Raw genomic sequence first — 71,251 nt, 5'->3', positions numbered from 1 at the left:
ATCAAAACAGGTGACTATATCCTAAACAAGGAGAGAAGATTTCTAAAACTTATGGTTAGTTAAGAACATTCTTAAGTAGTAAATGGATCAAGGCTGGCACTGCAATATCCATTACTTGCAAGAAAAAAGAACACACTGTAATAATGTTGTGATGCTCCATGTAAATGATCAGCTATGCTTTCCTTTTCTCGGGATACAAATAGCCATACGACAAATAGTGATGGAGCTTTCTATTCAGCTTCCTTTGAAAATTGAAGAGAGAATATTTTGATTACTCAATGGAAATCAAATAGTTCATCCATCCCTGAAAATAATTAATGTGATGCTGACTCAGTTTCCCTATGTAACATGAATGGAAAAAATCAGAATTCCTGCACATAGCTTATCGGGTGTCAGGCCAAGACAAAAACAATTCAATCTAAAAGATAGAAATACGTCTTAGTGTGCCTTCTTTTCAGACATGTATGAGACCTCACTTTTGCATAAATTAGAAAGGGCGGTTTAACCACATATGCTTCACAAAATCCATGGCGCAAGATGGGTGTCCCTGAACTCTAATAGGAACAGTATGTGATGATAATCAATAGTGATTACAAAATTGCCACCCATCCCCTAAGAAAAATAGCTAGCAGATCACCATTTGCAGATCTACAGATACCAACTTCATGATAGTATAGCAAATTTTCCCTTTTCAAAGGTTACGTGATGCTTACAATACTATAGCAGCTATCAAGGAAATGTTTGCACATCTGTTTGATCGCAACCACAAGATTATGGTAGATAGCATTGATGATTGTTTACCTGGGAGACCACTTGCATGGCATCGCCCTGGGCAGCCCGGTTGTTCATATTAACCGAGAGCGGCAGGGTGGATCCAAAGCTGATGTACTTGCCACCCTGGGAGGGCGGGATCTCCTGAGTCTTGGACTCGTTCTCGGCCATCCTCCTGACGAAGAAATCCTCCTTGTTGCCCCCCGACGCCTCCAGCTCCTGCTTGGTCTACAGGTCCTGGGTGGACCTGGAACTGGTCGGCTGCCTCCCCGAGTCGGCTCCGGCATTACCAGCTTGAGGGCGAGGTCGAAGAAGCCGACGTCGCTGCCGCCGTCCTCCCATACCGCTGTTGTTAATCTAGATGGCCTCGGCGGCGCGCCTGACACCGAGCTACATGGTGGGGATAAGGCCGGCGATGGGCCAAATCGCGAGCTAGCGGGGACGACCCAGATCCCGAACTGGCGGCCGCTTCGCTCGTCGTCAGACACGCAGACGGCAGACCAGCCGGTGGGGAAGCTAGAGCGCCGGGGCGACGTCTGGGGTACTGAAGGATCACCAGACCACCACGAAAGGATGGGAGTGAGCGAGGATATCCAGCATCAAGGAAAAATGGTGGAGGAGGTGAAGAAACCAGAGCGGTTTGGCCCTGCTCGGTGGACCACCCACCATCTTCTTGCCGGCGCCAAACGCCGAGGTAGCGGGCGGCTGGTCGGCGTGCTGCAGCGGGCGCGCCGCTACGAACAGCTGGTGCGGGAAGACCATGGAGAGGCCGTTGATCCAGCCGGCTGAACAACGACTGTCGAGAGAATCGGCGGCAGTCGGCGAATGTATCCGCGGCGAGCAGGGGATGGAGGAAAAATGAGGCCAGCCACCACGGAAACCCAGGGTCCGGCGCAAGGAACCCGTCGTGGGTGTAGGGGATTTGGCTCGGGAGGGTGGGGAGATGGACGGGGATTTCTCTAGAGAGGCCATATGGAGAGAGAGAAAGCGGTGCCCATGATGGCCCACCACCGCTCCACCATTTTTCAGCTAGGTCCACCCAAGCGAGTACGACCACCAAAGCACCTGCAATAAAAAGATGTTAGTCAAATCGCTAAGCAACACCAAGCTGTTGAACCATCCAAAGTCGTACCGCTCAGCACCACGTTAATTCGAAAGAGGCTTCAAAATTGTAAGAAAAAAGAAGTTGGTTGCACTTTAATATAGTATTCAAGGTAGGAAACTGTTCATGCCGAGAATCCATTCATGCCTTATTTTTATTGTTCAAGGTAGGAAACCGTTCATCCAAAGAATCCGTTCATGATTTTTTTTCAAGGTAGGAAACCGTTCATGATTACAATCTGTTCATGCTTTTTTTCTTGTTCAGAAACCGTTCATACTTTTTTTTGTTCAATGTAAGAAATTGTTGATGCCAAGAATCTGTTTATGCTTTATTTTTTTTGTTCAAGCTAGGAAACTGTTCATGTAATGAATTCGTTCATGGTTGAATTTTCATTCAATGTAGGAAATCGTTCATGATTACAATCAGTTCATGCTTTGTTTTTATTGTTCGTGCCAAAAATCCGTGCATGCTTTGTTTTTATTGTTCAAGGTAGGAAACTGTTCATGCCAAGAATCCGTTCATGCTTTATTTTTATTGTTCAACGTAGGAAACCGTTCGTGCCAAGAATTCGTTCATGCTTTGTTTTTATTGTCCAAGGTAGGAAACTGTTCGTGCCAAGAATCCGTTCATGTTTTTTTATGTTCAAAGTAGGAAACCGTTCATGCCAAGATTTCATTCATGCTTTAATTTTATTTTTCAAGGTAGGAAACCATTCATGCCAATAATCTGTTCATTATTTTTAATTTTTGTTTAGGGTAGGAAATTGTTCATGCAAGAAATTCATTCATGCTTTACTTTTAAGTTCAAGTAAGTAAACTGGTCATGCCAACAATCCGTTCATGCATGAATTTATGTTTAATGTACGAAGTCGTCCATGTTTTATTGTATGTTCAAGGTAGAAAACCGTTCATGCAGAAGAATCCGGCCATGCTCGAATTTATGTTAGAAATACGGGAACAATTTTTTTTTTTTTTGATATATGTGTAATGAAGAAAACCGTTAATGCCAAGAATTTGTTCATCCTTTTGATTTATGTTTCCACGTACAAAACGGTTCACGCCGAAGAACTACTCATCTTTTTATTTTTTTTCAAGGAAGGAAACAGTTCACGCTAAGATTCTGTTTTATGTTATCATTTATGTTCAAGGCATGAAATCATTCGTACCAACAATCTGTTCATGCTTTTAATTAATGTTACAAGGTGCTAAGAATCCGGTCATGCTTAACAACTTTTCTAGGTTGAACATTTTTAATGATCATGCTTTTTTTATTGTTCAATTACGAAATTGTTCATACCATGAATCCATTCATGTTTTATTTCTTATGTTCAATGTAAGGATTTGTTCATGCCAAGGATCTGTTCATGCTTTATTTTTATGTTCAAGGTAGGAAACCGTTCATGCCAAGGATCCTTTCATGATTGAAGTTTTGTTTAAGGTAGGAAATCGTTCATGATTACAATCCGTTCATGATTTATTTTTAGGTTCAAGGTAGGAAACCCGTTCATGCTAAGAATCCGTTCATGATTGATTTTTTTTCAATGTACGGAATCGTTCATGATTACAACCCGTTCATGATTTATTTTTATGTTCAAGGTAGGAAACCGTTCATGCCGAGATTTTGTTCATGCTTTAATTTTATTGTTCAAGGTAGGAAATTGTTCATGATTAAAATCCGTTCATTCTTTATTTTTATTGTTCAAGGTAGGAAACCGTTCATGCCAAGAATTCGTTCATGCTTTATTTATTTTTGTTGAAGGTATGAAACCGTTCATGCTAAGAATCCATTCATGCTTTAATTTTATTGTTGAAAGTACGAAACCGTTCATGCCAAGAATCCGTTCATGCTTTATTTTGATTATTGAAGGTAGGAAACCGTTCATGCAAAGAATCCGTTCATGCTTTATTTTTTTGTTCAATGTATGAATTTTTTAGCTCAAGCTTCTTCTTTTACTCCATATTAATGAATTTAATGATCTTTCTTATAACGAGATTTACGACATTTCATCTATAATCACATTACCATTGTATTCTTATTTTTCAGCTCAACAAGTCACCCCACGCAATAATTTGCAATATGTTGACCACAAAACAACAAGAGATGCTACATGGGGATCTATCTATCTATCTATTATATTATTAAAACAACAAACAACCAATGGCTAAGATTTAACATAAACAACCAATGGCTAAGATTTAATAATAATTTAAGCGCTAGGAAAAGATAGCTTAGATTTGACCGTCCGTTTGGTTTCTCTTCCACGTGCCCTTTGCACTACCCGGCCGGTTTGAGAGGAGATATTCAGATACACAATGGAGATAAACGCATCAAAACAAGCAAATACACTACACCCATTTATTTAACATGAAACGTAAGCAAACAAAACACCTTGGCAGTTATATGTATGTCGTTATATTAGCCATCACACGACCGGGAGGGATCAGACTCGATGTCAGGCATGTCAAACAGGAACGAGCAGGACCGTTTTACGTCGGTATGTTATACGGCTGACCTCATGGATGAGGTCATGTACATAACGGCTTGATCCAGATAAAAAATTTAAACGGCCACACGTAGCCGACCTGCCGGCCCTGGCGAGCGCCTATATAAACGCCAACTATTTCCCCTCGCAAGGAAGAGGCACAAACACGCAAACAACGACGATCGAGCAGAAACAGGGGCGGGAATCAAGAGGTGAAGGATTGTCGCGTGCGTTAGGATCAGAGAAGACGACATCGCGTGCATTGCCGGACCAGATGGAGGAGCTGCATGTCGAGAGAAGCTGGTGGTGGCCAGGCCAGGAGCGCTTCCCCCTGCAGGCAGGCTCCTCAAGTCGCCATAAAAGTCATGCAGCTCGCTTGCCTCGGCAAATTGACAGAACAACAGGCCCAACCGTCAACTTCAGGTTACTCGCTTGCATCGGCAAAACGACGGAACGGCTTTGAGCTGCAGGTTGTGATTTACTAGCTAGCACGGAGGAATTCTAGATGCTGATGAAGTGATGATTGATCGGTGTCCAGTGAGATGTCTGGCGGCCGGGTATCCGACAACAGTCACACTTTTTCCTGATGAGCTCGACACGACGGCTACAATGCCTTTTGATGATCTAGAACCGATAAAGTGACGCCGAACATACACGGAACGGCGCTTAGGATCAATGCCAACTACATATATGCAGCAAATATAGGGCGATCGTATTGCAGCTGGTCTAATACTCTGATGAGTCACTGCGATTAATTTGCATCAGTTGGGCTAGCTCTGTCAGATTACTTGGCTGGACATTACATTAGCACCCAAATTCCATACAAAAGACATTCAACAACTGACATGTACATGCGTCAACCTGGTCCAAATAGGTTTTTCCCTGTCGTTCAACTAACTTGTTGGTGCATGCATTGTGTATATTCAGAGGATATGATGACGCTACAACTTACAAAAGGAAGTACTCTTACAGCACATGTACATGCATCTTATAGAATAGAGCTTGAAGACATGAGCACCCGGGCTGACCCATGACACGTCAAGCAATAAAAAATGCTCAATCAGCATGAACTATAATGTTCAGATGGACTGTCTAGTGCATCAAATTGATTCGAACAGGTTCCATCGGTCCTCTTCGTGAGCTACCATGCACGCGGTGCATACTTTGTGCATACTGGTACTAGGAAAAATGTGATATTTTTTTAGCAAAAGCTTGACCTATTATACCAGAACTATATAGTGTTAAGGTAGTCTTATGCTCTTGCATTTTTGCCTATTTACTCATTTTAAAGCATATGGCTAATTCTCTATAAGAATTTCAATAGGACACATGGAAGGAGAGAAGAACAAACATAGGATAAAAGACATTATCTCAGATCATTATCGGTTCAAATTATAATGGTGTGTGTGTGTGGATAATATCACTTCCTTTTATATAATTCAAAAAATATCTTCGATCGATACAGAACATGACTTGATTTTACATACTGACTCAGAAAAAAATAACAATTTCATGTTCGTATACATAGTCCTTTTGTCCCAAAATAAGATCCTCAACTTTATTTAGATATTGATATAACTAAACACATTTTAGTTGTAGATACATTCGTATCTAGAAAAGGTTGATTCACTATTTTAAGGCGAGGGAATAGTTAAAATGCATACTAAATTTTATATGCCAGTTTCTAAGTTGAGGATTAGTATGACAATCGTAGTTTTGTGAGGGGAGTTGGGACCTCTCTTTTTTGTCTTCCTTTGCCAAACCTCAAGGTATGCATCAAAAACCTAATGTACTACCCCCAAAAAATGAATCAACTTTAAAATACCCCATATAGGTTGTACTGATAATTGTTTTGTATATTTTGAGCTATAGATCAATTTTAATGGTCATCTACGAAATCGTTGACATGGGATAACAAATAAATAAAAAAGATAAGAGAATATGTAATATATATATATGATATAATATATTAAATCTAGGTGCGCAATTGCGCGGGCCAACCAGCTAGTTCTCTCTTAATGAAAGAGTAATGGGGAAGAAAATGAAACCAGATATTCATGGAAACTTCCCATCTTTTGATTTATTGGAAGAAGACACCGCAACCATTTCTGGTCAAGCCTATTCCTCGGTTAGTGTCCATTCTTATTTTTGTGCTAATTGACTTTATAGAAAACCAATAATAGTCATAATTTTTGTATTAACATCCTGCTTTACTGTACATCCAATGTTAAAACTTAAAGCAATTGATCCTCTATTACACATGGCTCTTGACCAATGTGGGCATGAAATTATGGGAGGTCAAAGCAGTATCAAGATAACTACTCCGTTCATTCCTAGCAGGAAACTTGGAACAAGTTATTTTTGCAACTTCATTAGAGCATGAATTTTACACAACATTTACAAGCACAAAACAGGATACCAAGTTTGTCTTATAAGAAGACACATATCTGTTGTTTAATTGAATATCATGTTTTTTCGATTGTCAGATATTTGTAAGTGCAACTTGACACCTGAAATAAATATTGAATCTCTCTTTTCTGACGAATAAACAGCTCATTTATCCACATTAAAACAACTAGACATTGTTGTCAGTTTATCTTCTTGTATCATGGCTTTGCACACACCTCAGCACACCACATTAGTTAAGACCTCTCCATGGAATCCCCATATAGCACATAACTTGCTTCCATATACATAAATTAAGCTCTGTAACTATAGATAGCATCATGAACTAGCTGGAAAATTTATGAAAGGAGATGCGGATAAGGCCAAGCACCAAAATCTTATTCTACAACGGTTCGAACCAGTAGGTGCTAAAATTTATCAAATGAGATGCTTCACCAACCTGCGAGTGTCATATTTTCTGCTCGTTCCTTTTTTATTTCAGCAATCAATAGGGACATCCATCGTAAACAAAATGTAGATCGATCACTGTTAAAACAAGGACTTATTTACTTTTCAGTTTATGTTAGTTGTTGTTTCATATATTCTTATATTTTGAAATATTTTGTGTAACAACACAAGGATCTTTGAAATCAAAAAAGTATGGGTAGATCAGAGAACATTTACACTATCCATGAACCAGGGGGTGGATCCACCCATGTGTAATGGACTGTTTCGGGATGTTAACTACAACTGACCAGAATCATCATAGAAGAGAAGGGCTTTTCGGAAAGAATGACACGGTTTGTATGATCTGACTTAATCATATGATTAAAATATGAAATCTTATACTAGTTACTAGCTATTTTTTATTAATAATTTGTGCATTCTACCGTGTATCTTATCATAGATAATACTCATGGAGCCAAATCTGAATTGTTCTGATCCGGAATATAAAAGGGTTTTGTCCTTTGATAATGTTGGGTTTAGATTGGAAATGCAGGCCTGGTATACTTCAAGAACTCTTCTCCATTTTTATTTGATCCAATATGTTGAAGAATTTTGGTTACAATACAGTTATTATTGTAGATCACTACTTCACGGGCTCATTCTTATCCCTTTCTTCTCTCTCCTACCTACAGTTCCTGAGAGAAACTCCCAGAGAACCGGGCCGAGCCAAGGCCTCCCTCGCCGGCGATGCCGGCCGAGGAGGGCTGAGGCGAGGCGCCGGTGCCCTTAGTATGTATATTAGGTGTAGTTCTTGGCCGTGTGCCAGTAGTCGGCTCTATGCCGGGAGGAACTCGCCGGATTTCTCTGGCCAGATCCGGTGGTTGCTGTTGGTTACCTTCTCCACTCTCTTGGTAATCACCAGCTACTCCATCAATAAGGTCTATCTGGGGTTGCTGCTCCGGTGGTGGTTGCTGTTCTCTCCTTTGGCCGGCCGTGGCGGCGAGGAAAGGGGAGGATTCAGTGATATGCTGTTACCTCGAGCTAGTAACTTGACGGGCTTATCTTCTCCGGTGTTTGTCCACGGCGCCGGCTGGCCGTTCGTGCATCAATCTGGCAAGCTCCTCCGGTGGGAGGTTGCTAGTGTTGTTGCTACGGATGGGAGCTCCTTTAATAAGTGCAAGGTTCTTTTCCACTTCTGGTTCTGTATGTCTGTCGTGGTTCTGCTCCTGCTGGCCGGCCGTGGTGGCAGGGAAAAGGAGTGTGGTGCGCCGGCGTTCTGCAGAACTTCGAAGTGGTGTCTTCATCGCTTTTCTGGTGCTCCTCGAGCTGTCTTCTTCCTCTCGGCCGGCCATGGTGGCGAGGGAGAGGATGACGTCGGCTCTATGCAGGCTGGTTTGCGGCGATGTGCTCGGGAGCTTCTGGAGTTTTTGCTCCCTGTGGCGGTCCCCAAGCGACGGCGAGGCTTCGCCGCTGCTATCCCTGGTCAGAGGGCTGACCCCGCCTTGCTCAGCAGCATCGTCTGCTCGAGCTCCGTCTTCCTCCATAGGAGGATCATCTTCAGCCTCGGCGCGCCTTCTCAAGCTCGTGCTCAGCCAAGTGGTCGAGTCCCCGGTCTGGGCAGGAGCGGCTGCACCGGGAAGCTGCTCAACGCCAGCGAGAAGCAAGGATTGGATCGCTTTTTTGCGACCACTTTTAGGGTGTTCCATGTTAATCTGCAGGACCTCGTTGTAGTTTCCTTTTTCTTCCAGGTCCTGTTTGTAATTGTTCACCCACCGCCGATGAAATAAAACTCCAGGTCCTTCTGGGCCTTATCTATTCAAAAAAAAAAAGTTATTGTAACAAAAAACACTATAGGAATCTAAAAAACCTTTTGCCTTTCTAGGTACACATTCCTTGCCCCATTGGAAAATAGTGGATACTAATTGCGGCTAACTTCATTGACAAATTTTTCGATGTACTAAATCCTGAATACTCGAGTGAAAAGTTCTCTCCTGTTGTAAACACTGTTATGTACAATTTCAAGCAACTGTTTGTGAAAACTTATCCTGGTTGTTTCAAGTTCAACATTCATGATTTCAGCGTAAAGGATGTTCATGTTCCTAAACACAACTTCATGTTATTCTCCTGCTATACTTTTCATGATTTTGCTTCGTTTCTTAAACCTATATGTCTATGCATATCGGATAATTGTCTTTTTTAACGACTACAGATACGACTCTGGTATATTTGTCATTCAATTCATCAGGTGGTACAATGGGATTGAAGTAAAAAAAATCTCAAATGTTAGTATTTTCTCTTCCATGAATGCTTCAGTCATATGATATAGCTGCTTACACACATTATTTAGCATACCCGGTTTTTTTTGGCATGTTTCTTTTTCCCATATAAATGTTCAATGAAGGTTGACGTGCAAGCAAGCCGTGAAAAAGTAGCATGTCATATTGTAATAAACAAATTTAATGAGCAACAGGTACCAATAGCAAGACAATTCATTGTGAAACATGTAACTACATCATATGCATCTGTGCAGCTACCATACAAATACTTTTTGAAATAATTTTTTAATAAGGCAGAATCATTTATTCCTAATTTTATTCAGTATTCCTTTTATGTTCTTTTATCAATAGGCTAAGCACCTTCTGCATTGAATTATCTCACGACATTTTCTTGAAGTTGGAAGTTCAATCACCAGAAAAGTAAGTTTCTTACTTTAACAGGAGTAACAAAATAAGATTCTTTTATTCGATTCAATTCAAAGAATTTAATTGATCCATTTTTTCAGAGAATTCATGAACAGGGAAAGGAGAAGCAGAGCATGTAGTTTTCTATGGAATTTTTTTCAGTGTACTGCGGATTGGTGGTTTCCCAGACTTAAGGTCTGACAAGACAATGTTTCAAACTCTATTAGTGATATTTTTAAGAACTTCCTGTCTTTTATTGTACCTGATAATGTTTTCTATAAGATGGTTGTGAACATACCCTCTGAATATGTAACACCGCCTTCTTTTATTGGGTATGTATTTTTACTACTATGACTTTTGTTCATCTTTCTGTTTTTCGGAATAAAATATTGCATTATTCTGCCGTCATTTTGGAAAGAGACATCTTCTTTGAATTTCATTCCGGAGTTAGTCGTAAATAAACTATAGCAAGAAACAGTAGAATACGGTACAGGTACTAGAGATTCTCCAGAACGAACGAACGGGTCGCCCGAACGAACGACCTGAATCTCGAAACCGATTATGGGCCGAGCCCATATACGCCTAGGGGGTGTGCGGCAACTCCATTGGCGCCGACTAGGTAGGTGTAAAGCGCCACCCCCCAGACGGAGTCATCGCTTAAAGCATTGGATAGGAGCACCCGCACCCCGGCGCGCCAATTTTTAACGTATACCCCTCGTCATGCTGGGCTAGTGTGGACTAGCCGCCCGTTGGGTATTTTGGCTTTGAAGAAGGAAAATGCTTCTTGATGTAGCCCCGCTCACCGACGACGCTACACCAAGACCAACAAGTCCCCCAAGTGGACCAATGACGCGAGCTCGAGCTAAAGCTCTACATGATGAGGTGAACTCGCTCCTCACCACCCTTGATCTTGGTACCCCTTTGGACGGAATGCTACCTCATGCCAATGTGCTATGTGTCATTAGGTACAAGGCGCATCAAGACCCCGGAGAGGAGGACACGCCAAGGTCAAGGGAAGGAGAGAAGCAGCGGGACATGGAGATGATCACGAAGCTGAACTCGACGTCGCTCGAAGCGCTCAAAGGAAGAGAAGGGAGCTGGCCGGCCCAGGACCCGGTCAGACCGGCCCCACAACCGGGCCATCCGGTCCCAGGCTCGGTCAACCGGGCGCCCAACCGGATTCCCTGCATCGTACCGGAAGGAAACCGGAAAACCTCGCAAGTTCCCGGTTGGCGCCCGGTCGACCGGACCCAGGACCGGACCACCCGGTCATAGGCTCGGTCTGACCGGATTCCAAACTAGATTTGACGGGAATGCTCCACCAAACTGCCTAAGTTATCCATTCGCGTACCTTTTCGCCCTTGCTGGCCATGTATGCCTATATAAGTAGCCTGGACCCCTCCTTTACCCCTTAGACTTATTTTGAACTCAAACCTACCTTTGAGCTTAGTCTCCCTAGGGTTACCATCCCTCTGTAATCAAGGCATCCTGGTTGTTGATTTGGATATTGTTGAGTGAGATTCTAGTACAAGCTACTCTCTCTCCCTCATCAATCTCTTCTTCTCCAACCCCAATCTCTCTCCGGGAATTCTGCCGCGTGCCTCTTCCAGGAGATTCTATTGGCGTGGTCCATCGAGCCACGGGGGTAAGTATCGGGTGTATCGGGTTGGTGTGCGTGCGTGAGTACCGGCGTTCTTCGTGTTCTTCGTGTTCCTCGCGTTCTCCCACCTCTTCCCTTGGTCTTCGGGGTCAAATCGCGAGATCGGGCCACTCCCGGGATCTTAGATCTCATCATATGGTATCAGCAGCTTTTGGTTACCGCGATTTTGACCCTCCACCCACCCGATTTCGTTTCTAGAAAATTTTCCACAAAATCCCCAAAAATAGCCCCAAAGTGCCTCTTGACCGATCTGTGATTTGGTTGCGTTTTGAGTGGTTTTGGTCCGTGGATTCGGTGTTTTTGTGCTTGATCTACTATTTCCCCAACTTTGAGCCTCCAATTCCATCGTTTCCCGTCGATTTGCTCTTTTGATTTTGGTTTGGGGAAGAACAGGAGAGAGAAACGCGAAACCCGGTTGAGAAACCCGGTCAACCGGACCCCAGACCGGACCAGCCGGCCCAGCACCCGGTCAACCGGGCGCCAACCGGATCCGCCGGTCCACAGTCCGGTCCAACCGGATCCAAACCGGGCGCAGCTCCGCGCCCTTCTCCGAGCTCGATCTTCAGCTACCACCACCACCACCATCATCGCAGGTATAACTTGCAATTTTCCCTTGTAACCCTCTTCCTTTTGCGATCTATCCCATCGAGCATTGCTTGTTTAGTGCTGCGAGACATTGCACATGGCCCCGCATTGTGAGGTGTGTGTGTCGTGTTGAGTAAAGCATCCAAGCAAACACTCGTGTGGCAAGATAGCAAAAGCGAGGCTAACGCTAACATAGTGAGTGAAAAGCCCCAAAAACACAAAAAGAGTGCAAGTAGCACCATACATCCATACATCCATATATCCATACATACAAAAGTGTGCAAGTGCCACCAAAGATACAAAAAAGTGTGAGTGCCACCGTGTACAAAAGAGTGTCATAAGCTTTTAAGCAAACGAGAGAAGAGAAGAGAGGCCGCGTGTGAATCTTGTTGTCTCAAAGCTTTGCAACCAAAGCTTTGGCTCTCCTTGTGTTAGTGTGACACCGAGCACTTTTACATACACTTCTCCGCTCACTTTTGGTTGCACTAACCCCGCTTATCCCGTGTGTGTGTTCCACAACTTTTCCATGTTTATAGTGATCTTCACATTGACATTTGGATTTGTGGACCTCACCCACTTTTAACAACATACTCGATCTTGGATTTGTCTTTTGGCTTTCCACAACACTCGCCTAACACCATATTTGCTAGCTTTTGCGTGTGGTTTTGCGTGTGTCCCGATACACTTGATCTTGCTTTTGGCTTGGTTGATTGCCTCAATACTATCTTACCTTGGTAAGAGTGCGAGGTAGTCTCCTTCCACTAACATACACAACATAGTTCTTGTCTTGCCATCATGGATAGGAACGGAGATGACTCAAGGGATGGAGAAGTCCTCCGCAACACCGAGAGGTTGGCTACTCAACACAATCTATGGACACAACCAACGCCAAGAGTTCAAGGAGCAACTCGCTGATGTCTACGTTCCCCCTCCTTTCCTGTAGACAGTGTTGGGCCTCCAAGAGCAGAGGTTTGTAGAACAGCAGCAAGTTTTCCCTTAAGTGGATCACCCAAGGTTTATCGAACTCAGGGAGGAAGAGGTCAAAGATATCCCTCTCATGCAACCCTGCAACCACAAAGCAAGAAGTCTCTTGTGTCCCCAACACACCTAATAGGTGCACTAGTTCGGCGAAGAGATAGTGAAATACAGGTGGTATAAATAAGTATGAGCAGTAGCAACGGTGCCAGAAAATAGCTTGCTGGCGTGTAGTTGATGGTGGTAGTATTGCAGCAGTAGTAATGCAGTAAAACAGTAAACAAGCAGCGATAGCAGTATTTAGGAACAAGGCCTAGGGATTACACTTTCACTAGTGGACACTCTCAACATTGATCACATAACAGAATAGATAAATGCATACTCTACACTTTTGTTGGATGATGAACACATTGCGTAGGATTACACGAACCCTCAATGCCGGAGTTAACAAGCTCCACAATAATGCTCATATTTTAGTAACCTTTAGTGTAAGATAGATCAACGCTACTAAACCAAGTACTAGCATAGCATGCACACTGTCACCTTCATGCATATGTAGGAGGAATAGATCACATCAATATTATCATAGCAATAGTTAACTTCGCAATCTACAAGAGATCATGATCATAGCATAAACCAAGTACTAACACGGTGCACACACTGTCACCTTTACACACGTGCAGGAGGAATAAAACTACTTTAATAACTTTGCTAGAGTAGCACATAGATAGTAGTGATACAAAACTCATATGAATCTCAATCATGTAAAGCAGCTCATGAGATTATTGTATTGAGGTACATGGGAGAGAGATGAACCACATAGTTACAGCGGAGCCCTCAGCCTCGGGGGTGGATTACTCCCTCCTCATCATGGAGGCAGCGATGGCGGTGAAGATGGCGGTGAAGACGGCGGTGGAGATGGCTCCGGGGGCAATTCCCCGTCCGGCAGGGTGCCGGAACAGAGAGTTCTGTCCCCCAAATTGGAGTTTCGCGACGGTGGCGGCGCCCCTGGAGTCTTTCTGGAGTTTTGTCAATTGGTACTGCGTTTTTAGGTCGAAAGGGCTTTTATAGGCGAAGAGGCGGCGCAGGGGGGCACCTGGGGGCGCCACACCCTAGGCCGGCGCGGCCTAGGCCTGGCCTGCGCCGCCATGTGGTGTGGTGGCCCCCTGGCCCCTCTCCGACTCTTCTTCGGTGTTCTGGACGCTTCCGGGAAAAATAGGAGGTTTGGCGTTGATTTCGTCCAATTCCGAGAATATTGCCCGAACAGCCTTTCTGGAACCAAAAACAGCAGAAAACAGGAACTGGCACTGTGGCATCTTGTTAATAGGTTAGTTCCGGAAAATGCATGAAAATGATATAAAGTGTGAACAAAACATGTTGGTATTGTCATAAAACAAGCATGGAACATCGGAAATTATAGATACGTTGGAGACGTATCAGCATCCCCAAGCTTAGTTCCTACTCGGCCTCGAGTAGGTAAACGATAAAAGATAATTTCTGAGGTGACATGCTACCAACATAATCTTAATCATACCATTGTAAAGCATATGAGATGAATGCAGCGATTCGAAACAATGTAAATGCAATGAGTAAACAAGTGAATCATATAGCAAAGACTTTTTATGAATAGTACTTTCAAGACAAGCATCAATAAGTCTTGCATAAGAGTTACTCATAAAGCAATAAATTCATAGTAGAGACATTGAAGCAACACAATGGAAGATTAAGTTTCAGCGGTTGCTTTCAACTTGTAACATGTATATCTCATGGATAGTTGTCAATGCAAAGCAATATAACAAATGCAATAAGCAAGTATATAAGAATCAATGCACAGTTCACACAAATGTTTGCTTCTTGAGGTGGAGAAAGATAGGTGAACTGACTCAACAATAAAAGTAAAAGAATGGTCCTTCAAAGAGGAAAGCATCGATTGCTATATTTGTGCTAGAGCTTTTATTTTGAAAACATGAAACAATTTTGTCAACGGTAGTAATAAAGCATATGTATCATGTAAATTATATCTTACAAGTTGCAAGCCTCATGCATAGTATACTAATAGTGCCCGCTCCTTGTCCTAATTAGCTTGGACTACCGGATCATCACAATGCACATGTTTTAACCAAGTGTCACAAAGGGGTACCTCTATGCCGCCTGTACAAAGGTCTAAGGAGAAAGCTCGCATTGGATTTCTCGCTATTGATTATTCTCAACTTAGACATCCATACCGGGACAACATAGACAACAGATAATGGACTCCTCTTTTATGCATAAGCATGTAACAACAATTAATAATTTTCTCATATGAGATTGAGGATATATGTCCAAAACTGAAACTTCCACCATGGATCATGGCTTTAGTTAGCGGCCCAATGTTCTTCTCTAACAATATGCATGCTTAACCATAGGGTGGTAGATCTCTCTTACTTCAGACAAGACGGACATGCATAGCAACTCACATGAAATTCAACAATGAATAGTTGATGGCGTCCCCAGTGAACATGGTTATCGCACAACAAGCAACTTAATAAGAGATAAAGTGCATAATTACATATTCAATACCACAATAGTTTTTAAGCTATTTGTCCCATGAGCTATATATTGCAAAGGTGAATGATGGAATTTTAAAGGTAGCACTCAAGCAATTTACTTTGGAATGGCGGAAAATACCATGTAGTAGGTAGGTATGGTGGACACAAATGGCATAGTGTTGTTTGGCTCAAGGATTTGGATGCATGAGAAGTATTCCCTCTCGATACAAGGTTTAGGCTAGCAAGGTTGTTTGAAGCAAACACAAGCACGATCTAGTACAGCAAAACTCACATAAAAGACATATTACAAGCATTATAAAACTATACATCGTCTTCCTTGTTGTTCAAACATCTTACTAGAAAATATCTAGACTCTAGAGAAACCACTCATGCAAACCCAAATTTTAACAAGCTCTATGTATTTCCTCACTAATGGGTGCAAGGTATATGATGCAAGAGCTTAAACATGAGCACAACAATTGCCAAGTATCACATTACCCAAGACATTAATAGCAATTACTACATGTATCATTTTCCAATTCCAACCATATAACAATTTAACGAAGAAGAAACTTCGCCATGAATACTAAAAGCTAAGAACACATGTGTTCATACGAACCAGCGGAGCGTGTCTCTCTCCCACACAAGCATGATGTAATCCAATTTATTCAAACACAAACAAAAATAAAAGCATACAGACGCTCCAAGTAAAGCACATAAGATGTGACTGAATAAAAATATAGTTTCAAGAGAAGGAACCTGATAATTTGTCGATGAAGAAGGGGATGCCTTGGGCATCCCCAAGCTTAGACGCTTGAGTCTTCTTGATCATAGTATATCATCCTCCTTTCTTGACCCTTGAAAACTTCCTCCACACCAAACTCGAAACAACTCATTAGAGGGTTAGTGCACAATAAAAATTAACATATTCAGAGGTGACACAATCATTCTTAACACTTCTGGACATTGCATAATGCTACTGGACATTAGTGGATCAAAGAAATTCATCCAACATAGCAAAAGAGGCAATGCGAAATAAAAGGCAGAATCTGTCAAAACAGAACAGTTCGTATTGACGAATTTTAAAATGGCACCAGACTTGCTCAAATGAAAATGCTCAAATTGAATGAAAGTTGCGTACATATCTGAGGATCATGCACGTAAATTGGCTTAATTTTCTAAGCTACCTACAGAGAGGTGGACCCAGATTCGTGACAGCAAAGAAATCTGGAACTGCGCAGTAATCCAAATCTAGTACTTACTTTTCTATCAACGGCTTTACTTGGCACAACAAAACACAAAACTAAGATAAGGAGAGGTTGATACAGTAGTAAACAACTTCCAAGACACAAATATAAAACAAAGTACTGTAGCAAAATAACACATGGGTTATCTCCCAAGAAGTTCTTTCTTTATAGCCATTAAGATGGGCTCAGCAGTTTTAATAATCCATTCGCGGGAAATAGTATTTGAAGCAAAAGAGAGCTTCAAGAGGAAAATTCAAAATAAATTTAAGTCTAACATGCTTCCTATGAAGAGGAATCTTGTACACAAATGAATTCATGAAGAACAAAGTGACAAGCATAAGAGGATAAAACACGAGTAACTTCAAGATTCTCAACATAAAGAGGGGAAACTTAATATTATTAAGATGCATATAACCATATTTCCCTCTCTCATAATAACTTTCAGTAGCATCATTGATGAAATCCACAATATACCCATCACTTAAAACATTCTTATCATGGTTCATATGCATAGAAGTATCATTAATTTTGGCATAAGAAGAGTTATTCTCATTAATAGTAATTGGAGCAAGATTATTATCAAGAATTTGAACATGGTAAACAAGTTGCATATTAAAAGAATTGTTTTTGGTAATCCAATCATGACTATGACAAGTTTCATAAGGATAATTATAACCTATATCATAGCATTCTTTATAATAATCATCAAAGATCGGAGGCACAGTGTCATCATAAGAAATAGAATAGTTATCTTTCACAGTCGGTTTATCTATGACCATACCATCATTGTTATTAGAAGGAGATGTATCAAACACATAATGATCAGTAGCAAAAGGATTTTCAAACACCTCTTCCCCAAGCTTACAGCTTTCTATATTATTATGGGAGGAAGCATGGATAGCACTGACACTATGGCAATTATTATCATCATTTTCAGAATTAGTTTCCCAGAGATTTGCAATATCAAAAGTAGTGTGCTCATTCAAATCATGATTGCTAATGTATGTAAAGGGCATAGGAAGATCATCGTATTCAGATTCATTATCACAATAATCATTAGGAGCAACATACTTACGGTTACCTAGCGTTATCTCATTCACGCGGGGATACGCCGTTACCTCTTTCTTTTTATTCTCCTTCTTCTTCTTCTTCTTCTTCGTTCCCTTCTTCTTCTTCTTCTTCTTCTCTTCCTTCTCCTCATTTCCTTCTTTAGGAGGAAGAGGCTTGAAGGGTAGCTTGTCCGCATAACCTGATTTACTTTCAGAAACAATAGAAGAAACTTGGGAGGATCCCTCCTTTTCATTAATTAGTTGAAAACACACAGCGGTCCTATCATATTTTGGCAAGGTGTCATCTTCTAAAATATTTTGTATGTAAGTATTTGTATGGCTATTATCAATGCAATAAGAAAAACACCCATGCAGGACATCATCAATATCAAGATCACTCATATGTAACAAAGAGATTTTTCTCGACAATTCTTCACACCCCAAAAATAAAGTGAGTTCATCATGCTGATTAGGAGTAATTTCATCATCACAATACAAGTTTGCAGCACTCATTGGGTTCAAATTATCATTGGAGGAGCATTGAAAATTAAAATGACCCACTTCATGGCAAACTTCACAAATAAAAGGATAGAGGGCACAAACTTTTTTACCAAGATCATCTAGAGCCCTAAGCCACTTTCTAGTTTTTTCATTAATATGATGGATGCAATATTCATCTTTGACTTGATTAATTCCACAGGGTCTATGCATTCCACAAAAATTAACATGCTTATAAGAAATAGCATTCTTAGGAGTTTGAGCATGCTTATTGCAATAATTAACAACAATTTCATTCTTCATGCAAGCCTCTTTAAAAGGTTCATGATACTTATCAAAATTCTTCTTAGGCAATTCAAAATGAGAAGCAAAGGATTTATAAAGATTTGCAGCAACTTGAGAGTCAAGACCATAAGTAGCACTCATATTTCGAAATTTATCGGTATCCATAAAGGCTTCAATGCATTCATAATCATAATTTATACCTGACTCTTTACCTTTGTCGTTCTCCCATCCTTCAGCGTTGTCCTCAATCCGATCAAGAAGATCCCACCTAGCTTCAACCTCCTTGCTTGTGAAAGATCCCTCCGAACACGCGTCCAGATAGTCCTTGTGTTGTCCTGAAAGCCTCGCATAAAAATTATAAACAATAACATTACGGGGGAGCTCATGAATGGGACATTTGAGCATAAGTGACTTTAGTCTCCCCCACGCTTGAGAAATACTCTCTCCATCACGAGGATAAAAGTTATAAATATAATTCCTATCAATATGCACTTCATGAGGAGGATAAAATTTAGAATAAAACCGGGGCACAATATCATTCCATTCAAGAGAATCCCCATTATCCAGTAATTTATACCAATGCGCCGCTTTACCAGACAGCGATATAGAGAATAGTTTCTTCCTCACTTCATCCATAGCAATACCTGCACACTTGAATAAACCGCATAATTCATGCAAGAACAATAAATGATCTCCAGGGTGGACAGTTCCATCCCCTGTATAACGGTTATCCATAACGCGTTCAATAATTTGCATAGGTATTTTATACGGAATACTTTCGGCAGGTGGATTTAAAATATCAGAAGCATCATTAGAGTTATCGCATATGGGAGATAAAGCATTATCAGAGCAAAATATTTCTTCCAAAGCTGAGGAGCAAAAACGATTATTTTTATATAAACTAGCTTCCCCAAGCTTAGACTTATCCATAGTATTAGCAGTAATTGCATTCATACTAATAATATCACTACTAGCATGCAAATAAGGTTCCATAGGTTTTTTAATTTTCGCATCAAACAATTCTAAATCAGGAAAAAGACTAAAAAGCTCACCAATTTTTTTGTTGTTTTCCATTATGCCTAACTAGTGTAAACAAGAAACAAAAAGATGCAATTGCAGGATCTAAAGGAAATAGCTTTGAGCACAAACACAATGGCGCCAGAAAAGTACTGTTACCTGGAACCGAAGTATGAGTGCCTTTTACCTTTCCTCCCCGGCAACGGCGCCAGAAAAGTGCTTGATGTCTACGTTCCCCCTCCTTTCCTGTAGACAGTGTTGGGCCTCCAAGAGCAGAGGTTTGTAGAACAGCAGCAAGTTTTCCCTTAAGTGGATCACCCAAGGTTTATCGAACTCAGGGAGGAAGAGGTCAAAGATATCCCTCTCATGCAACCCTGCAACCACAAAGCAAGAAGTCTCTTGTGTCCCCAACACACCTAATAGGTGCACTAGTTCGGCGAAGAGATAGTGAAATACAGGTGGTATAAATAAGTATGAGCAGTAGCAACGGTGCCAGAAAATAGCTTGCTGGCGTGTAGTTGATGGTGGTAGTATTGCAGCAGTAGTAACGCAAAGAAACGATAAACAAGCAGCGATAGCAGTATTTAGGAACAAGGCCTAGGGATTACACTTTCACTAGTGGACACTCTCAACATTGATCACATAACAGAATAGATAAATGCATACTCTACACTTTTGTTGGATGATGAACACATTGCGTAGGATTACACGAACCCTCAATGCCGGAGTTAACAAGCTCCACAATAATGCTCATATTTTAGTAACCTTTAGTGTAATATAGATCAACGCTACTAAACCAAGTACTAGCATAGCATGCACACTGTCACCTTCATGCATATGTAGGAGGAATAGATCACATCAATATTATCATAGCAATAGTTAACTTCGCAATCTACAAGAGATCATGATCATAGCATAAACCAAGTACTAACACGGTGCACACACTGTCACCTTTAAACACGTGCAGGAGGAATAAAACTACTTTAATAACTTTGCTAGAGTAGCACATAGATAGTAGTGATACAAAACTCATATGAATCTCAATCATGTAAAGCAGCTCATGAGATTATTGTATTGAGGTACATGGGATTAAGATGAACCACATAGTTACAGCGGAGCCCTCAGCCTCGGGGGTGGATTACTCCCTCCTCATCATGGAGGCAGCGATGGCGGTGAAGATGGCGGTGAAGACGGCGGTGGAGATGGCTCCGGGGGCAATTCCCCGTCCGGCAGGGTGCCGGAACAGAGAGTTATGTCCCCCGAATTGGAGTTTCGCGACGGTGGCGGCGCCCCTGGAGTCTTTCTGGAGTTTCGTCAATTGGTACTACGTTTTTAGGTCGAAAGGGCTTTTATAGGCGAAGAGGCGGCGCAGGGGGGCACCTGAGGGCGCCACACCCTAGGCCGGCGCGGCCTAGGCCTGGCCCGCGCCGCCATGTGGTGTGGTGGCCCCCTGGCCCCTCTCCGACTCTTCTTCGGTGTTCTGGACGCTTCCGGGAAAAATAGGAGGTTTGGCGTTGATTTCGTCCAATTCCGAGAATATTGCCCGAACAGCCTTTCTGGAACCAAAAACAGCAGAAAACAGGAACTGGCACTGTGGCATCTTGTTAATAGGTTAGTTCCGGAAAATGCATGAAAATGATATAAAGTGTGAACAAAACATGTTGGTATTGTCATAAAACAAGCATGGAACATCGGAAATTATAGATACGTTGGAGACGTATCACTCGCCCTCTTCGAGACGCGCATCGATGAGCAATACGATGAAGTGGCTCACAACTTCTCCGCCGTGAACCAAGACTTGGCTCTTCTTCGTGAGGCTACGGACAACTTGAATGGCCAAATGGCGGCCAATGATGCAAACATGGAGCGGCGCATGGATAGCCTCGAGCGCGCCATCACCAACTTGGGTCGCCATCGCCGACACCGCTCTACTTCATCATCCTCAAGCTCGCCACAATATTACTACTCTCATGGTGGCCTTTCGTCCTCAAGCTCTTCCTCAAGGCATGAAGACCATCATCGACCTCATCATCCACATGTTCGTCATGAAGACTCTCGCTCCAACTCTAGGCGCGGAGAAATCCATCGCCATGCTCGTCCACTTGAGCGTCCTCCACAAGACCAAGTCCTACAACAAGATCGTCATCAAGCGGATCGCCATGCCCACCATGGGCGTGATGACCAACCCCAAGACCAAGGTCCTCAAGATCCACCTCGAAGAGATCTCCGACGCCATCCTCGCCATGATCAACGTGGAAGAGGAGACCCACAACATGATCAAGATGAAAGGGCCAACAATGAGCATCGTCAACACCCTCGACAAGATCTTCAACAACATCACCGTGAACCAAGTGAAGCTAGTGTCCACCTTCAACGTCAACCCAATGCTATGGTTGGCCGTAGAAGACCTCCTATGCCTCCTCAAGCCGCAAGAGTTGAAGGCGCCCCTCCTCGTCGAAGAAACTTGGAGGATGAAGAAAACATGTTTGGAAGGCTCAAGTTCACCATGCCAAAGTTCAAGGGTGAAGAAGATGCCGAGGCTTACCTCTCATGGGCACTCAAGGTTGACAAGATATTCCGCATCCACAACTACTCCGATGCCAAGAAAGTGGCTATGGCATCGCTTGAGTTTGAAGATTATGCCAACACTTGGTGGGAGCAAGTCCTCACTCTTAGGGAAGAAAAGGGTGAACCTCCAATCACTACTAGGAAATGTACTACCGCCGGCGCACCAGAAACCCTTACCGCCGGCGTTTTCGTGTTCGCCGGCGACCTCCTCGCCGGTGGTAACCCCTTACCGCCAGCGTTTTTCAAATCGCCGGTGGTAAGTGTCATTATCCCCGGCGCTTTTCTCAAATCGCCGGCGGTGATGCTTAGCACCGGCGTCTTACCAACTCGCCGGCGGTAATAGGCTGCACCGCTGGCGATTCCAGTTTCGCCAGGGGTATAGTTTAGGAGCGCCGGTGGTATTGATCACAGGATTAAAAAAATAAAACTCGAAATGTAATGTATATACACCAGAATACAGACCAGAATACACAATACATACACAAGAATACACACATCAAAGTATAACACAGATATTACTAGAAATACAGCCAGATACACAGATACACAGTTATATAGAAAGTCCCAAATGTTCACAACATGCATGCATTAATAAGACAAGTTTAGATAGTAGATAGTTGACCATATGGTTCAAACATCATGACTCGAAGTAGCACATGTTACACAAATACATATAAGTCCAGTGTCGATGGCCTAGCTAAACAACAATGACATAATAAACTAGAGAGACGGTGGCGACAAGCATCATCACGATGAAAGGGGTCCTCCACATCTCCCTCCTCTGTCCCGCTCGAAAGTTGGCGTATCGAGTTTCCGCCTCCTCCAAAGTGGTGTACCCCTTGTAGCTGTTGCCGCTGAAACGGTGGACCTGCCTCCTACAGTCTTCCCAGTCCTCGTAGACTCCAGGAACCCTGCCGTGGTAGACGACATAGTACGTCATCTATGCAAACACACAAAAAAGAAATGAAAGTTGTTAGTACATTAGTAGAGAGAGATATAACATAGAGTAGTGCAAAGAAAAAGCATGAAAATTACTTAAGTAATTATGACTAACATTTGCAAAGGACAAAAGTTTTTGAGTCAAGTCGGCTTCGGTGGGAAGGGACGGATGCCCTCGAGCGTGTTGAATGTTCTGTCGTCACATCCATCTTCTAATCGGCCTTCTATCTCGGCCTTAGAAAGTGCGGGACCATAGTGGAACAAGCCACCATTACCGCAGACATCCCTCCAGAGTATTGTGCAAATGGTCCGCTGGATGGCACGAAACTCGGCTCTCACGTTTTCATCGGTGGTGTCCGCCATGTTCACGAACATCCGCTGAAGACTGGATGGCAACAAGAGATCGTTCTGAGACCTTACAATCGACCTCATCTGTAGGATGGCAAACCAGGCCTCCATCCCATTGTCATGCGCCGATTGCTTGAGGCAGGGGAACTTGGTTATGTGGTTGCACACATAGCAACCTTTCACTTTCTTCTCATGCCTGATTTTGTCGATGCCAACCTCGGCTATGAAGCCGCTGAGGGCTTTATCAAGTGTAGACTTAAGGTCGGTGAAGTCCTTGTCCGGATCAAGCCCGGAGTCATGGTAACTGACATGTGAATGATACGGGTGAAAGAGGAGGAGGGTGCAGTACTTGAATCTGCGCAAAATGGAAATAAACCATCATACTCGATCAACTATGAAGGAAATTCATGAAAGAATGTAATAGAGGGTACTCTAGTAACCAAATACTTACTCGCGGAAATATGGTATGGCAAAGCTTTTCTTATCCTTGTTTAACACCAAGAAATCCTTGATGTACTTCGCCAGAAACGCTTGTTCGTTCTGGACGACAGTTGGAGTCATGTAGAAGGGGTCCATGATAGCGATGTCCGCTGTGTTCTCCATGGCGATATCGTGCGCCATGCTGAGCGATAGGAGGCGGACCAAGTTTCGGTCGAGCTGTTGCATGTTCAAGAGCCTGAAGATGTCTTCATATCGAATGAACATCAAGTCCGCAGGGTATGTGGTGACAAAGCCAAAGCCACTGGGCACCTTGGCCATCAAAACCGGGTACGAGGGATTTCTATCTCGAAGAAGTAGGTCCTCCTTCATTAGAACAGCATCATGCAAGCTCCTCATATCGGGCGTCACCTGCTGGACAATGTGTGCCGGCAGCATAGGCTGGCCTAGGTGATGCATCTTCCTCCACGGGGTCGGCAACTTGTCAACAACCACTTTCTTGCTTGCGGCAACATCTCTGGACTTCTTCCGCTTCCTAGCCTTCTTCTTACTGCAACTGGGAGTGGCGTTTTGTTTCATACCCTCTGTGGTCGCACCAAGGAGTGTCCTCGGGGTAAGCCCAACTCGGGGTGGAGCGGTGAAGGCGGTAGGGTCTTCCTGCTCGGGAGTTTCTTGTGAAAGGAACAACTTCTTCTTTAGCGTACGATCGGCGGGTGGCTTGTAAGGAGAAACCCCGTCGCCCTCCATCTCAGCGATGAACGTATCGATTGGAGCTTGATCGATGTCCAACGCGTTGCCGTGCTGACTCTCGGGCTGACTGTCGGGCTGGCTATCGGGCCCAAAAGGACCACCAGCCGGTGGAGGACTCGGGGCAGCCGTCGCATCCTGAGGAGTGACCATGCCATAGCTTGCCTCCGAACCTGAGGCGGCGGTGTTCAGCCGAATTAGGGCTTTCGGCCATAGAAGGATATGATTCTTGAGGTCCCCGAGAGTGAGCGGGGTTTCCGTTTCCGGGGGTTGATAAGGAGGATGGAGGTCTTGGCATCCCGGTAACGACCGGTTCACGCGAACTCGGCTCACGCTATCATCCATCCTGACGCAGTGGAAAATCCGCTGTGTTGGCAGGATGACACTGCCGCTCGCTACAGCCTTCAACTTGTTGTCCACATTCAGTAGCAAGGTGCAAGGAGTCGCGTTCTCCTGTGAAAACATGTGTAGGTCAGAGAGGGGCGACGACAAAGTAACTAATTTGTAGAGCTTGAGAGACTAAATTAATTACCGTGAGGGCGTCGAGCTCGGCTCGCGTTGAAGGACCGAGGCCAGGCGTGCAGGTGACTGAGGGGCTAGTACTGTGGCCCCCCAGGTCCGGTGAATGCTCTCTAGCGCCGACATTGCCGGCGGGTGGAGCCACCAAGTTGGGTGTGCATTGAGCGTGTCTAGTTGGAGGCCGGTTGTCCGAGTTGCTGGCGCCTAGGCTGATAACCGGCATCGGTCCCTTTTGGCCGCCGGCGAAGTAATTCTTCATCGACAACACAAGATCAGGGATGATTTCATTGACCCTGGTGGCCACCGCGTCATCGACCTTGCTAGCAACCTCGACGCGACGCGTTGCTGAACCTCGGCACTGACTCGTTGCTGAACCTCGGCACTGACGCGTTGCTCCATGGTTGTTTCCAAGTCGGCCACCTTTTTCAGCAGAGCCTCGTGCTCCCGGTCCTTCTGCGCCTGCCGTGACTCCTTAGTGCTTGCGGGCACGTCCAAGCCATAGTCGGCAAGCTTGCGACCTCCTCCGGCGCCGGGGACACGGTGGGGCTTGTCCAAAAGCGGCCGCGCCTTCACGGTGTTCAGACCCCTGATAAAAGGCGTGTCCCACGGGACTTTGCCCGTCGACGTCTGGGACGAGGAGCCAGCTGATTCGGCGGCTGCTTGTTCCGTCAATCGCTAGTAACATGAACAATTTTAGAATGTAATGGACTTGGTGAGCAGTATCAAATTAATAAGCTGGTAAATTGCTTACCACTGCTTTCTCTAGTGCCATCACCTTCGCGTCGGCGACCAACTCAACTCCCACCACCACATCAGGTTTCGTGACACGTTTCCCACCCAATTCTCGATGGTATCGGGACCTGAGATATGCCCTGAAGAGTGGGTCTTTGTACTTGGCAAAAGGGGGCTCGAGGCCAGCATTTATGTAGGCCTGGTCCTCCTTGTCCCATACCGGCTGCTTGCCTTCGAAACCACGGCAACCGAGATTGTGGTGACCAATGTTCTTATCCGCCAGCTCCTTCCCCCAGGTCGATTGTCGTTTGGTGTACTCGAGCTCCTCGTTTTCCAAGAATTTATTATACTGCTCCAGCGTCATCCGCGGGAAGTGGCGCTGGATCTCTTCCCAAGTCTCATTGTCACCAAGCATCCCCCTCAGCATGGTTTTATAACCGCTGAGGTTCTTGGAGAACTTAGAGAGGGCTCGTCTGTTCACGATGTTATCCTTGGGATCCTCGTTCCTGTATTCCACAGGGAACTCATACCGTGCGTGCAGCCGCGCAAGGAGTTGGGCCTGCAGATGCTGCTTCTTCTTGGTTCGGAGTTTCGTCTCGTTGACATCGACGACGTCCCGAAGGATTGCTCCCAGTTGGAGGCCGTACCCCTTCGCCACGTGCTTGGGCTCAGTAGGAAGACCGGTCTTGGCGTCCACCGCGGTGATTATGTCGCGAGTGGTGCCGACCCTGTTTGGGCGCCGCTGCTTCCGTTTCCTCTTGGCCTCGGTAGTAGTATCCGAGCTACCCCCGGCAACGCCACTGTCGGTGGTCTCGTCGGCAGCGGCCCTCTCATCCTCACCATCGTTGTCCATCTCAGCATCCTCCTCCTCCGAGGACTCGTCATCGCTGCCTGGAAGTTCCTCCAGCTGATCCGAGACCATGAGCCTGTAGTGCTCATCCAACTTCCGCTGAGAAGACCCGTCAACGTCTTCGTTGGGGTCTGCAGAAGACGACATCGCTAGCTAGAGAACAATAGCATCAAAAGTATAGTAAGTACTACTGTAAGTGTTTGAGCCAGAGTAAGTACTATTTGTTCATATGCAATGAAACTGAATGAACCATAATGAATGAGCTTATGCAAGTACCATCACAACATATGCAAACACACAACACACCAGCAAATCAAATCAAACCAAAAAAAAAAGAAGGAGTGTACAACATCAGACAACATGTGTAGTAACAGTTATGTACAACATAAATTACGATGACAGATACAAATTAACAAGATAACCTAATTAGCTAATCCGACACTGCATTGAGCTCGCAAAACAGCAGAAACCAAACTAACAATTATCCATGAAGCTGAAATCCAACACATGCTAGTAAAGGCCATGTCATCATAAAAGATCAGAAGATTCCAAAAGGCAGTAGCAACATCTGAAGTAGGACCTTTTTTGCTATCTTAATAAACCTTGACGTAACACCCTGTTATCACCAGAATTTGACCGGATCAGAGGTGGGCCGCGATTAAAGATGGGCTTGAAGAACATACATGGAAGGAATACATGAATCGGCCTTATATGCAAAGTTTGGGCTAGTTTGCCCGTGTATCTGTAATATAGTAGGATACGTATCGATTAGATAGAGTTTGGCTCGTGCCCGGTTGGGATTGTTCCCACGTTAGAAAGTCTACGGACTATAAATATGTATCTAGGGTTTATGAAATAAACAACAATCACGTTCACCACAAATCAATCTAGGCGCATCGCCAACTCCCTTGTCTCGAGGGTTTCTTCCGGGTAAGCATCATGCTGCCTAGATCGCATCTTGCGATCTAGGCAGTACACGTTCATCCGCTGTTCATGCGTTGCTTGTACTGAAGCCTTTTTGATGGCGAGCAACGTAGTTATCTTAGACGTGTTAGGGTTAGCATTGTTCATCGTATCATATGCTGTCGTCGTGCAACCCTGAGACGTCTAGCCGCCCTTACGCCTATCTTAGGTGTAAGGGCGGCACCCCGCTTGATCATTATTTAGTAGATCCAATCCGTTATGATTGCTCCTTGTTCTTCAAGGATTAGTTTAATATCTGCATAGTTAGGCCTTACAAACGGGTTGAAGGATCCAGTGGCGCGTAGGGTGTAGTTTGCTAGCCCTAGACAGGATGTTCCGGGGATCAACCTCGTGTTGGTTTTTAGGCCTTGTCTAGGGTCGGTTTACGATCACCGTGCGTGGCCGCCAGGCTCAATCACGAGTAGGATGTTCCGATTATGTGGTGAAAACCCTAGATCGTAGTAGGTCGTTTTAGCTTTATTCTGATCAAGCAGGACCACCATATATTCGTACACCTCGTACGGATCATGGGTGGATCGGCTCTTTGAGCCGATTCACAGGACAACCTGAGAGCCGATCGAGGCTCGTATTTAATGTTTACGTGTATGCCATGCAGGAAACTAAGCGAGGCACATCCATCACCTTCCTGACCAGGTATAGGTCAGGTGGCACGCCCTTGCACCAGCATCGGACGTGCGTGCCGAGTCTTTGCGGGCCGTCGCTCGGAGGGACCAGGGCCAGCCGCAGTCCTGGGAGCCTCTCGGCTCTACCGTGTTGCCCGTCGCTGCTCGCCGGTGGGTTTCTGACCGCAACACATTCTGGCACGCCCGGTGGGACCATCTGCGACATCAACCGCATCGCCATCTACATCTGAGATGGCGGACGGCACTCCAGTCACGTACGAGGATCTGACCGAGGAACTCAAGAAGAAGTATGACGAGGTCAAAGCAATCCTCGAAGCCGACCTCATCGGCTCTTTTCACAGAACCCGCTCACATGGCATCAGGTGGAAAGGGTTCTCACCTGAAGGCGCGCTCGATGGAGTGGACCTGTCCGCCCCGTCAGAAGAACGCACCAGGTCCCTGCGTCAGGAGGTTAACTTCATGGTAGCTCATTCGCTACACCGCCATTCTGAGAGCCTGGTGAACACTTTGGAGCGTGTCGCTCTTCGGGTGATCCAGGAAATCATGAGGCATCAGTACTCTCCCTCAGGACCAGCTCTCGGGACTTACCAAGGAGAGATGCCGCTCCAGTCCCGTCCACCGCTGCCATTCGCGGTGGCAGCATCAGAAGTGCTGAATTCACCGGCATACGCCGTCGACATGGTGGAATGCACGTACCCTGGGAGGTGCCAACAAAGATTCTCGTTCAACATCAACATGGTAGGACTTGGGCACCACCCTGGTAAGGACAGAGACGAGGGCAGCTGCTCTCATAGCGAGGGCAAGGAGGAAGCCGTTCCACGCGATCGGCCCCGACAATTCCAAAAGTTCCGGTTACAATCAAGATGAAGGCCGATTCCAGCAATCGGCCCGTATTATCCTTACCACACGTTCTCCCTGTATTTAGTGTCGATCTAACAGGTGACGGAAAGCTAGGGTATGGGTTTACATCGGCTTGTGAGCTCGAGGAAATCGGCATTGGTCATGTCTGCAGAGCCGATGTTCAGGTATAGTTCTGTGGATAACTGCAGAGCCGATATCTGCAGTAACCTGACAGATTCGGCTCGGGGGGCACATAATCAGATAGACAGATGCCATGAACATGAGCGATACATGGGCAATAAAACATGAACATGGGCAATAAAATATTAGGGGCCGATAGGAAAATCGGCCAGTAAAAAAAATGTAACAAGTACAGCCGATGCAGAGACATCGACTTCAGACGGTAAAGAGCCGACGCACAGTCATCGACTCTAGAGGTACAAGTTCAGCAAAACATTTGACAATTTTATACAGAAAGGCCCTATTGAAGAAACGCGCTGAGGGCGTGAAGGGCGTCAGCACGGATGTGATCCACCTCGGCGATCTCAGCCTCGTCGTCCTCATCTTTGCCCGTCACCGGTGGCCCGATCGTCAGGGTACGAATTTCAGCCAGATCGGTCTTCAGGTCGGCTGTGAGGCCCTTTGCTTCCTCTTGAGAGTGGGCAATAAGAGCTTCCTTGTCTTGGATAAGCTGCTTGGTCACCCTGACCCTCTCTTCAAGGTTCTCCAGTTCCTTACGCAGGGTCCCGAGTTCGGCACTGTTGGCAGAAGTGTCAGTTTTGGCGTCTAAAGCAGCCTTCTTCTCGTTGAGCCGTTGACACTTGTCTGCAATATCGGCTCTCAATGGAAGCTGGGTGTGGCGAAGATTAATCCTTTGGCGAGCCGACTGCACCCTTGACTTGAAGACCGACAGAGTCACAGCTGGCCAAAGCTTCACTTGCAGTGTCATAGGGAGATGGGGCTGGATATCTTCGAGGATGCCTTTGACTTCCTCGGAATTTTCGACCAGGGTCTCGATTGAGGAAGAGAGCAAATCCTTGAGACGATGGAGTGGACCATGGACCGTGCTAGGACTGGGCTCTTCACTTGCCTTGGAAGTAGTTGGTTCGATGGATTCAGGATCGAACGTCAGCAAGCTTGAGAGATCACAACCCTGACAAGACGAACAAAAGTGGTGTTAGTATACAACGAAGAAAGTGATAGAGCCAAGGAAGTGGGGTGTACCTCTCCCAAGGTAGGAAGAGCAGCCGATGCTGTGATAATCGGCTTTTCCATGGACTTGGCTAGGTTAGCCACTTGGTCAGCCACGATCGTCGAGGTGGCTAGGTCTAGCGTGGCGGACGGCATCAGTACCTCCTCGACGTCCCCGCTAGAGGTATCATGGGTCTGCAAAAGGAAGTAATTAGCCGATCCAAGTGGCAGTGGGTTAGCATGAAATATAAACCAGGGAGATAATTACATTTGAGACCTCCTGGCTTGATGGAGAAGCTCGTGGGTCTTTGCGAGCCCTTTTGACGCATCGACGCTTCACGCGTGACCCTGATTTGATCGAGGCTTGGGGAGCAGGAGGCTCGGGAATCGACCTTTTCTTAGAAGCCGACGCTGGCGAGCCCGTCTGGCTCTGCGTGGTGGACCTCTCGGAGTTGCCCTAGCTCGAATCCCTCTGGCTGGACTTTGCATCCCCGCTGGAGTTCTCTTCGGTGGAAGTCTGTAGAAAGAAGTACAAGCATGCTGCAAAAGACTGGGAAAGCAGATAAATGTGGACAGGGCACAAGTCAACTTACGTGCAAGCTTTCTTGGGCAGGAGCTTTGCGCTTCAGGGTCTTTCTGGCAACCACCTTCCTCACTGCCGTCCTCGCCTGAGTCGAGGCTCGGGGGGCAACTGGCCCCGAAGATGCTTTACTCTTGGGAGCCGATTTCGGTGAAATCGGCTGATTCTGCATTATGACTTTCTTCAGGGGAGGCGAGCTCTGGCAGAAGAGAACCACTGGGGCCGGAGGAAGGAACTCGAAGGGGGAGCCATCGGCTTGCGTGGGATCTGGGCCATCTTGTTGCTGCCAGGAGATGGAGTCAGGTTACAGACAATCACCATAAGCCATTGCAAGAAATTTATAGGTAATGGTACCTGGTCTGCAGGAACATCATACTCGGCATCAAGTTGTCTCAGCAGCGGTCCTAGGGCTCTTCTGAAGGCATGGGTCTTCCACATGGATCACCAAGTCTCGAAACCATCGGTAGTGAAGGTGAAACGGAGGTTGTGGGGAATTGGAATGGCCAGAGCATCAAAGAAGGTATAGCACCTTTGGCCAGTGAGGATGTCAGGCAGTTCAGCTACGCTTGCCGTCGTGGTGTAGGAAGAAGTGTGGAGGCACCTGCCCGAGACCAAGTTGTCGGGCTACTACTACCGGTTGGTAAGACTCATAACCAGGCTTGATGATCCGGTTTGAGGTACTCATGCCAACTGGGAGAAAGCAAGGACGAATCATGATAGAGTACAAATGCCGGGTGCTAGCGTCATCGGCAAAGTTATCCAATCGGAAGGAGACTGGGTTCTCAAAGTTCGCCGATTCAGTATAAGGAAAGAACAGGGGGTTGTCCAAACCTTGGAAGAAAATCTTGAACCACACTGCTGCTTCCTTAGGGATCAGCCTGCTGCCTGGGAGACCATACAAAGCTTGGCCATAGCTGGTGCATCGGATCTCCTTTCCATTAGCATCTGGGAAGGTACAGTGGCCAAAGGTGGGAAGTCTCTGGGATCTGGTTCTCGAAAGTACAAACAGCCCATAACCGAATAAACCACCGGGGCCTCCAGTTTTAATCGTCTTTTGAGAGAACAGTTGTGACAGACATCGATTGAAGAGATTGATAGACCTCTCCAAGAAACAGTTTGCCGAGGCCAAGTTGGGTGCCTTTGGCAAGTTCATAGGCCAGGGAAAGGTAATTCTTGGTAGGGGCGAGTGATGGGCCACGAGAATATGAAGTGCTCCAACCGTAAGTTCAGAAGGCTGTGTGTTCACTCTTTGTCACCGGGCCCTTGGTTTTCATATAACGGTTGAGGTAGGCACCCCAGCTGGTACATTCTTTTTTAGAGGAAAGGGTGAAAGGAACTTTCGGCAGCTTGAATTCAGAAGGGCTTGGGGATGCAATGTCTAGGCCTCGTGATCATGGCCACATCCAGCGAGTTGGTGTCATAGGGCCATGGCCAAACATGAAGCGATTCGGTGCATCGGACCGAAGTAGCCGATGGTTTTCAGAATATTTTCATTCTTTTCAAGGGGAGACAATGATAATGACAAGGCATCGGCTATCCCTATGGCTTCCCAGGTGGCATAGTGGGTTTTGGATACTCTATTGTACCATGCCACCCAACCCTCAGAAGGATTAGGCCAGGCTCGCAGGCAGTCGGCCCAGGAAGACAGATCTAAGTTCTGGTTCACGAAGGGGATTCTGTTAGCCTCGCATGAAATTAAGAGAGCGGAACTCTCGGAAGAACGGGGACCGAGGCACATAGAATTTGCGAGAGAAGGATGTGGCAGTAAGATGTCTGAAACCTAAGATTGATAACGGAACAGAACATTAATTCAGGTGTTTGCTATTAATCCTAACGTTGATTCGAATGGCGAGAGGAGGTTAAAGATTACCTTCAGACCGGAGACCATGGCGTTGGTATTGGATGATTCCGCCATTGGAGGCGCTGTAGAGTTGGGGCGTCGCGGTCGAGATCTGGGATGCGGGTGGCCGTGAGTTGGAACTGCTCAGGCGGCGATTGGGGATCTGAGTTTGCTTTCTCAGACGGAGGTCGCAGGTTACCGTTTGGAGGAGCAGCTGGGTCGGCCTTACTCGTGTTTTTATGGTAGAGACCGATGCGATGCCATCGGCTCTTTTGGGAGATCGTTTGACTTTGACTGTCGGCAAAAAGTTGATTGGAAATACTTCTTCATTAATAAAGGGGGAACAAAAGAAGAGCCGATTGCTCGAAGTACTACTGATCCTACTCTACTAATCCTCGCTGCCCTCGTCGTCGGCATCGTAGCTGCCGCCGGCGCTGCTTCCGGAGAACTCCTCGTCGCTGCTGCCCCAGCCCTCGGCCGGAGCTTCTTCCTCCTCGTCATCATCATCATCTTCACTATCCGCCCAAGCGCGGAAGCGCTTCGCCGGCGGGTACCCAGCGGAGGAGGAGGATTCGTCTTCCTCCTCTTCTTCCTGTTCCTCCTCTTCTTCCTCGTCTTCCTCTTCCTCCTCCTTATCGGAGGAAGTGGGGTTCCCCCAGGAGTGGAGGTCATCCTCGCTCTTGCTCTCCAGTTCCCCTTCAATGAGGAACTGGAGGTCGCCCTCCCCATCAGTCAGGGGCAGGTCGCCATCTGATCCGACGAGGGTTTCTGGTGGGCCACCTGGTATGAAGTCGAAGTCCCACTCTGGCTCTGACATTGGCTCGCTCGAGGAAGAGGATTGGAAAGAGAGGCCGGAGGAGACGGAGGAAGAAGAAGACATTGCTACAGGGAGAGAGGGTTTTTCGGTGCCGATAGCTAAAACAGAGGAGGGGGATTAAGAGGTGAATCGGTCGGCACAGTTAAATAAGGGGGAGCCTAGTGGAGATTTAATGCCATTGCAGTTTCCGAGGAAGTGATGCTAAAGCTATCAAATCTTGCGGAGAAGTTGAGAAGGCAGGGCATCATGATGAAGAATATCCGTGGATGCTTCTGCTTTGCCACGACATGACCCGACTAAGGAAAAAACAGAATGATTTTGGAATTGTCATTTCCAAAACCAGGGGGGCATGTGTTATCACCAGAATTTGACCGGATCAGAGGTGGGCCGCGATTAAAGATGGGCTTGAAGAACATACATGGAAGGAATACATGAATCGGCCTTATATGCAAAGTTTGGGCTAGTTTGCCCGTGTATCTGTAATATAGTAGGATACGTATCGATTAGATAGAGTTTGGCTCGTGCCCGGTTGGGATTGTTCCCACGTTAGAAAGTCTACGGACTATAAATATGTATCTAGGGTTTATGAAATAAACAACAATCACGTTCACCACAAACCAATCTAGGCGCATCGCCAACTCCCTTGTCTCGAGGGTTTCTTCCGGGTAAGCATCATGCTGCCTAGATCGCATCTTGCGATCTAGGCAGTACACGTTCATCCGCTGTTCATGCGTTGCTCGTACTGAAGCCTTTTTGATGGCGAGCAACGTAGTTATCTTAGACGTGTTAGGGTTAGCATTGTTCATCGTATCATATGCTGTCGTCGTGCAACCCTGAGACGTCTAGCCGCCCTTACGCCTATCTTAGGTGTAAGGGCGGCACCCCGCTTGATCATTATTTAGTAGATCCGATCCGTTATGATTGCTCCTTGTTCTTCAAGGATTAGTTTAATATCTGCATAGTTAGGCCTTACAAACGGGTTGAAGGATCCAGTGGCGCGTAGGGTGTAGTTTGCTAGCCCTAGACAGGATGTTCCGGGGATCAACCTCGTGTTGGTTTTTAGGCCTTGTCTAGGGTCGGTTTACGATCACCGTGCGTGGCCGCCAGGCTCAATCACGAGTAGGATGTTCCGATTATGTGGTGAAAACCCTAGATCGTAGTAGGTCGTTTTAGCTTTATTCTGATCAAGCAGGACCACCATATATTCGTACACCTCGTACGGATCATGGGTGGATCGGCTCTTTGAGCCGATTCACAGGACAACCTGAGAGCCGATCGAGGCTCGTATTTAATGTTTACGTGTATGCCATGCAGGAAACTAAGCGAGGCACATCCATCACCTTCCTGACCAGGTATAGGTCAGGTGGCACGCCCTTGCACCAGCATCGGACGTGCGTGCCGAGTCTTTGCGGACCGTCGCTCGGAGGGACCAGGGCCAGCCGCAGTCCTGGGAGCCTCCCGGCTCTACCGTGTTGCCCGTCGCTGCTCGCCGGTGGGTTTCTGACCGCAACACACCCAAGTCAAAAACAGCAGCAGTAAACTTAGTCCAGCAGACACAACTCAAAGAATACTTCACAGCTTGCTGAACTTGAATGAAACTTCAAAGACACGCCTCTACTGCCATTAAGGTACATTCCAAACCAAATTAACTAATCCTCCTAGAAATTGAACTGACCAAACAGAACCAAATACAACCAGTGAACAATAACGTCGTCATGAGCATGTCCACACAGTTGCACAAAAACATTTCCCAACTAGAGCATCCTTGCCTCTACCTTTATAACATGGCCCATAATATAGCACAGCCTCCATCAGATGTTGTACATATGTCTGGAAGCATCAGAACTGGAAATACATAAATTTTTGAACTGGGAATATGGTTTCAATTTAATTACTGTTTGGAATTGGCAGGCTATTTTGTTTCTCTTCATACTCTGTTTATGCATCACACAGTAAATAACAAAATCCCCTCAGTAAATACTACATAGCAATAGTGCAAATCAGTTTATGCATCCAATAAATCCTCCGCTGTCAACACTCTAAATAACAAAATCTCATGTCCGGTGATTTGAAACCTAAGACCTAGAGCACATGAGCACCAGAGACCTAGAGCACATGAGCACCAGATGTAATTGACCTATTTTTAATTTGACAAAACCAAAGAACCTAGCTATACTAAATTCATTAGTGCACTGCCAATCTAGAAGCAAGACAATAATGCCATGCGAAAATTCGGCATGACCTTTGCTAAAAATGGTCATGCCGGAGTGCCCGAAATTCGCCGGAACGGAAGTTAATCGACATTCCGGCGAAACATGGACACTCAATGTGTACCTGCAGAGAGATTTCACACAACTTTTCAGGCTCAGGTCTACCACATCAGGCTCAGGTCTACCACCACCACATCAGGCTCAGGTCTACCACCATCAAAAGGAAATGACAGAGTAAACAAAATGGCCTCTGACAATACTTAGTGATTTCAACAGTCAAAATTTCAAAATGTAAGGTAGTTCCAGGGAACAAAGGCACTTAACAGCAAATGAGATGATTAACAGTATATATAAATAGTATACACCAATAATATCCTTTCCAGATTATCTCTAATTATCTCTTACCTATGTGACCAGGGCTTCCAAAATAGGGGAGTAGCAATTTTTTTTTCTTTACAGAGAATGGAAACTTCCATTTATAGTTGTTCAAGACAATAAGAAATAACACTATTTGATTCTTCAACAAATCAGGGTTCATTTAGCAGCCATTCTTACACTTCTATAACATGGTTTTACAACAATTTCAAATACTATTGTTCGGATCAGAGGCATATAGCAATTGTACATATCAAAACACGCTGCAATTTTAGTGAACACTAGCAAAATGCAGTACACTTTCAGTTAACAGCACGAAAATGCACACAGTTTCAGCTAACTGTCCAAACGCCTCGCTCGCTCCACCTCGCTCCGATCGATTTTAATTGGCGCAGGGTTAGTTCACCACATGCACGTAGCTAGGAGTGGTGTGGTGTTAATTAAAAGAGCAATATGTGGGGCTTGTTATGTATCTGAAATTCTTCAAGGAAATAATGAACCATGTATAACGAATAGTTTTACTCCAGCTGCTTCCATCACTACTCTAGTTCCCCAACTTCAACAGCCTTTTCCCCATTAATACGCAGAACCATTTCGGTTCCATACAGAAGTAGGATATTCTGTATTGTATTAATTAATAATAAACAAACAATTCCCTCTACATCATTTGTAGATGTTCTGCAGAAAAATTGGGTGGCTTGCGTTTACTCATGAGGAATGTGGTGCATCTGAATTTAGATTAGCAATTCTTGTTCCAATCACTATGTGCAGTTCGCGGCATGGTTGCACGCCCTCAAGCACTTGGGCCATTCCAACTTGTAAGCATACTAGCACAGATAAGCAATAGGATAGATGGACGGATCCCGTGATAGTTACCTTGAATGATCCGCCGATGCTGGAGGTCCTGGTCCACTCTAGGCCGAGCTGCTTGGTGGAGGCCTGGTAGGTGCCCCTGACGGCGTCCCCGCCGTCGAACCTCCTGGCGACGGCGAACACCCAGGCGTTCTTGGCGGTGTCGAAGGTGGGCTCGAGGGTGGTGAGCCGGCCGGCGCCGTGCGCGTAGGAGTACTTGACCCGGCACCCGCCCGAGCCGAGCGCGTGGGAGACGCTGACCTTGTTGGCCGGGTCGAACGCGATGGAGAGGTCGAGCGCCGTGCGGCTCGGCGGCGGGGCGGGCTTGGGTGGGGGCGGCGGGGCGGCGGAGGGGGAGGTGGCCGGGGATCGACGGCGGCGGCGGTTTAGGTCAAGGAGCGAAGGAGCGGCAGGAGCAGGTTGGGGATCGACGGCGGCACTTGGGGATCGACTGCGCGCGTGGGGAACGACGGCCAAACGCCTAAGTCCTGGAACGCGTACCCCCGGCGTTTTGCGAAACCGCCGGCGGTAAAGTTTGAGCCACTAACAGGTGGGCCCAAGTGCATTTACCACCGGCGAAATCGACCAATTCGCCGGGGATAACAGGTGACACCGTATTAATTCCGTAAACCCTGTTAGTTATACAAAACCGATTCGCTAGCGCAGTGGTTCCAGTCGCTTCTGCACAGCTGAAGCACCCAGGGTTCGAATCCCTGTGGGTGCAAAAAAGGCACCCTTTTTTTCTTTTCTTAACACCTTTTTTTATTGTTTCTAGTTATTTAGATAAATTGTAAAGTTCTTTGGCAACTTTTTTTTTCTTTTATTAAGACCTTTTTTTATTGTTTCTAGTTATTTAGATAAATTGTAAAGTCCTTTGGCAACATCCGTTAAAATAAAGCAATGAAGGATAAATTGCGAGACATAAATTGATGATTTTAATTCTTGAATGACTTCAAAGTCCTTTCGAGGATATCCGATAAAAAACCAAGACATAAATTTAGGATACACTTGAGAAGGACAAATGGTTGTTCGAGAGATAATTATTATAAATACACAAATGACTTCAAAGTCCCTTCCGCTTGGTCCTTGTGACCCCACCGGTATCGTCGCGACTCCTTGTGTACGGAGGAACACTTGACCTAGGTAGTGTCGTCCTTCTTCTTCTTAGTGTGTAGGTTCTATCGTCTTCATCGGGTTCTTCCATCATTGGGTCTCCGACGAGGCCGTCGAAGTCTTGCTCGTCGGCAACTCCATCCATTCCGACGAGGGCCCTTTTTCCTCTCCTTAGGACAACACGGCTGGGCCTTGACGGGTCAGTTATGAAGAAGCATTGCTCGACGTGCTTAGCCAATACCCAAGGCTCATTTTGCGCGGTGGGGTTCTTGGTCTTGGATTTGGGGGGCAGTCGCATGGTGGTGACATACGCATCTTATTTTGTGACGTCCGTAGCCCATCTGACACGAAACATCGGTAGCTTCTCCCCGACGTAGTCGAGCTCCCAGATTTCCTCGATCCTTCCGTAGTACCTTTTCTTCTCTTCACCCGTGTACGATTCCATCGTCACACCCGAGTTCTGATAGTCGCTTCTGTTGTCTCTCTCCTCTGTAGAGAATGTGTAACCATTGATGTCGTATTTCTGATAAGTCATGAGGTTGGGGGCGGGCCCACAAGACAAGGCCAATATCATTTTGTCTACGCCGCTTGCCATTGGTGGGGGATTGGCATCAATATGGTCTTTGAACCAGCTCGCGAAAGAGGAGTTGTGCTCTCTAAATACCTCTTCTTCCGTCATCGGCTTGTCAGCCCTGCTCTTGATCATGTTTATGTGCTGATCCACCCAAGGCTCTACCTCGTTCATGTGCTGTAGTGCTACTAAGTGGGCCCTGTTAAAGTCTGTTCTCCTATCATCTTGATCCGCGTCGAGTTCCCTCCTGCCAGCGTTGTGGCCTACTCCCTCGAATCTGCCGAGGTGCTTGTTGGCGGGCAATCCAACCGGATGTGGGTCGTCCTCGTTTAAATAATTCTTGCAGAAAGAGATGCACTCCTCAGTGAGAAAGCCCTGGACGATGCTTCCATCCGGATGTGCCCTGTTACGAACGTATCCTTTGATGAAGCCGTTCATTCTTTCTAACGCCATCATGTTGTGAAGGAACGCGGGCCCAAGATCCTCGATATCGTCCACTATATGCACCAGCAGATGGACCATGATGTCAAAGAATGCGGGCGGGAAGTACATCTCCATCTCGCATAGGATGGTGACGATCTCTTCCTGCAGCCTCCCGAGTTTCTTGACGGTTATCGACTTTCGAGTGATGACGTCGAAGACGTTACACAGTCGATCGGCGTCGCACGAACGTGCGGTTCCATTATCCCTCGGATAGCAACCGGAAATATCTGCGTCATCATGACATGACAGTCATGAGACTTCATCCCGCTGAAGATTTTTTTCGTCGGGTCCAGCCATCTGCGTATCAGCCCCGCGTAGCCTAGGGGAAATTTGACTTCTAGTAGGCACTTGAAGAATTGTTCGAGCTCATCGGGATTTAGAGTGAAGCGGGGAGGGGCGAGGAGTTTCGCGCCGCTTGGCCACCCTTTTGCGTTTGCGACCATCTATTTCCTCCTCCTCGGTTTCTGGTCAACCTGGGCGAAATGAAGCTCTTTTCGATATCAAGGGCCATCAGGTCGTGTCTTGCTTTCGACCCGTCTTTGGTCCTCTCCGGCATGTTGAGCACGGTGCCAAGCAAGCTCTCGCACACGTTCTTCGTGATATGCATGACATCAAGGCTATGAGGCGTACCGAGGATCTTCCAAAGACGGCAAGTCCCAAAACACGAACCTCCTTTTCCATACCCCCAAGAGCGGCCGGGGTTCCTTTTTCTTTCTCTTGTCTCCTTTCTTCCGCATCTTTATCTTACCCGCCGGACTTGATCTTTCCAGCTTTTCAACAGAGTATCTATCTCTTCGCCGCTTCTCCTAGGTGGAGGTCCCTCGACCTCATCCTTCCCATTGAACAGTCTCCACGCGTCCTCCACGGGTCATTCTTGGGAAGCCACATGCGAGGCCTCATGGAGACGGTATTTGAAGACCCGGGATCCTTACCCAGCTGTAAAACGGCGTATTTTCCATGCACCTCACACATGCCTTGTGTCCGTGGCACACACGGCACGCGATATATCCGTATCCAAGATAGTCCCGCACCGTCGTCAACGGTGCGGCTTTCATACGGAAAGTTTCTTGTCCGTAGGCGTCCCAAGTTTCTATCCCTTCCTCCCTGAGTGACTAGCTCCTCCTTCAATAGCTCCGGATACGAGTTGATATCGCTCCCCGGCTGCGTCGGCCGTTGGATTAGCTTAGGCATGTGGATGTACTTCTTCTTCGTGCATAGCCATGGAGGGAGGTTGTACATCCATACAAACACGGGCAGTCTTTGTGCTTGCTGCTTTGGTTCCCAAACGGATTGAGTCCGTCGGTGCTCGCACCCAACTTTGATGTTCCTTGGTTCTTTCCCGAATTCTTCGTAATACTCAGCGTCTCATGTGTTCCACTGGCTTGCGTCCGAAGGGTGTGTTAGCACTGGGTTTTCAACCCGTTCCACATCACGCATCACCGCCTCCTTTCTTTCCGCGTGCCAGCGCATGAGCTTTGCTTCCTTGGGGTCCACGAAGTACCGCTGCAGACGGGGCGTGAGCGGGAAGTACCACACAACTTTTCGAGGAGATTTTCTTGTCCCTCTCTTGTATCGAGATTCGCCACACTGTGGGCATGTATCGAGATTGGCATGCTCGTTCCGATATATTACGCAGTCACTGATGCATGCGTGGTATTTCTGGTGCGGTAAATCGAGAGGGCACACGATTTTCTTGGCCTCCTGTAGGCTACCGGCACACGTGTTATCTTTAGGAAAGTGGATCTTCAAGTATCCGAAGAGTTCGTCCACGCTTGTGTCCGTCCATTTGTGCTTTGCCTTCATCTCCATAATATCGAGAGCGTATCTCAGACGGCTCTCCTCCGTCCCACGAGCTGCATCGTACAACGGAGTTCTCGAGTCTACCTCGAGTTGATCCAGCTTAGCCTTCCGTCTAACAGCGATTTTGGGGTCGGTCGATGTGTTGCTGAGAAGAAGTTCTTGAACATGACGGTCCTGCACGGCCGCGGTTAGCGGGGTATTTCTACTCATGTCCTCGTCGGCCGCATGTTCTTCTCGGCCTTCTTGATCACCATCAACGTGTGCGCCATCCTCTTCAACCTCCTCTCCATTGTCGTGTGGGGCATCCTCTCCATCACCTTCGTTATCATCATCTCCACCATCATCACCTCCATCATCACCATCGATATCATCATCTCCATCATCACTCATCCACTGAGTATGCCCCTCCATGAAACTATACCTGAGCAGGTGTTGATTCACTATGCCTGAGAAGGGGTCAAACAACGATCCTAGCTTGCATCTTCGACAAGGACACATTATATCCTTTCGCTTTTTTCGATACATGTCGGCCGTCGCGCGTTCCACGTATCTATCCACGACGCTTTCCCTCATCGCGATGACCATCGCCGCCTACAAGACAAGATAATTGATTACACCGCCGTCTCGGTTTTCACGGAAAAAATTCGGCATGACCTTTGCTAAATATTGTCATGCTGGAGTTCCAAAATTCGCCGGAACGGAAGTTAATCAACATTCCGGCAAAACATTGGCAACTCAATGTTCCTGCACGCGTAAACCAAATGCAAAACAATGCATTTACATATATGGACCACCTTTTGCCACCACTAGTACTAGATATAACCGCGAATTTTCGCCAACACATGAACATTCCACTCATTAGTTATGTACCTATTAGTTGACGCGACGTCCAAAAGCACCGGAGAGACGCCACACGTCGACTTTAATGCTTGAGAGATCTAGAGATCTAAGAAATGGAGAGATCTAACTAGATCTAGTGGAAAAGGTGGTGGGAGGAGATAGATCTAGATCTAGATTATGCAAATCATGCTAGAGGGGCTAGGTAGTGCATGATTTGCTCAAATACATCATATTTTATTGGTTGAAATAGCTAAAATGGGTGGGGGAATGAGCTAACTAGTGCTTGGGTTGATTTGCCATCACATATGAGTGTGTGTGGGTGGTGGTAGGTGGCTGGTCGTCCTAAATGGACATGCCCAGGTTACCGCCGGCGCCTATAACATAAAATGCCAGCGGTAGGGCACGTTACCGCCGGCATCTGCTGGCCGAAAACGCCGGCGGTAAGCTAAGGCCAGGTGGCCCACCCTGGCTCGGCAATACCGCCGGCATCTACTGCGCGCGTTCGCCGGTGGTAGAGCCCACTATCCCTGGCGCTTCGGCCCGAATACGCCGGCGGTAAGGCTAGGCCCAATTGGGACCCCGGGGCCCATTGCACCCCCGGCGCCTCGATTTTATTTTCGCCGGCGGTAAAGGAGCTACCCCCAGCGCTGTCCTACCTGTTCGCCGGCGGTACTGTTAGCCCCCCCTGGAAGGTATTACCGCCGGCATCTTCAACTCGTATTTGCCGGCGGTAAGGAGTGCGGCTATAAGCCTTTCCCTAGTAGTGAATTGATACTTGGGAAGAGATGAAGAAAGAGATGCATGCTCGCTTTGTTCCAACGCACTACATGACCGACCACTTCAACAAGCTACAACAATTGAAGCAACGAACCAAGACCGTTGAGGAGTTCTTCAAGGAGATGGAGCTCACTATGATGCGAGCCAACATCCAAGAGTCCGAGGAACAAACCATTGCTCGTTTCTTCAATGGCCTCAACTACCCCATCAAGAGAATTGTGGAGTTCCAACCATACTCCAACTTGGTTGAGTTGGTCCACCAAGAATCCAAGGCCGAGCGCCAAGTGATTGAGGACATCAAGTACTCCAAGCCCAAGACGTACTTCGCCTCCAAGCTCGCGACCTCAACTCCTCCTACTACAAGTGTCAAGCCCGACGCGTCCTCTACATCATCCAAGAAACCGACTATCCAAAGTCGCATGAAGCAAACGGTGTCCTCCACCGCCTCCTCTAAGGCATCTACGGGATCCTCTAATGTCACTTGCTTCAAGTGTGGCACCCAAGGCCACAAATCGTTTGAGTGCAAGAATACCAAGGTCATGATCACTATGGCGAATGGTGACATTGAGACGCTCGATGAGGATGAATATGAAGACCTTGTGCAAGCCGCCATTGCAAATGAAGAAGCTTATGAGGAAGATAGTGGAGAAGACCCTCTCTTATGCGAGCATGACCCAAGTCCCTCACTTGTGGTCACAAGGGTGCTAACAACACAACCTCAAGCTATGGAAGACCAACGGTGCAACATCTTCCAAACCCGTGCCGGAATTGGTGGCAAATCGATCAAGGTCATCATCGATGGTGGAAGTTGCCATAACCTCGCTAGCACCGAGTTGTGTGAGAAGCTCAACCTCACTCTCCGCAAGCATCCTCACCCTTACCATATCCAATGGTTGAGTGACAAGGGCAACGTCAAGATACAACATACCGTCACCGTCACCTTCAAGATTGGACCTTATGAGGACACCATCGAGTGTGACGTGGTACCCATGACGGTGTGCCACATGTTACTTGGCCGCCCTTGGCAATATGACAAGAAGGCTATACATGATGGACTCTCCAACACATACACCTTCAAGGTCAACGACAAGAAGTTCGAGTTGCGCCCGATGACTCCTAGCCAAATCATCGCGGATAATGCGAAGGCTTTAGCGAGGGCTCAACTCCGCACCCACCATAGTGAGATGAGAGGAGAGGGAGCGACCCACCACAAAGATAGTGAGCGCCACAAGCCATATATGAGTGAGTCAAAGAGTGTCCTACTAGCCACCAAGAGTGAGTGGAGAGAGGTCCAAGAGAACCCATCCACCATATTGCACTACGTGCTCATATGCAAGGGACCCTCGTCGGCGACTAACGACTTATCCAACATTCCTTCGTCTTTGTTGTCTCTTTTGCAGGAGTTTCAAGACGTCTTCCCCGACGAGCTCCCTCATGGACTACCACCACTTCGAGGCATAGAACACCGCATCGACCTCATACCCGGCGCTCCGCTTCCAAACCGTGCCGCCTACCGCACCAACCCCGAAGACACAAAGGAGATACAACGCCAAATACAAGATCTCCTCGCCAAAGGGTATGTCCGCGAAAGCCTTAGCCCTTGTTCGGTTCCCGTGATTCTTGTGCCTAAACCGGATGAGACGCAACAGATGTGTATGGATTGTCGCCCCATCAATGCCATTACCGTCCGTTACCGCCATCCCATTCCGCATTTAGATGACATGCTTGATGAGTTAAGTGGTGCCACGATTTTCTCTAAAGTCGATTTGCGTAGTGGCTACCACCAAATTCGCATGGCCATTGGTGATGAATGGAAAACGGCATTCAAGACCAAGCTTGGTCTCTATGAATGGCTCGTTATGCCTTTTGGTCTTTCCAATGCTCCATCTACTTTCATGCGTCTCATGAATCACATCTTGCGTCCTCTCATTGGCAAGAGTGTGGTTGTCTATTTTGATGATATTCTCATTTATAGCAAAAATCTCGAGGACCATGTGCAACATGTGAGAGAGGTCTTATGCATCTTGCGTCTTGAGAAGCTTTATGCCAACCTCCCTAAATGCACATTTGCTCAAAACAAATTGGTTTTCCTTGGCTTTGTGGTTTCCGCTAATGGGATTGAAGTTGATTCTTCCAAGGTGGAGGCCATCCACAATTGGCCCACTCCTACCAATGTTGGTCAAGTCCGAAGTTTTCATGGACTTGCCGGTTTTTACCGTCGCTTTGTGAAAGATTTTAGCACCATTGCTTGCCCTTTGAATGAGCTTACCAAGAAGAACGTTCCGTTTGTTTGGGGCAAGGCCCAACAAAATACTTTTGATGAGTTGAAGAAACGCCTTACCGAATCTCCCCTTCTTGTTCTTCCAAATTTTGCAAAAACTTTTGAGATTGAGTGTGATGCAAGTGGACTCGGTATTGGTGGCGTTCTTATGCAAGAGGGCAAACCCGTGGCATATTATAGTGAGAAGTTGGATGGCGCACGCCTCAACTATCCTATATATGACAAGGAGCTCTACGCTTTGGTTCGTGTTCTTGAAGTTTGGCAACACTATCTTTGGCCAAAAGAGTTTATCATTCATTCCGACCATGAGTCCTTGAAATATTTGAAAAGCCAACACAACTTGAAAAAACGACATGCAAAATGGGTCGAGTTCATTGAGTCCTTCCCATATGTAATCAAATACAAGAAGGGCAAGGACAATGTTGTGGCGGATGCTCTTTCCCGCAAAAACACCCTTTTGCTTACTCGTTTGGATTTTCATGTTTTGGGACTTGAAGAAATCAAAGAACTCTATCCTTCCGATTCTTTCTTTGCTCCCATATTTGAGAAGTGCTCCGTTGAACGAGGAGTGGATGATTTCTATTTGCATGATGGCTACTTGTTTAAAGCTAACAAGATTTGCATTCCCGAGTCTTCCCTTCGAAAATTACTTTTACAAGAGTCACATGGGGGTGGTCTTATGGGTCACTTTGGACATGACAAGACACTCGCGATGCTATCCACTCATTACTATTGGCCAAAGATGAAGCGAGATGTGGAGCGCCTATGCAACCGTTGCACTACATGCCTTCAAGCTAAGTCCACCTCCAACCCTTATGGTCTTTACACCCCATTGCCTATTCCATATGCACCATGGACCGATATTAGCATGGATTTCGTTCTAGGATTGCCTCGCACTAAGCATGGTCATGATTCCATATTTGTGGTAGTGGATAGATTCTCTAAGATGGCTCATTTCATACCTTGCCATAAGAGCGACGATGCTTCACACATTGCTTCATTGTTTTTCAGGGAAATTGTTCGCCTACAAGGAATACCGGCAAGCATTGTGTCGGATCGGGACGTCAAGTTCATGAGCTATCTATGGAAGTCGCTCATGGCAAAGTTTGGAGTGAAGCTCTTGTTCTCATCATCCTCGCACCCGCAAACGGACGGCCAAACGGAAGTGGTCAATCGAAGCCCCTCCACCCTCCTACGCATCCTAGTGAAGAAGAACTTGAAGTCATGGGAGGAGTGCCTTCCTCACGCGGAGTTCGCCTACAACCGCGCCAAGCACAAGACAACATCAAGGAGCCCCTTCATGGTCGTCTACGGCTTCGAACCTTACACGGCACTCGACATACTTCCACTCCCCCTTCATGAGCGGACCAACATGGACTTCGACAAGCGCACCGCCGCCATGAAGAAACTACATGAAGAAACAAGAGCGACCATACAAGAACATGTGCTTCGTCAAGCAAACCGCATCAACACCAAGAAAAAGGAAAGAATATTTCAAGAAGGAGACCTCGTTTGGATCCACCTCCGGAAGGAAAGGTTCCCTCATGAGCGCAACTCCAAGCTCAAGCCAAGAGGAGATGGCCCCTTCAAGGTCCTCAAGCGCATCAACAACAACGCTTACGTCATCGACATCCCGACATCCAAGTACTTGGTGAGCAACACGTTCAACGTCTCGGACTTGTCACCCTATCATGGAGATGAAGAGGTGCAAGAGTCGAGGTCGACTCTTTCCCAAGGGGGGGGAGATGATGTAGCCCCGCTCACCGACGACGCTACACCAAGACCAACAAGTCCCCCAAGTGGACCAATGACGCGAGCTCGAGTTAAAGCTCTACATGATGAGGTGAACTCGCTCCTCACCACCCTTGATCTTGGTACCCCTTTGGACGGAATGCTACCTCATGCCAATGTGCTATGTGTCATTAGGTACAAGGCGCATCAAGACCCCGGAGAGGAGGACACGCCAAGGTCAAGGGAAGGAGAGAAGCAGCGGGACATGGAGATGATCACGAAGCTGAACTCGACGTCGCTCGAAGCGCTCAAAGGAAGAGAAGGGAGCTGGCCGGCCCAGGACCCGGTCAGACCGGCCCCACAACCGGGCCATCCGGTCCCAGGCCCGGTCAACCGGGCGCCCAACCGGATTCCCTGCATCGTACCGGAAGGAAACCGGAAAACCTCGCAAGTTCCCGGTTGGCGCCCGGTCGACCGGACCTAGGACCGGACCACCCGGTCATAGGCCCGGTCTGACCGGATTCCAAACCGGATTTGACGGGAATGCTCCACCAAACTGCCTAAGTTATCCATTCACGTACCTTTTCGCCCTTGCTGGCCATGTATGCCTATATAAGTAGCCTGGACCCCTCCTTTACCCCTTAGACTTATTTTGAACTCAAACCTACCTTTGAGCTTAGTCTCCCTAGGGTTACCATCCCTCTGTAATCAAGGCATCCTGGTTGTTGATTTGGATATTGTTGAGTGAGATTCTAATTCAAGCTACTCTCTCTCCCTCATCAATCTCTTCTTCTCCAACCCCAATCTCTCTCCGGGAATTCTGCCGCGTGCCTCTTCCAGGAGATTCTATTGGCGTGGTCCATCGAGCCACGGGGGTAAGTATCGGGTGTATCAGGTTGGTGTGCGTGCGTGAGTACCGGCGTTCTTCGTGTTCCTCGCGTTCTCCCACCTCTTCCCTTGGTCTTCGGGGTCAAATTGCTAGATCGGGCCACTCCCGGGATCTTAGATCTCATCACTTCTGATCCTTCGGAGGTTGCGTTGTTAGCAACCTCCGGGTCGTGCGATGCACGATCAATCCCATTGTCCCGCAGATCAAGCGCCCAGCCAGAGGTGGCTTTGTCTTTTTTTCCCTCATGAATCACACGTGTATGGACCCCACACTCGCTACTCCTTACCTTTTCCCCTTCGTTATCTTCTTCCAGCCACGAACCGCCGCTCCGCCTCCGTCCCCAGTGATGGCAGCCTCGACAGATCGCGTCGCCGCCCCTTCCCCCCGCCGCTGGCCTCGAATGGAGCGCGCCGCCGCCAGCCTCGAATGGAGCGCGTCGCCGCCTCCTTCCCCGCGATCCGAAGACCATTGCCGCGACGGCAGCCGCCTCCATCCCGCGCGCCGCCGCCTCTGTCCCACACGACGACACTGTGACCGGGGACCCGCTCTACCTCCAGCCCGACGGCCATCGCCCGACCTCTACCGCACCACCCTGTGCCGGGTGGGGCCATCGCTGACCTCCATCGCGCCTCCCTGTGCCGGGTGGGGTTGTCGCCCACCTCCACGGCGCACACTACTGACCATCGGGGCCACCACCGACCCGACAAGGTCGTGTAGCACCACTGCGGCTCCGCCTCCGGCACGAGCCCGTCAACCTCCGACCACGCTGCTCACCGGCCTTTCCCGTCCGTGCCTCCTCTTTATCCCGCGCATGCGCAGACGGACTATGCTGCAAATCCTATCAAGCGGAGCTATAATGGCTACTAGACGGAGCTACAAAGGTTGTGGGGTGAGGCACGGCCCGCACAACGCGTCCCCGAACCGTAGGTGCGGTTGTTGCGAACGGTCAACGAAGGTGCTACAAACAGTCGGCCGATGAGCTACAAATTGCCGGCGGCAATGCTACAAACTGTTAGTGGTGGTGCTACAATCTGCCAACGCTGCCGTCTCCCCTCTGCTTCGTCCTACGCCGGCAACAATCTGGCCCACTCATCCGATTCAGCCTGAGTGCTTTGTGTGCTACCAACGGTGGGAAAGGGTTGCAAATGGTTCATGCTGGTGCTACCAACGGCGGCCGCTGGTGCTGCAAAGGGTGGCTGAATATGCTACCAACGCCGGCCACGTGTGCTACCACGCTGACGTGCGGTGCTACAAATGGTCGTTGTGTGTGCTACCAACGGCGATCGGTGGTGCTACAAATGGCTATTGTCGGTGCTGCAAGGAGCAAGTGGTGGTGCTGTCATTGGCGGGGAACATTGCTACAAGGAGGTCTCCGACCAAGTACCATGCTTTGACAAAGTACGATGCTGCAAATGGTCACCGACAGTGCTACACCAGTCTGTGGTGGTGCTGCAAGAAGGATGTGATGGTGCTGCCAGACGGTGTACGAATGCTACCGGCGGTGCACTGACGAGGAGTAGTTCACGATGCTACAATTGTATATTTTTTATGCTACAAATAATATGTGGTTCTGCTACTTTAGTATAATTCTTGTGCTACAATGTCTCCGGCGAGGTCTCCTGCGAGTCTCCGGTGAGGTGTCCAGCAAGGTCTCCGGTGAGTCCCTGGTGAGGTCTCCGGCAAGGTGTCCGACGAGGTCTGTGTTCGACGTATTTTTTCTATTTTTTTTATTTTATAGACGAACCTTTTTTGCTTCAACGAAGCAAAAGCGAGACTTTTTTTTGCTGCGACGAAGCGAAGTCAGGATTTTTATAGACGAGCCGTTTTTTGCTTCAATGAAGCAAAAGCGGGACTTTATTTGCTGCGACGAAGCAAAGTCAAGATTTTGCCTAAAAGTAGACACGTGTCAACATGTGAAGCAGGAGGCTCGAATGTTTGGTGCCTCCGGAGGATTGCTAGCGCTGCCCTTTGAAGAATTAGGACCTTCACGGCCTGGTCCAGCTTAGGGAATCTCCAGCGGCGCGATGCATTTTAATGTCCGCGAGCGTCCGTTTGCGTCGCGCTGCGGACGCTAAAATGACCGTTTTTGTCCGTGCGTCCGTTTGCGTCTGGGGGCTGCTCCAGCGGGGCGACGCATTTTCTTCTTCTTTTTTTCCTCTTCTCCATTTAAACATAGTTTCAAATATTACAGTGGCCTCCCGTAGCTGCAACTGCGCCGGCTCGACGCCGTCGACAAACTCGGCGAACTTGTCCGGGAGCCGCTTGATGTCGAGTGGGTCGTCATCGATGCGGAGGAGGAACTCGAAGCAACGCTCCTCCCGCGAGGACGAGGAGGGCGCAGGCGACGATGAGCGTGGGGCCGTAGCTGCTCCACCACGGCGGCCCTGCCCCGGCCACGGGGGCGCCCAGGGCCGCGGCCTCGACCGCCTCGCCGGCCACCAGGACCGGCCATGGACTTCCTCGCGGGCCTGGATGCGTCGCAGGAACACCTAGGCGGCGCTACGGTCGAGCTTTGTGGTGGCTAGGGTTTCTTTCGAGGAGTGGATCAGGAAGAAGAACGCGCGCCCTCTTTATATAGACCGGAGGCATGCGGTGGCCGCAGGACGCGTGACGTCGCCATTAACGTGGTTGGCGAAGGTGGGCGGCCACTCGGCAGCCGAGGCATTGCCATTAACGTGCCGCAGAGTGCCGAAGCGACGCAGCGGCGCAGTCGCTGGCGCGTTTGAGAAGACGCGCAGGGTCGCTGCCAGGGGGCCCGACGAAACGTCCGCCAGACGCGAGCGGACACTTTCCGGACATCCGCATAGACGCATCTGAGGCGCATATTTGGGCCAGGTTTACGTCTCCGCGGACGGCCCGGTCACTTTGCGTCGTCCCGCTGGAGGTGGTGCCAGACGCATTTCCGGTCACGGCGGACGAAAACGGTCGCTCAACGTCTGTTTGCATCGCGCCGCTGGAGATGCCCTTACGCTTTCGTGGCTGGCCCGAAGACACATGGCATCCTCTCGGCGGCCTCTCCAGCTTTCACAACACGACCCCCTAAGAGCATCTCCAGTCGCGTCCCCCAAACCGTTCCCCAAAACGCGCCGGATTGAGCGTTTAGGGGATGTGTTTTGTTCGTGCCGCGTTTGGGGGACGTCGCTCCCCAGCCGCGTCCCCCAAGCGCCGCCCCCAAATAAATATTGGTGCTCGAAAATAAAGGTTTTCATTCAGATTTGATTATATATTACAAAGTTTGAATGAAAACGGCTAGATTTCATCTAAACCTAGACTACTGACCGCCCGGCGGTGCGTTCGACGGCCCCGCCCCGTCGTCGCCTCCCCTACGCCGCAGCTCCTCCTGCGCGCGCCTCCTCTCCTTGCGTTGGGAGGTGGCCAGACGCCGCCGCTCCAGCCGCGCGTCCTCCTCCGCCCCCCTGCTGCGCCGCCTGGAGGGAGAGCTCGACGGCGCGATGAATCTGCGCCTCTTCGCGGGCACGGGCGTCATCCTGGAGCTTCTTCTCCGACTCGAAGGACTCGACGAGCGTGCGTTGCTGATCGGCCGTCTCGTCCGGGTGCGGCCCGTCGTCGTCGGACCACTCGAACTCGTCGTCGTCGTCATCCTCCACCTCGGTCTCCTCCGCCTCGGCCTCCTCCTCCTCCATTGGCGCCTCCTCCTCCACATCTGTTGGCGCCTCCATCATCGCCGCCGCCAACGCGTCGGCCTCCGCCGCCAACTCGTCCGCCCGCCTCCCCCAGATCGCCGCCAGCGCCGCCTCCCGCTGCTGACGCTCCTCCGCCTCCAGCTGTTGCTGGCGTTCGATCGAGTCCCGCCGCCGGCGCTCGATCGCCTCCCGCCGTTCACGGTACAGCGCCTCCCGCTCATCGCGCTAGCGCTGGCGCTCATCAGCCCACCGCTTCTCCATCTCCTCCGTCTGGCGCCGTCGCGCCTCTTCTCCCGTCGAGGCGTCGAACGCCGCAACGGTGTCGCACTGCTGCTCGTGCCACGCCGCGCCGCCGCGCGCCGCCAGCGGGGCCATGAGCGCAGAACGCCGCTAAATCCGCCGCCTGCGCTGCTGGCGGGCCTGCTGCTCGGGTGCCTCCCGTCGCTGTTGACGGTGTGCACGCCAGTTCTGCATCCCTCGCCGCCGCCGCTCTTCCCGGGCCGCGGGGTCGGTGTCGACCTGCGATTCCGGGACTGGAAGTGGAGGAGACGGCGGTGGAGGGAAGTGGCCAGCGCCGGGGCGGTTCGCCATTACCACTGGTGGTGGAGGAGGCGGTGGTGGAGCGACGAGGACTGTGTTTGTTGCCGGCGGGTGTGGTGGCTACCATTGAGCCGGGAGACCTTTTATAGACGCCGGCGTCGGGAAGAAAGCGCGGGAACAGGCGAGAAGAGGCGGGAAGATCGCGCGGGAACGGGCGGTGGCGTGCGAACGCTGGCTACGCGTGGAGGCTGCGCAGCACCGACGAGACGTCTCGCCTGCCCCTCCGTCGCCATTAAGGCAAAGATACCGCCGTGTGTCACTGCGCGCGAATAACTTCCGTCGCGAGGTAGGCGACGGTTATGTTAAAATTAACTGTGCCGCTGACAGGTCGGCCCCACCACTTCCCGCCTCGTTGTGTGTGGCTTGCCCAAAGCATCCCGTGTGGGACGGGACGAGCTCGGGGCACCGCACACCGTATCGGGAGGCGCCGTACAAAATTCGGGTTCGGTGGAGATGCTCTAAAATCCCCCAAATCCCACTGCTCCGCGATGAGACCCGCAGCAACAGCGGTAGCAGCCACCGCCGCCGCGCTCCGAGCCGCGTTCTTCGCTCCTCCCGTCGCCGCCTCCCGTCTCCTCCCTCCTCGCCGTGTCCTCCTTCTCCCCCTGCACTGCCTCTCCTCCTCCTCCTCCTCCTCAGCCGTCCCGCCTTGCGCGCCCCCCTCCGACTCCCAGCCGCCGCCGTTGCCTGCCCTCATGGACGCGCAGTTCGAGTCCTTCCGCGCGCAGCTCGACGGTTCCTCCGCCCTCCGAGACCGCATCCGCGCCGTCGTTTCTGAGGTCGAGTCAGCCTCCCGGGCCGCCACCGCTGCGCTCCTCCTCGTCCACCAGCCAGTCCCCCTTTCAGGTTCCATTTCTCTTCGGATTTTGGCTCTCCCTTGCGATTTGCCTCCTGGCTTGACGCGGGGCTATCTCCTCTCCTCTCTTCGTGCAGATGTGCTCGGCAAGGCGAAGCTACAGGTGGAGGTGATCAAGGTGCTCTACTCTCAGCTCGCGGAGATCCTGAAAGAGTGCCCCGGTCAGTACTACAGGTGATTAGATGGCTTCACTACGCGCCTTTCCAGGTTGCAGAGGTTGGGTTATGTGGAAATTGCTCATGTATTGGCTTACTGGCTTAGGTACCATGGGGACTGGAGGACTGAGACACAGACCGTGGTGTCGATGCTGGCGTTCACTCACTGGCTTGAGACTGGCGGCCTCCTCACACACGCCGAGGCTCAGGAGAAGCTAGGATGTACGTCAAGGCTCTGCCAACTGTTGGATTAGTTGTGGCATACAGTGTCAGTGTGTTCGCCTACCAAGCTAAATGTGCTATGCCCCTCTTCTTTTGCAGTGAGCTCTGGAGAGTTTGGCCTGGACGTTGAAGACTACCTGACTGGTTTGTCATCTGCATACCATGTTTTATCCTATTTGCTTTGTGGATTGAATGCCATTTATCGATCTAAATCTCACACTTCTTAAATATTTTGCTCAAGAACGGTTTACGGGGAGTATATATTTGACTCTCCTTTTGATTGAAAGATGCTTATTATCTGGCACAGATAGGCTATTTGTCATCCTATAGCATTGACATGAGAACTTTTGCAGCTCTTTTTCTAAACAACTAAGTTGCTTGAAGGTTTACCATGCTTTTGTTTTCTGTAACGTTGTGTACAAATGACATTGCTTATTCACATGAAGACTTGTTTGTGTTGCAGGGCTGTGCTTCATGTCGAATGATTTTGTAAGTTCCCCATCAACTACCTACTTGATTTTGACTACATGCACAATTTTTTTTTGCACTATTAGTTTATCTTTTTCGTCATGTGCTGTTGGTATGTATGTGGTTAATACACCAATATACAGTGTTATAAATAAGCCACAATCAATATCTCTTTGTTAAGAAAATACCACTTATAATCTTCATATCAATATCCAAGGATTAAAACAAACCATATTGAAAAATTAATTGTTATGTTATAATTTTGAGTCTAAGTATCCTTTTGATGTACTTGCGAAGAAATTTTGTTTTGCAAGGTAGATGCATGACATGTACCTAGCCTTTTCAATTCCACACCCTTAACATTTATTTATGTGGAGCATAAAATGTCAGTCATACAGTAGAGTTATAAAGCCATCAAGGATGACCACCAACTATTTAGAATAAGAACATTCAATATTCTTCCATTTCTAAAAGGGGTTTGCAGAATACATGCACACCATTTTTAGCAGACACTCTAATCTCGGTATCATTACCCTCGTGCTTTTTGCATAGGGAACATTACAATACTTGACTGCTTTACTGCACTAAAATTTCTGCAAGAAGTCGTCGCCCTGCTCCTCCAGACATAGGTTTGTACTGAACCTGTCTTGGCAGAAATGGTCAGTCCTCATAGTTGGCACCAAAGTCATAAAGGCTGTTTCATGATTCTGCTGCGTGTTTGGCATTCTAACAGAAGTATTTAGCAAGACCTTGTGTGGTATCTACATAGGTGCGCACCGTCATATAAAATCTTTTTTTTTGCTAAACAAACTCATAATTTATGTACATGTGCAGTCTCAATGCAATGGCATCAGCTGTATGTAAAACACGCCAACTAGGCAAAATGCTGATATGGAAGCCTAAGTTAAGGATGAAAGTGATAAATAAGTACTGTATGGTAATCTTGATATGGCTCTTACAAGTTAAGCTTTTTTACTCGCAAAGCATATTAAACGGGAGCTTCTTTAGATACAATACTTTGATCAAAGCCACTAGAAGTATAGATAGAGAGATCTATATAAGTATTAATCAAAGGGTTGTTTATAATTCTGTTACGCGAATTGCGAGTGCGCATCTTATGCCTGCCTTCCTTAGACCCTCCCCCCTATTTAGCAACCACCAGGAAGCCCTTTGATTCTCTTCGAGAATACACCCTGGAAGGTGTACTAATCATATAGAAGAAAGGGCAAGAAAGCCCGAACCACGAGTACTACTGCCAACAGGGGGGTGGCAGCTCCCCTACAAAAACGAAAGCCTAATCTCTGTCCCGCCACGAAAAAGGAAAAGGCTCGGGAAATCCGAAGGACTCTGAGCGGAAAAGCCTAGCTACACGCCACCTCTGAAACTCCTCCCTAATCCTATGCCGAATGGTCTCCACCGCCGGGGTGGCACCATTGAACACCACGTCATTCCTATGCCTCCAGATACACCAGAAAACAAGGATGACCGCCGTCCACAAGTCCCTGCGCACGGCACTGGGGCAATGAAGCGAGGTCCACCAGTGCACTATCTCAGAGCCCGCACCAGGCATCCACTCCAACCTGTTCCACCGCGTCAACGCCCACGCCCAGACCTCACGGGTGACCACGCAACCAAGCAGGAGGTGCTGGAGCGTCTCCTGCTCCTGGTCGCAGAGGGGGCAGGCTGCCGGCCGCGGCAGGCCACGCCTCTGGAGCCTATCCGCCGTCCAGCACCTGTTACGGGACACCAGCCAAGCAAAGAACTTGCAGCTGTATGGTGCCCTCGAGCGCCAAATCTCCGAAGCAACCGGCGCCACCGTAGTACCACCCTTTTGATTCTCTTCACCAAGCCTTTACTTCTCAATCCCTACTCTTTAAGCTCTGTCTTTGTGCAGTTATCTTCTCGAATCCTGGCTAGTTTTCCGTTACCAAATAGGACAAATGGAAGCGCATTCAAAAGAACCTACATGGGCAGCAAGCTGGGATTGACTTAAGCTCGTCGGAAGCCCATATCCTATTATTAAGCAACACGTGGGCATCTTTGGATATTTACACTCTAAAGAACTGTACATCTGTAACTTTCATTTTGGCTAATCTCCAGTGAACCCACACTTGATCAATACTATTTCACCAATGGGTAAAGAAGTCAAGACCCTGTTCCTGGATCATTGATGACCACACATGGAATCTAATTGCAGAACTTTGTTCTTGTACTGAACCCCTGATAGGAGGCAATTGCACGCAGAGCCTGAACACCATTTAACTGCATGCTCAGAGCCCGTGGGCGTTGTTGCCTTACTGACTGCTGCCACATCGCAGAGGAGGGAAGGTTGGGAAGTGACATATGAGGACAAGAAGATGGCGCAGGTGCACCATCGACCGAGGGCAGAGATACGGTGGTGTTGTCTGACGGTGGAGACACATCAGGGAAGCTTCTGGCCAACATAGGCAGTGGTGGCCCCAGCAGACTGGAGGTGGAGGGGTTGTGCTGCAGTTTGAAGGGGTGGTTGTTGCCTGCTGGTTTGCAGCAGGGACGGTGGCCGGAGAGGCCAGTGATGGAGATCTGGTGAGTTTCTACTTGACACTGGAAACATGGCTATGGACGCGTAGCTGTCGAGACTTTTGGTCTGGAGGCCTGGATTGGCGGTGGTGCTCGTCGAGGGTTGATGGTGTCTGCCAGTGGTGGAGCAAGACACTCACGTAGCCTGGGCAAAGGCTATATGAAGCAATGGCAGCCAGCTTTTGCCCCATAAAAATCAAAGCTAATCACTGGTGTTACAATAATTCTGTACCGGGAGTTACCGGACGAGCATGGGCAGCCACCCGGGGTTGCCAGGAGCTGGCTCCACCTCTGATGTCTTCTGTTGACTGTAGACACAGTGACGCACCCCTGTAAACCGTGGCTGAGCACATTGTCTCTTGTCGATAGGAAAGCATAAGAACACGATAGCAAACTTCTGAAGTGTACTGAGTAAAAAAAAGATTTTCTAGGGATATTGAGGTGAGTGAGAGGAGACAGAACAATCACCAACCACCCTTTAATAATAAAGATGATACAGCTTAAGATACAATGCTTTGAGTTTACCCTAGTTTGTTCTAGCAGCTGATATGTAGAATATTTATTAAGAAATTGTTGCACAATTTCACTTGAACAGGTCATAGGATGTTTGAGTGCATGCTTTTGTAGGAAAAAAAGACCAACCACTAGAAATCAGCAACTTTACTTGAATCGACGAACTCATAGGATTATATTCAAAATATCTTTCAATATGCCCTCAAGTTTATTCGAGGCTTGAACAAAACTCAAATTGGAGAAGAATGTGGTTCTCGGTTCCCTTTACTGGACATATGTTCCTTTTATTTTTGTTTCAGAGTGGCTGATGCTTTTTTACCTAGAAAAATGTAGTTACCCCATGTTTTTTTTTTTCAGTTTGGGTTGCTACGTTGTGCATTCCGCACAAGTTGATCCAGTGTGCTCTAAATTTAAATCATCGCACGAGTTACCCCATGGTTAATTTTACGTTTGTTATAATAAAATTGCTCGTGGAGGACACACTTATTGTCTTGCTGATAAACCCATAAGCTCTTATTTTCTACTCCCTTCGCTAGAGCTGAAGCTAGGTTAAAAGGCCTCAACCATATTGCAACAAGTTTAAATTAGACGAGGGACCACATTAGTCAAAGATCATATTGGACGAAGTTCCAGTTTTTTATAACTCAAGCTAATAATTGCGTAACTTGTGAGGACATGCGATTTAATTCATAATCTTGGATATCATAAGTACATAAACGATAACCTATCATATGGATTATATGCGTTGTTATATAGGGCACAATCATTATAAAGTAGGCCATGGGATCTCGGCATGACTGGAGAATGCACATAACTTGTGTAACAACTTAAGATTATCTTTATATGAGTTGTTATAGAGAGTGGATTTAGTGATCAGGGGATACGTGAGCACGGTCTAGTCATCGTTGGATCAATGTTGAGATTCCCTTCCTGGCTCACGGCGACCAAACAACGTCCATATGTTTTCTGGCCTATGGATGGCGATGTAGGGGCGGTGCACGGGGACCCTCGAGCTCCTATCGATGGCGATGTAGGGGAGGCCGGGGCAGGGGGCGACGATGTAGGGGAGGCCAGGGCGGTGCACGGGGACAGGCAGATGGCACGGCAGGAGGGCGCGCGGGCCGGCCCTCGACCTTGGCCGGCCCTCGAGCTCCTGTCAAGTGTCAACGACGATGTAGGGGAGGCCGGGGCAGAGGGTGGCGATGTAGGGGAGGCCGGGGCAGGGGGCGGCGAGGTAGGGGCCGCGGTAGGGGCGGAGAGGTAGGGCGGTCGGTGAGGTATCCAAAGGAGGTGCTGAAGGTCGGGCGGAGCTTGTCCGGCAGCAACGCCAATGGCAGTGGAGAGCAAGCAGGCCGGGGCGTAGGGAACCAGGGGAGGGTGCGGCGGCTCGCAGGTGCGAGTGCTTGGTTCATACGGCTGCGCACCTCAGGTCGCCGCCGCTACGCACATCAGGTGGCTGGCCCCCCAACGCCGCCACTGCCGCTGCACCTCGGGTCGCCCCACCTAGGGCACCTCCTCTCGATTCAACCTTGCTGCTGACTTTCCAACCTCGACCACCTCCTTCCGGTGGTGATGCAGCTGCAATCCTCCGTTGGGACAAGACGCTACAAGGAACCCGGCCGTCGACGCGCCCCTGCCTCTCTCCCGGACCTCCACGGGACGCGACGGCGAGGAGCGGTCGCTCTGGCCCGGCGGCTGCCTTCCCAACCTCGACCACCTCCTCCCGCGCCGGAGACGCCCTTCAATGCTCCAGCTGAGATCCGCCCGAGCAATTAATGAGCGATTACTGAGAGATCCGCCCGAGCTGAGATCCTCTGCCTCCTGTTTCTCTAGCTGTTCAGGTTACTGTACGTCGCATGGAACACGGTCAAAGGGAAACTCAAGTTACTATAAATTCAGGCCGGCACGGCGTCGGCTCAGAGCTTCGATTCTGGGCGGCGCCGGTCCCCTGCGCACTCCAATTTTGGGCAGCGGCGGCGAGCTTGGGCAGGATCGAGCGGAGTCGTTTTTGTCTCTAGCGATTAGGAGACACAGGATTAGCTGTACCTTTTCCTGTAACCGGCGCGGGACACGGTCAAAACACAAGCCTATCAGTGCGAATCAACCTTTTTAAGGATCACCTGCTGTGTTATCTTCACGGACGAGCCAACGCCGTTAGACACGTGTCGATCATTGGATGCGTGCTCACGTATACATGTGTCACCAGGTTTCATCCGAGTTGTTATATAGGGCACAATCATTATAAAGTATACCATGGGATCTCGGCATGACTGGAGAATGCACATAACTTCTGTAACAACTTAAGATCATCTTTTCTATGACTAATGTGGATGAATGGTTTAGAACACCTTGTATACAATATGCTTTTATATTGAGAAATAATTACCACATGTAGATAAGAAGTTGCGACACTGATGTCTGCCTTCCAAGTGATAACTGTTCTTTGGAAAATAAATCTGAATTGTATTCCTCCAATACTCCTTTACTTCTGTAACAACTTAAGATCATCTTTTCTATGGCTGTAATGTGGATGAATGGTTTAAAATACCTCGTATACAAAATGCTTTTATACTGAGGAATTACTACTACACGTAGATGAGAGGTTGCAATCCTGCAACACTGATGTCTGCCTTTTGAGTTTGCGAGTGTAACGTCCTGGATAATATTACATATTAGATTTGCTTGTTGTTTTTGTTTTGCGCATCATCATGACCTCATGCATATTTTTCTAGCATATTTTCTGACCCTAAAATTATTTTGCCATAATCCTATTTTGTTTTGAAAAAAAATACCATGGCGGTTTTATTAAGCCCTCTCGTCTTTTTCTTATTTATTTAAAACAAATAATATTTTCCGGTCTGTTTTAATTTTCAAAAATGTTTTCTTGCTTTAATAAAATAAAGTCTGACAAAGTTTTGGCCCAAAACCAGCCATGGCACAACCTTTGGCCTATTTAAAGGCACCCTATCATTCTTCCTCCACAAACCCTAGGGCTCAAATCACCTACTTTTTCCAGATCTGAGATCCTCTCTTTTTTTTTCCCCTTGCACCCTATGATTCTTGCTCCACAAACCTGAGTGCCCAAATCAAAGGGTAAAAAGGAGAGGAATGATAGGGTGCCTTTTAAATAGGCCAAAGGCAGGTGGGCCTAGGCTAGTTTTGGGCAAAAACTGTGTCAGGCGTTTGCCTACTTCTATTTTATTAAAGCGAGAAAACATTTTGAGGAAAATATTATTTGTTTTAATTAAATAAGAAAAAAGATGAGAGAGCATAATAAAACTGCCAGGATATTTCTGCAAAAAATTTTAGGATTTTAGCTAAATAATTTTAGGTTTGAAAATATGCATGATGTCATGATGCGCAAAATAAAAACAACAATAGAATCTAATATGGAATATTTTCCTGGACTCTACAAGAGTGATAAGAACTTTATCTGATGTTACGTTGCATGCTCCTGTGTGGTCGATCCTTTGGAAACCAATTTGAATAGAATTCCTGCAATACTCCTTGTTTAGTGCATGGTGCATGAAATAATTGCTTTGTGTAAATACTTCCGTGTAAGAGCATCTCCAGTCGCATCCCCCAAAGCAATTTGGGGCGCGCTGGACCAAAAAACGGTTCCAGCCGCGTCCCCCAAACCCGAATGTTGTTCGGCGCGCCCCGATACGGTGTCCGGCGCCCCGAGCCCGTCCCCGTCCCACAGGGAACGCATCGGGCACGCCGGACACAACAAAAAGCGACGCGGGCCCGACGCGTCAGCGGCTCGGAAGCCTAAAACCTCGTCGCCTACCTTTGGTCAAGCGACGTTAATGGCGTCCCTGTTTTCCCAGGTGACGCAGGGACGCGTCTCGTCGTGCATGGCCGCGTGGCCGTCCGCGCCGGCGTTATTGCGTGCAACCACCCGCTGCCGCCGCTGTACATTAAGACGCCCTGCGGTTCGTCTCTCACCGCTCCCAAACCTTCTCTTCGCCGCCGCCCCTCCCAGATCTTCTCCTCGCCGCTCCAAACAGTGTCGACCTCGTCCTCCCGCAAGATCGCCGCGGCGAACGGCTTCGGCCGCGACAGCCTAACCGTGGCGGAGGCGTGGGCGCTGTACCACGCCCGATATCCAGTCCCGCCGGACATGCGGCTGCCAAGCAGCGGCGGCTGGAAGATGGCCGTGAACGACATTGGCATCCCGCCGCTGCCGAAGCCGGGCACAGACCAATGGAGGGACAGCATCAAGGCCCGGCGGGCTCAGCTCACTACCGAGGAGCGGGCGGATCCCACATGGGCGGCCAACAACAACGACGGGCCTGGTGGGCGACGTACTTCAAGGCCAAGTACGACGTCGAGATGCACAACACCACCGGCCTCATCGGCGGGCCCAACAGCTGGAACAAGGACGGTCGCGCCCTGTTCTGGGGCGTTCCGGGGCGCACCCTCGAGAACGTCATCCGCGGCATCCGCAACGGCGCTCCAAGGTTGGAGATGCCGCCGTCACCGCCACCGTCTCCTCGAGGAGGACCACCGCAATGGCAGCCGAGGAGGACGACGTACTCGTCCAAACTCTTCTTCCTCAGGACCGGCCCGATCGACGCCGTCCTCGTCGTACCGCTCGGCGCCCTACATCGTCCCCAAACGCGAGGTGAAGGAGGTGCCGGTGACGCCCGTCAACACGAGGCGTGGCGGCAGCGGCAGCAAGAGAGGCGCGGCGGCGCCCTCCTCATCCCGAAGCTGGAGGTGAAGGAGGAGCCGGAGGAAGCGGCGCAGGCGGCGCTGCTGGCGGAGTACGAGCGGCAGCAGGGGCTCATCGCTAGCAGCGACGACCCCGAGGACTCCCCAGGGCTGCGGGCGGCGTGCTTGGCGTCGATCGACGACAAGGACGCCTGGAGGGGCGACCTCGACATGGCGATCGCCATGTCCATCCGCGACTCAGGCAAGCCGCTCGTGGACCTCACCGACGACGGCGAGGCAGGACCAAGCGGCTTGGTGAAGGACGAGCCCGTCGACGAGCCCATCGCCGAGTGCGTCAAGCAGGAGGTCGTCACCGACGACATGTACAACTTCCAGCAGTACTACGACGCCTCCGGCCGCCGCAAGTACTTCTAGATTAAGTTTAGTTTAAATTTAGTCAAATTTCGTTTGAATCTATGTAAGTTTGGACGAATCTAATCGAATCTCGCTTAAGTTTAAAATTTCTGAAATTTTGCTGGGGAGCGACGTCCCCCAAACGCGGTACGAACGAAACACGTCCCCCAAACGCTCAATCCGGCGCGTTTTGGGGGACGCGACTGGAGACCCTCTAAGAAAGGGTCGAGTGTTTCCTTTTATTCCATGTGCATAGCCCAATCCCAGATCCTCCTGTTTGTGTATCCAGTATCCTTCTGGAGCAAATACAAGGAGACAAGGCATACAAGCTTCGAGCTTCCTCCTAACCATAATTGTTTCCCGATCTCTTGGTAGTCATGGTCCCTGTTTCATCTCTTTGGAATCGTGTACACATTTTCATGTTTCCTTTGGCTCGAAGACATAGTACGTCAACTTGAACAGCAAGGACATATTATCTTTGAAGGAGCTTTCCTTTTCCTTTCTGGCTTGACTTCGTTTTTCTACCTTCCAGGTCCCTTGACAGCTTCCATGATCCATCACAAACTGATGATATGCACGTACGATACCTCCTCCATGCTCTCTCCGAATGGAAGGACCAAATTAGAGCCTATCTGATGCTGTGGCCCAGTGTATTAGCCAAATTTAGAACATGTCATGGAAGCTTTGCAAGGGTTGCTCACTACCCACCTTTTTATTCTCTTCTTTGTTACATAGAACGGAGGAGGCTTTGCAAGGGTTAGCGCCGTGACCGCCCTGTCTTTTGACACAGATCGTCCACTGCACCAAGCTCTGCGGCGCATGCTACTGTTCCTAGGATAATCTTTGGCCCTCCTCTTCTGTGCTTGGCTGCTTGGGTGCCACTACTTTTCCTCCGTCTGCGTGCATCACTATGGCCTCTACCGCCACTTAGCTCAGCTCTGCTACTGCTACTGCTGCTGTTTCCTTTTCTTTTTTTCCCTTTTCGTGCTGCAGCACCTCTGCCACCACTGCTTCTTGCTGTTTTACTATTGTATACTTTGTAGCACCTGGTGTGTTGAGTAATACGGGCAGTAACTCGATACCAAGTTAACAAAAGAAATCGTAGACGTTGTGACTTTTTAGATTCCCAATAGCTCGTGCTGCATCATGGCCTAAACCATATATGATGAAGGCCACAGTCCTTGACTTTGCTGGAAAAGTTCTAATATTCTTCACCACTCCATAAGGATCAGAGACTTGATGAAGCACACTCTCTGTGATAGAATAGGGGACCTGATGAATGGTGGAGCAAGATATCAATTTGTGACATCTTGGCAACAAAATCCATGGTGGTCGGTTTGTGAACCTTGAATTACAACAGGATAACTACGTGCTGAAGAGAGCAAGATGTTGTGGCTGCAAGCTATTCGATAGAAACAGGTTTATCTGATAGAACAATTTTGAGAAAATAGATTGTTTCTTCTTGCGTATCTGAAAATGAGATACATGACATCCTTTATATAGTGGATGCTCAAGCCCTTAAGCTTTTCTAACACGACATGAAATCCTGACAAATTGGACTCCTTCCATCCTAGATTTCCTAATACAATACTGCAGCCTAAAGTATCCCCTGATTTCCTGGATTTGGACTCCCTGCTGTTAGTCCTTATATAGTGCAGCAAGAATGCAATTTAATATCTACATGATGAAAAGTTGGTGATACTAAATTAAGAAAGATAAGGTATTGTCAAGTGACCTGCTCTAAAGTCTATTCTGGTTTCAAGGTATGTTTAAGATCCAAAAAAGTTTGGTACGATCTCAAAGATGCAACCATCAGATGTAAGCCTTGATCTAAACCTGTAATTTTATTACACACTATCAATAAACCCGTGCTTTTCTAGAGAATAATTAAAAGCATACTATATGTTTACACAACTAATTACTTCACTAAATTGAGTTTCTGCTGGGGTATCTACAAAACTCATGTTAGATCAGGATGACTCCAGAATAGAATAAAAAGGTGGGTAGTGAGCAATCACAAATTAATCTGAGTTGTTCATGCCAAAACAGGCTGCTGGTATGACCCGAAGGTGAACACGCTTACCACCAACTTGTTTCTTTCTAGGTGTAAAGTGTAAAACTAGAAGGTTGAAAGAACCATAATGAATACATTAGAATATGGAGATTGATTTCATGATGTTTGCGGGTCAGATGAACCTGCATTATATATATATTCCCTCTGCTTGAAGGCTGAAGAGCCAAAGCTAGTACATTAGAATATGGAGATTGATTTCAACATTTTATTCGTGCTCAGGTTGAACCCACACTGTAAAGTCTGAACTTTTTTTTTTGAGAAACACTGAGTACAGCAGCATAGGCATGCACACACATGCACGACTAACACACACAACAACAGACTGGAGTTGCGCAGCTTCAAGATTGAACCCACACTGTAAAGTCTGAACTTTTTTTTTTTTGAGAAACACTGAGTACAGCATAAGCATGCACACACATGCACGACTAACACACACAACAACAGACTGGAGTTGCGCAGCTTCAAGATTAAGGAAGTCATCACATGTGCACCTCCCACTGACAAATATTCCTGCCTTAATGAGACACACAAGGAGTCAGACCTAGGGTATAATCCTTGGTGGTCTGTAGTACAGCCACCCTTCTAACCATCCAACCACAACAGTTATTTACACTTGAGCTAGTCCAGTGGACTAGTACTTCATGAATGATTCATGTACAAGTAGTGTCAAGCATATGAACCTGAGGTGGACTATAGTTTGTAGCACACTTAATGGGTGGACTAGACTGTGCCAGGCATATCTGCAAAGTTACAAACTTTATGTAAAAACACTACATGCGCTTCTAGTTATTCAGAAAGAATTCCAGTCATTTACATCCAGTGAGTGGTATAGTGATTGCTTGCTGAGTTTTCTGTAACCTAGATAGACATGTAGTGAATGTAATTACAGTTCTCTTTAAGCAGTGAGTTGTATTATCGACTACTTGTTGAATCTTCTACATACTTTATATGTGATGAATATAATCCTAATGTTCAACAGTCAATACTGACGTGAAGGACTGCCTGCTGAGTTTTCTACAGCCCAAATGTGTAGTGAATGCTCTATAGGGAAGGACTGGTATTAATGGTTGCTTTCTGAATTTTGTACAGCCCAGATATGTGGTGAATCGGGTCACTTCTGGAGACTATGACTGTCCCAGGAAGGTGCTAAGCTTTCTGACTGATCTGCATGCTTCATTTAGGATGCTGAATCTGCGCAATGATTTCTTGCGTAAGAAATTTGATGGTGAGTTCCTCGACTAATTCACCAGACAAGGTTTTGTATTAGCACCACCTTGATAACTTTGGCAGTGTTATTTCAGCTTACTTTGATATTTTTTTCATGCTTTGTTCTTGTAAGTTGTTAATCACGCTTTGTTCTTGCCTTTTGAACTTCTATTTGCAGGGATGAAGTATGATTTAAGAAGGGTAGAGGAGGTATTTTATGATGTGAAGATACGTGGACTTGTGCCTGGGGAGTCAAAACAAGAAGTTGCCCAGTCATAGAATGTGAGCCATGCCTAGCGTTTAGTTGGCAGTCGATAGAATGTGTGTTCTCTTGACTATCATGGAAGTCTACGTTGGAAGGTTGGTTCTAACAGAAAGTTTACGCTCGCGTTAAGGTGCTGCCTTTTTAGTAACCCATCTCAAATGATTTACAGTTCCATGGGGGAACAGGATCATCACTGACTTACTCTGTGATAATGACTTGTAGCTGGCATTAACATTTCGTGTTTTCTACTTTGTGCTGCTGTATGCCTTGGAGGTCTAAAAATGTGATCCTATGTAACACTTCCGTGCTTAAGTGTACGAAGGGAGGCACCCTAGGTAGCTGTTACACTGAGAGCATCTCCAGCCGCGTCTCCCAAAGCAATTTAGGGCGCGCCGGACCAAAAAACCGTTCCAGCCGCGTCCCCAAAGCCCATTTTTGTCTGGCGCGCCCCGATATGGCGCCCCGAGCCCTTCCCTGTCCCACTGGGGACGCTCCGGGCACGCAGGACAACCGACGCGGGCTCGACGCGTCAGCGGCTCGGAAGCCTAAAACCTCGTCGGCTACCTATGGTCAAGTGACGTTAATGGCGTCCCTGTTTTCCCAGGCGACGCAGAGACGCGTCTCGTCGTGCATAGCCGCGTGGCCGTCCGCGCCGGCGTTATTGCGTGCAACCACCCCATTGCTGCCGCTGTACATTAAGACACCCTGCAGTTCGTCCCAATTTCTGACCGCTCCCAAACCTTCTCGTCGTCGCCTCCCCCTCGCAGATCTTCTCCTCGCCGATCCAAAAATGTCGAGCTCGTCCTCCCGCAAGATCGCCGCGGCGAACGACTTCGGCCGCGGCAGCCTAACCGTGCCTGAGGCGTGGGCGCTGTACCACGCCCAATATCCAGTCCCGCCGGACATGTGGCTGCCAAGCAGCGGCGGCTGGAAGATGGCCGTGAACGGCATTGGCCTCCCGCCGCCGCTGAAGCCGGGCACAGAGCAATGGAGGGACGGCATCAGGGCCCGGCGGGCTCAACTCACCGCCGCCGAGCGGCAGGATCCGACGTGGGCGGCCAACAACAACGACGACTGGTGGAAGACGTACTTCAAGGCGAAGTACGACGTCGAGATGCACAACACTCAGGGGCTCGTCGGCGGGCCCAACAGCTGGAACAAGGACGGCCGCGCTGTTCTGGGGCGTTCCAGGGCGCACCCTCAAGAACGTCATCCGCGGCATCCGCAACGGCGCTCCAAGGTTGGAGACGCCGTCGTCACCGCCACCGTCTCCTCGAGGAGGACCACCGCAATGCCAGCCGAGGAGGACGACGTACTCGTCCTCCTCGCACTCTTCTTCCTCAGGACCGGCGCGATCGACGCCGTCCTCGTCGTACCGCTCGACGCCCTACACCATCCCCAAACAGGAGGTGAAGGAGGAGCCGGCGACGCCCGTCAACACGAGGCGTGGCGGCAGCGGCAGCCGGCGGCAGCAAGGGAGGCGCGGAGGCGCCCTCCTCATCCCAAAGCCGGAGGTGAAGGAGGAGCCGGAGGAAGCGTCGCAGGCGGCGCTGCTGGCGGAGTACGAGCGGCAGCAGCGGCTCATCGCCAGCAGCGACGACCCTGAGGACTGCCCAGGGCTGCGGGCGGCGTTCTTGGCGTCGCTCAAAGACAAGGACGCCTGGAGGGGTGATGTCGAGACGGCGATCGCCATGTCCATCCGCGACTCCGGCAAGCCGCTCGTGGACCTCACCGACGACGGCGAGGCAGGACCAAGCGGCTTGGTGAAGGACGAGCCCGTCGACGAGCGCGTCAACCAGGAGGTCGTCACCGACGAGATGTACAACTTCCGGCAGTACTACGACGCCTCCGGCCGCCGCAAGTACTTCTAGATTAGGTTTAGTTTAAATGTAGTCAAATTTCGTTGGAATCTATGTAAGTTTGGACGAATCTAATCGAATCTCGTTAAGTTTAAAATTTCCGAAATTTTGTTGGGGGACGCGACTGGGGAGCGACGTCCCCTAAACGCGGCACGAACGGAACACGTCCCTCAAACACGTCCCCCAAACGCTCAATCCGGCGCGTTTTGGGGGACGGTTTGGGGGACGCGGCTGGAGATGCTCTGATCGGCCTGGAATTGCGAGTCACCACTGCGCCTCTTTCTTGGTCAGGAGCAATAGCACAGCCTTTTTTTTTGAGGTAAACAAATACTATATTAGGTCAGCAAACCGCCTCATTAAAAACCTTCCAGTCCCCTTCGGTACCCTGGTAAGGAAAAGAATGCGTAAAAACTTGCTGCCTTTCTGTTACAGGATTGTTGCATCGTTTACAAGATTGTTCAAAAGGAAACCCAAGGGGCTCATCGACCCAATTACAAGAAAGCTTACTAGAAAACTATACTTAGCCAAGTCATGGGCCACTTTGTTTGCCTCCCTCGAACAGTGCTTGAAGATAACTTTATCAATGGTGGTTGTTGCGTCCACTATATCTGCATAGATAGCAGCAGAATCACTCCACTACATTGCCTCTCCGGTACATGCTTCGATAACCTCCACTGAATCAGATTCGGCTATGAGCGCATTACAACCCATGGTAGCAGCTAGGCCTAGACCTTCCCTCATTGCGATTGCCTCAGCCATTGCAACAGACGCCACTTGCGGTATGAATGAACAATTAGCAGCAATGAAGCTTCCTTGATAGTCCCGTAGAACCGCACCGACAACACATGCACGTGAATCAAGATAAAAGGAGGCATCCACAATAAGTTTAATATGTCGCGGCTCAGGTTTTGACCAAGTATCCATCCGATTCAGCCCGTCCTTTTTGCAAGCCCTGGCAGCATTTGATGTTATGGAGAGAATATAATGTATACATTTAAACAGAGGGGGAACATCTTCATTATGGGTTCGTTGTCGACGCATCCACCACATGTACCAACAAGCAACAGAGACAAGTTCCTTCAGATTAATTAGATCATACCTGGGGGCCAAGAGGTCCTCTCTCTTGAGTAAGTGTTCCAGGACAGCTGAACCTTCTCTATCGTACTGCATTGCATCTTCAATTATATGATAAATCCCAAGTTAAGTCCACACCTCTTGTGCAACATGGCAGCGAAAAAACAGGTGATTCGTATCTTCCGCACCCAATCTACAAATCGGACATGAGCCATTATTTCCGATATGGCGATTTGCCAGGATGCTCTTCAGAGGTAGGATCCCATGTAAGGAACGCCACATAAATATTTTAACCTTGCTTGAAATATTCAATTTCCAGAGAATTTTCCAGACCGGATAGCAGAGCCTAGTTTAACTTGGGCCAACCCCTATCAAATCGAAGGGACAGAAGTGGGTGGGAGATTTGAAGGAAAACCAAAGAGGACTTTTACACTACCCTAAACTAATAGAGGCCATCCATTTTAGCCGATCCAGCGGCTAACGAGCGTTGGTACTCCACAATAAGGACATACAATACCAACTCATTTTTTCTCGCGAACTCATGGAGTACCCACAGGGAAGGGTCAAAAAGTAATTTCTCATAGTAGCTTCATCCCGGTAGGGGTATTGCCATGTATATTTGTTTGTGTGAGGGTGCTTTTTGCATTCGGTATCTAGTTCGTCCCAATCGGAAAGAAGTCCACATAACCCCCTGAGTATTGTGTTTGGGATGCTAACCCCCCTTAACTATTAACTGGAACATATGCCCCCCCTAACTATCAAATACCGGTCAAATGACCCCCCTGTCTTGTGATGGCTGTTTTGATAGCTGTATTTGTCAACGTGGACACTGGACAGTGGTATTAGGCTAGGTGGTATCTGGTCCGGTCGAACTTCTCTGGTCGCACCGAGCCAACTTCATTGGCTTCCGGACCCAACTCCTCACCGCTGGCCCACCGCCAAGTGCAAGCTCCGCTCCGCTTCCTTCCCCGTCGCTCCGCTCTCTCTCCAATCGACAAGTGCAAGCCGCGCGCGACAGATGCCGACAGCAGCCATTGCAGGACCCGGACATGCAGCTGCTGGCGCGTTTCAAGAACGGCCTTTAGGTGGAGACCGACGGGCTCCCCTGTCGTCATCGTCCTTTCACGGCCACGACGTCTCCGCCGCCGGATTCTCCTTCACGCCACGTCGGTTGGTCATCTTCCCGGTGGAGTGCGGCGGCCACGAGCAGCTGCTGGCCGGAGGCGGCTGCTTCTCCGCGGCTCCGCGGTGTCGTTTGTCTTGCCGGCCGCGATGTTGGCGGTCGGTCGAGTCGGGCTACTTCTCCGTGGTGGCGCACTTCCGTGCGATGGGCACTCACGGCGCAGGGTCTTCCGAGCTCGCGGTGCAGGGTCGACCCGCTGGTCTAGTTCACTTCATGGTGACACCGCGGCCATCCGCGCACATGCATCCGACAGGCCGGCAAGATCCCATTGTGCGCATCCAACCTCTGTGATTACTTCCCCGTTGGGGATGAATTGGGAAGGAGCTCCTGAGTCCCAATTGAGGACGAATCGGGGACGGCGCCGGATGCAACCTGTATGAGTCCCAATCGGAGACGAGGCAGGACAGCGGCGAGATCTCCTGGCGCAACTGGAGAGAGGGCAACATGCTCAATGGAGAGTAGCTTCTCCCGCTGGCACTGCCACAAAACCGCTATCTATCTCTGCTAAAACAGCCATTACCCGGCCAGGGGTAATTTGACCGGTATTTAATAGTTAGGGGGTTATATGTTCCAGTTAATATTAGGTGTCGGCAGGGTTTTTTTGCGAAAACCACCCGTTCGTTTTCCCGACAAAACTTCGCATCCCTCCGCACTGCGCCCTTGTCTTCTTCCTGGCGGCGACGCCCCGACAACCTCGTCGCTACCGTCGATGGCGCCCACCATCCTACGCCTTCCCCCTCCGTCCCACGCGCGCCCGACGTCGCCTCCCTCTCTTCTCTCTCGTCTCGAGCGGTTTCCCCTTCTTATCACGTCCCCGAGCCTACATCCTCTCGTGCCCACCGATGTGGTGCTAAAAATTGTGATTTTCCTCCTGATCTCTCTTTGATGGCGGTGGCGGCGGCACGGCGGAGCTCAAGTGGTGGAGGTGGCTGGAGTAGATCCAATCGCGGTATAGATGGAGCTCCAGTCGTGGCGGTGGTTGAGGCACGACGGAGCTGCAGTCGAGGTTGAGCTCAAAATGGTGATTTTGCTCCGGATATGTCTCGGTGGCGGTGGTGGAGGCACGGCGGAGCTGCAGTCCAGTTTGTTGGTGGAGGAATTTCTCTCGACCCGAAAAATCCTCTTTTCTCGCTGCTCGATTGAGGCAGCAGCGGCGACGACGGGGGACGTCGGCATCCCTCCATGACCACAGCGGCTTCGCTGTTCCGGGTGTCCCATCTGCTCATCAAGCCCTCCTTCAGGTGCCTCTCCAGAAAGGTGAGCACGGGCATCTCCCCTGTTTTCTTTTCTTGTTGTTTTCCGGCGATGGACGAACAGTGTCCAGCGATAAACTTCTGAATTTCTACTGAATCGCTCCCCCCAAATTTTCCATTTCTCAGACGATGATGTTCCTGGGGAAACTGAGGTGCAGGGCGTCGGCAGGTATGGCGAAATCAAGGTGTACGCGGTGCTCAGGGACGACGGCGCTGACTATCTGAAGGACAACGGCCCCTGGGAGGCCCTGTTCCATGTGGACGACCCTGGGCCAAGGGTTCCGATTGAGTTGGGCAAGTTCCTGGACGCCAAGCAGGTGCTCAACGTCGTCCGCTTCAACATCCAGTACTGCGACTGGAGGGCCCGGCAGGATCTGCTCACCATCATTTGTGCTCCACAACAAGGTATGGAGAATATGTTCTGAATAATGGTGGTAGCTAGTTTCAGTAAGTTCAAAGAAATGTTTCTCTCTGCACTAGTAGCCCAATTTTACTGTAATTGCTACTCAGACTTAGGCATAGAGGATCCAATGGATGTCAGAATTACTCCTTGCAAATTCTGGATGGTTGAGGTTGGAATTCTGGATGGAATTAGTGTGG

The 71,251-nt window shown here is 48.4% G+C and overlaps 3 protein-coding genes and 1 long non-coding RNA gene across 10 annotated transcripts in view; 2 read left to right on the top strand and 2 right to left on the bottom strand.

The window, feature by feature from the left end:
- The window catches only part of LOC127297716 (uncharacterized), a 3,941-nt gene extending 2,211 nt beyond the window's left edge, over positions 1 to 1,730 (bottom strand). Inside the window, exons 1-2 of one of the 2 annotated variants that reach the window (XR_011756533.1) lie at positions 1,438 to 1,730; positions 802 to 1,315 (exon numbers count right to left, since the gene is read on the bottom strand). This is a non-coding gene — a long non-coding RNA (uncharacterized lncRNA). The remainder of the gene's footprint in view (positions 1 to 801; positions 1,316 to 1,437) is intronic. The other variant, XR_007849430.2, reaches the window with a different exon arrangement.
- A 35,048-nt stretch (positions 1,731 to 36,778) lies between these two features.
- Positions 36,779 to 48,219, bottom strand: LOC127332280 (uncharacterized). The gene is made up of 2 exons (XM_051358546.2): positions 47,972 to 48,219; positions 36,779 to 37,616 (listed from the first exon to the last, which is right to left on the bottom strand). The coding sequence occupies exons 1-2, from the start codon at positions 48,217 to 48,219 to the stop codon at positions 37,022 to 37,024; spliced, it is 843 nt and encodes a 280-aa protein (XP_051214506.1). The 3' UTR covers positions 36,779 to 37,021.
- Positions 48,220 to 52,328: 4,109 nt separating this feature from the next.
- Positions 52,329 to 65,530, top strand: LOC127297671 (uncharacterized). 2 transcript variants are annotated; one of them, XM_051327989.2, is made up of 7 exons: positions 52,329 to 52,740; positions 52,828 to 52,924; positions 53,012 to 53,127; positions 53,227 to 53,271; positions 53,591 to 53,616; positions 54,148 to 54,224; positions 64,901 to 65,037. In XM_051327989.2, exons 1-6 carry the CDS (start codon positions 52,383 to 52,385, stop codon positions 54,181 to 54,183), a joined length of 678 nt encoding a protein of 225 aa, XP_051183949.1. In that variant the 5' UTR covers positions 52,329 to 52,382; the 3' UTR covers positions 54,184 to 54,224; positions 64,901 to 65,037. The 2 variants fall into 2 exon arrangements, with proteins under 2 accessions (XP_051183949.1, XP_051183946.1); XM_051327986.2 differs by lacking the exon at positions 54,148 to 54,224 and adding an exon at positions 65,196 to 65,530 and having other exon boundaries at positions 52,338 to 52,740; positions 64,901 to 65,036.
- Positions 65,531 to 70,007: 4,477 nt separating this feature from the next.
- Positions 70,008 to 71,251, top strand: part of LOC127297681 (chlorophyllide a oxygenase, chloroplastic) — a 4,905-nt gene continuing 3,661 nt past the window's right edge. For 3 of the 5 annotated variants that reach the window (XR_007849396.2, XR_007849391.2, XM_051327995.2), the window contains exons 1-2: positions 70,015 to 70,655; positions 70,810 to 71,056. Coding sequence is in view for 1 of the 5 variants with exons in the window: in XM_051327995.2 (XP_051183955.1) it covers positions 70,581 to 70,655; positions 70,810 to 71,056 (322 nt within the window). In the remaining 4 variants the exon portion in view is untranslated. Of the gene's footprint in view, positions 70,656 to 70,809; positions 71,057 to 71,251 lie in introns of all 5 variants that reach the window. The other 2 variants (XR_007849402.2, XR_007849378.2) reach the window with 2 other exon arrangements.

This window comes from Lolium perenne, chromosome 1 (genome assembly GCF_019359855.2).
Source record: "Lolium perenne isolate Kyuss_39 chromosome 1, Kyuss_2.0, whole genome shotgun sequence".
NCBI classification, from domain to species: domain Eukaryota; kingdom Viridiplantae; phylum Streptophyta; class Magnoliopsida; order Poales; family Poaceae; genus Lolium; species Lolium perenne.
The sequence above is the reverse complement of the archived record's forward strand: the minus strand, read 5'-3'. Positions and strand labels throughout refer to the sequence as shown.

Bases quoted from the DNA above. Each gene is read 5' to 3' on its own strand.
- LOC127332280 (XM_051358546.2), bottom strand. From the start codon at position 48,219: ATGGCCGTCGGGCTGGAGGTAGAGCGGGTCCCCGGTCACAGTGTCGTC. The intron at 37,617-47,971 runs GTTCGTGGCTGG...CCACGCGCGCAG, and splicing joins GGGACGGAGGCGGAGCGGCG to TCGATCCCCAAGTGCCGCCG.
- LOC127297671 (XM_051327986.2), top strand. From the start codon at position 52,383: ATGAGACCCGCAGCAACAGCGGTAGCAGCCACCGCCGCCGCGCTCCGA. The intron at 53,272-53,590 runs GTTTGTCATCTG...TTTGTGTTGCAG, and splicing joins CGTTGAAGACTACCTGACTG to GGCTGTGCTTCATGTCGAAT. The intron at 53,617-64,900 runs GTAAGTTCCCCA...AATTTTGTACAG, and splicing joins GCTTCATGTCGAATGATTTT to CCCAGATATGTGGTGAATCG.